We start from the raw sequence: 72,089 nt of genomic DNA on the forward strand, positions 1-72,089 counted from the left end.
CATATTTTGTTTCGGGTTTTGGGTTGTCGATTTTATGCATACATTTGTATATGCCCCAACTTGTATTACTCACCTGAATACGGTTCAAAATAAAGGCACATAAATGACTTTTAGTATTTAGTATTTGGTACAAATCAGACATTAGGCTGCATCAGTTAGTTATTATCAGTGCAATAATTAATGTCAATTTATATTCTAGGTATTTTCATTACATTTTTCAGACTGAATGTACCTAAGAGCAGAATGTTTTCTAAGAACGCAGAAATGTAAATCTGTGCAATTGTTCTCCAAGGCATCAATGAGTAATAGAAATTTTTGAATGCTGCATCCTGATTACTAACATTTGTGCTCACTATGGGCACGGTTAAGGACATAATGAAAGACCCTGAAAGACTGTTGCGATATGATTGAGAAACGACGCTGAGGTTGTGTGTCGGCATTCCCTAGAGACGTTTCACACATCTGGAGAGGAATGAACGGAGAAGTTGAGTTCATGCATGCGTCAAAATGATAGGGTTCCCTCTTTGATATTGCATTAATTGTTATAATACAAGATTGCAGCTCTGTGTGTTATTGTTATTGCTTGTCGCTAGGACGCTGAAGTAGGATATGTGAGATTGGTTGGCCCTCTACTGGAGCAATGCTGAGTTGCTTCCTTCTGTGTTCTGTCTGCTAAGAGCAAACTGAGACCCAAAACTCGCAGCTGCGTTACTGTATATAGTACATTTATTTTAAATAAATATTTATATATCTGTTTCTTATTCATAGTAGCTGTGAAGTCAGTGTTGGGTTCATCATTGATATTTATGATGCCAAAGGTATTTAGATCCAGCAGATGGGCCTTAAGTTGAACAATTTTAGATTCAATACTCATTATTCTGTAGATGATGAAATAGCACTTGAGCCAGCAGACCTTTTAAGCACAAATTACATTTTATTTATTTTTTATCATGTGCATACAGTGTATGTATCCACAAGATACTAAATGGGCATCAGAAATCCTAATGAAATCATATATGAAATGTCATCTGTTTTATAATGTTTTTCATTTACTGTCTTATTTTTTTTAATGCTGATGCGTTGAAGAAAATGTTTTAATGGATGAATCTAGCAAGTGCCTGTGGGTTTCAGCACACTTTGGGAGAGTTCAGAGTTGTGTTAAGTGTAGGACAGAGTTCATACTGATTTGTACACATCAGTCTTCAGACCTCACATGTAACTTCCATCCGTTTTTTTTTTTCTTGTACAATATATGTTTAGGTACGTAAGCGTTACTTCCTGTTGAGCTCAAAAGTTTACACACATGCAGATATGCAAAGTCATTCTTTCACAACTTCATACATTTAATGTTGCCATATCTTCCCTATTTTCAGGATAACAACTAGGAGAATTTTATTTACTATATCATATTTTTACGTACACGTTGTTACGTACATTTTGTGCCATTGCCTTTAATTGCTTGAGCTTGAATCCGATGCTTGAGATTTCACAAGCTTCTAACAATGCTTTGCACATTCATCCTGACAAAACTGATGGTATGTGGACTGTCTTTCTTGTACCTGGTTTTTTAATTTAGTTTACTGAATCTTTAACTTTTCTTTAAGATTTAGGTCAGGGCTTTACGATGGCTACTCCAGTACTTTCACTTTATTGGCTTTAAGCCATTTTGCCAATAACGTTGTAGGTATACATAGGGTCGTTGCCCTGCTGGAAGACCTATTTTCTACAGAGTTTTCATATTCTGGCTAATTGTCTTGTTTGTTTCAAAATAATTCATCTTCCTCACGATGTCATCCATTTTCTGAAGTGCACCAACAGCGTTATACTGCCATCCCCACAGTGGTGATGGAGTCCTTTATATTTTAAAGCTTCACCCTTTTTTTCTGCATAAATAGAGTTGATGATTTTCATTTCACCTGAGAACAGAGAACCAGTGAACACTCCTGCAAACAGCCAGTGATCACCTGTTTTTGTTTTCAGACCCTGTTTCTGTTTTTGTCTCACATCCCTGGGGGTTCATTTGTGTCTCTTTCCTGGAATGAAAATAGAATAGAAATAGCCTTTATTTGTCACATATACATTTGTCACATTCACCACAAGAGAGAGAGCTGGGGGTGAAAACACAAAGGCTTTACTAGACAAGACGAAAAACATAGGATATGCCAATGCAATAGGGAAAAAAAGGCAAAAGGGGGCAGGTAATGCAGGACAAACGGTATAGCTAAGGCAAGTCACTCATTTCACTTAACAGTTCTAATACTCGCCGCTGCCACTGGCGAGTGAGGGCATTAAATAGGTGCCGGCGAGATTGGTTGCAGGTAGTATAATCAGAAGAGCGGCGGAAGCCGGCATGTCCGTGACAACATTACAGCTCAGTGAAATTCTTTCTTCACATAGCCCATCTTTGGAGGTTGGGGTCAGAGTGCAGGGTCAGCCATGATACAGCACCCCTGGATCAGAGAGGGTTACAGGCCGTGCTCAAGGGCCCAACAGTAGCAGTTTGGTGGTGCTGGGGCTTGAACCCCTGATCAGTTCTGTGTACAGATACTTATGGCACCTTTAGGTGTTTACTGGGCTTGTGGAGTCCTGTAAGATTTTTTTTGACTGTTTTTTTGTATTTGTATTTATAGTCTCTAAATGTAGGTCTAAATATTGCCACAGTCACACTCTCAGTTAACTTACAATTATGTCATTTGGACAATCGCATGCTTGTAAAGGGCATTATAACAATTTCTGGAATATTCAAGAGTGTTTCTAGAGACAGTGAACTTGGTGTATATGAATTGTTGACCCACTTATAGTGTGGAATTTTGATATAGAGAATTAATCTGGTTCTAATGAATTGTTTTAAAATGACTTCTGATATGAACACAATAGATGCCCTAACTGACTTGTAAACTAATGTAGACTTGTGAAAGATAGCTAAGATTGCATATATTTAGCCTAGATGTATGAAAAACATTTGACCTTTGAACTTGAAAGCTACATCAATATGTAGTTTAATTGTGTGCACACTGTCACTGTTCACTTCTCGGATTCAGATGATGTCTGACCACCGGGGAGGAAACCTTTTATGGGATTTGAAGGGATGATTCTATTAATTCATTAGTAATATCATATTTATGTATTTAATATTAACCTCAGATGACATTCCATACATGTTTGAGTGCATTTGCAGCCTGAAGCATGAGATAATGTGGTTCAAACTGTCTGACAGCAGTGCTTAATTCTGTTCTTCCCTCCTCATAATAATAACAGTAATAGAAAATCAAATTAAGTCTAATGCCAGAATCACATCATACCTCTGTTTTAGGCAGTTTACTTTAGTAGCACTGCACTTGTGTCGGAGGTATAAATACTGATGTGTATGTGTGCGTAACTACCCCATGAATACACCTTACCATTTAACAGTCTACAATATTTACAATATTCTTTATCCAAATCTTTTGAATAAGGCTCCCTTAGCGGTATACTAAACTAGTAAACTTGTAAACTAGTAAATAGTAAGTAAATAATACCCATATTAATTCAAGTTTGTTTAAATGTTAACACAATACATTTGGATGTAAATGTGATTTTAATTTACAAACATAAGTTCATGTAAATATGAATGAATGGAAGGTTAATCAACTGTACTTTGTGTACTCTGTGCTTATTATTTTTGTACAATTATAAATCTTAACATTTCTATAATATGTTATGTATTATACAGTCATGTGAAAAAATTAGGACACCCCATGAAAGCCTGTGTTTTTTTTAACATAGCTAAACATATGGGCATCTTCATTTTAACAATATTGAAAGATTCAAGTAATATGACTAAACAAATAAAAGCAAAGAAAAGTCTTTTTTAAATGATCCGTAAAATGTAAATTCCAGATTCTTGTGAGGAAAAAGTAAGGACAGCCCCACATTTACTTGTATTTAAAATGAATAAAATGACCTCCAGGTCTATCACATCAGGTGCAAATTATTAGAACATTGTTACAGAGCATTTTGAAGGAGGCTTGCCTATTTAAATCTCAGACATTTAGCTTGGTTGAGATCCAACCATGGTGAGATCCAAAGAGCTCTCTGAGGCTTTCAGAAAGAAGATCGTTGATGCTTATGAGTCTGGTAAAGGATATAAAAAGATCTCAAAATAATTTGTAATCAGCCATTTCATTGTCCAGAAAATCATTTACAAGTGGAGAACATTTAAAACAACTGCCAACATGGCCAGGTCAGGTCGTCCAAGCAAATTCACCTCAAGGACAGACCGTAAGATGCTTAAAGACGTCTCCAAAAACCCAAAAATATCATCACAGGACCTACAGCAAGCTTTTGCTCCAGTTTATGTCAAAGTGCATGAATCTACAATCAGAAACTACACAACTTTAAATATTATGGGAGGTGTGCAGGAAGGAAACCTTTGCTGTCTAAAAAACATGAGGGCAAGACCAAAGTTTCCCAAAGAACACAGAGACAAAGGCCAAGACTCCTGGAAAAATGTGCTTCGGACATTGAATTATTTGGAAACCATAACAGGGCGTAAACCAAATACAGCATTTCAGCAGATGAACCTCATACCAGCTATGAAACATGGAGGTGAAAGTGTTATGGTTTGGGGATGCTTTGCTGCAGCAGGACCTGGCCAGCTCACCATAATAGAATCCATTATGAATTGTATCAGAAGGTCCTTGAGGAACATGTAAGACATGTAAGAAGCTAAAGTGTAACTGAACCTTGCAACATGACAATAACCCAAAACATACCGGTAAATCCACCAAGTACTGGCTGAAAAGTAAAAAATGGAGAATTGAATGGAATGGCCAAGTCAAAGCCCAGATCTAAATCCTATTGAGATCCTGTGGGGTGATTTGAAACGGACTGCGCATGCAAGAAACCCCCCCAAATATCACACAGCTGAAAGAATTCTGCAATGAGGAGTGGGGGAACTTTCTTCCAGTCGATGTCAGAAACTGGGAAATGGCTACAAGAAACATCTCACTGAGGTTATGTCAGCCAATGGGGGAAACACTAGCTATTAGGGTATAGAGTGTCCTAACTTTTTCCTCAGGTGAATTATTACATTTTTGTTGATTTCTTTTGTTTAAGTGAAAACAAAGTGATATTTTGCTGTTCACATGCAATTACATCACTTTCATCTACAGGTACAAATTAAAACAAGAAAAACTTGAAGATATATATATATATATATATATATATATATATATATATATATATATATATATATATATATACACCACCAGTCAAAAGTTTGGACACACCTTTTAATTCAATGTTTTTTGTTTAGGGATTTATTAGTTCTTGCAAGAACAGTATTGTCGAGTGCATTTGCAAAACCCATCAAGCACCATGATGAAACTGGCTCACATGAAGACCATCCCAGTAAAGCAAGACCAAAACTTACCTCTGCTGCAGAGGAGAAGTTCATTTAGAGTGACCAGCCTCAGAAATCACCAATTAACAGCACCTCAGATTAGAGCCGTTATGAAGGCTTTACAGAGCATCAGTAGCAGACATATCTCAATATCAACTGTTCAAATGACATTACTGTGTATTTCGGCCGCCTTCAGCATTGTTTTACAATGTAGAAAGAAATAAACATCAGGAAAGACCATGGAATTAGAAGGTGTGTCCAAACTTTTGACTGATATATATATATGTCCTACTGCCAAGCTCATGATGGGAAATTCTACTTTCATACTTCTGGGTGAAAATTAGACTGTTGCTGAAAGGAATTGCAACAGAGAGAGAAAGAGAGATGAACAACAGTTCAAAACTGTTGATCCAGACTGTGAAAATATGCCATTTCATAGTGACATTTTTTCTTCTAACAAAAAGCAAGGTTTAAGGTTAATATACATTGCATTGGTATATGGCATATAAATAGCATATTTTCACAGTCTGGATCAACAGTTTTGAACTGTTGTTCATCTCTCTTTCTCTCTCTGTTGCAATTCCTTTCAGCAACAGTCTAATTTTCACCCAGAAGTATGAAAGTAGAATTTCCCATCATGAGCTTGGGAGTAGGACAGCATTCAAACAACTACATCCTTAGCTGTGTTTTCGGTCTATCAGGTGCTGTCTGGCACTTTAATGTTAGCAGAGTATCATTATTGAGTACATGATTTATATTTATTGCTAAATTATGTACTTTCTTGTACTATAATCCTAAATTTGTGGATGCAGGCCTAAAATTTATTGTTGTGAAATGGCCTGAAGTTTATTGTGATTTTAAAACATGGAAATTCTTTTTGTATACAAGGAGCTCGCTTTTGCATGTTTGCTCACTTCCAGGCAGGCAGTTTAAATCCCGCCTCTGTCCTGTGTGTGTGTGGATTGTGCATGTTCTCCCTGTACTTCAGGGTTTTTCTCTGGGTACACTGGTTTTGTCCTCTTGCCCAAAGAAATGTGCGGTAAGCTGATTGGGATCTTTAAATTATGCCCTGTGATGTCTTGGTACCCTGACTAGGGCACCCCTTGCCTTGTGCCCTGACTCCCCTGGAATAGACTACTTCCTGTGTAGGATAAGTGCTAAAGACGTGACACACTTTTAGTAATTTTGCTCCTGTACACCGACACAGTGTTGGTGTTCAGTGTGAACACACGACTCACATACTGCAAAATACTATGGAATAGTATAAGTGTTAGAGATGTAGCTAATATTTTATTAAAGCTCTTTAATTAAAGCTGAAAGTCTTTACTTTAATCACATCTTGACTTCTTCATTTTTAAATCCATTCTGGTGGTGTACAAAGGAAAAATGATCCAAATTGTGTAACCGTCCAAACACTTATGGACCTGACTGTATAGCACTGTTATTTCAGACTGGATGCCTATAAAAACCAGATCAATCCAGTTTTGAACCTCAGCTCCATCTTAAATACAGTGCTTGTTTTCTAGATAGATTGCGTAAATTGGGTCAGAGAAACTTAAAACCTTCTCGGAGTCATTAGTGCAATTTCAAATGATTGATTATCGACCTAATTGGGTGTAATTATGTGTGTAATCATGACTATGTCTCCTAAGAGTGGAAAAAGTAGAAAACTAGAGTAAGTTTTTATGTTAACTTCTATATTGACCTTTTTTGACTCATGAATAACTTCTCCTACAACAGCAGAAAGGAAAGCCATGTCATTTCCCTTTCAACGTCTTGCCTTTTATGGGCATTAAATAGAACTGTTGGTTTTTACAAGGATGTTTGTTCAGTTAAATTAAGTTTTTTTCCTAAGATTAAACTGTCTGAATGTTTTGAAAAGGATATGAGTAATAGTATTCGGTCAAACCAACACATAAAATTCTTGCTGCCATACTCTCACTGTAACATATACAGTACATTATTGATGTACTGATATTGTTGTATAGCTCTTTAATTACAAAGAATTAAATGCTTTGAATGCAGAACACCGCACAGCATTACCATAAATGATGACCCATATGGAGTCATTGTCACTGATTAATTAACTGAGTAATATTGTTGGAGATTTACTGGCCATATTGTTAAGCTTGTAAGCCTTGTCACGAATGTGGTTATATATTTTACGACCACAGATCTTAAAAATGATACATGGTACATCATTGCTTTCAGGATGATATAGTAAATCGATCCCATGTGGAAGAGTTTATGTGACCAGTATGATTGGATGAGTTTCACAATTACTGACGCAAAGCGTAAGGTCAAAGAATGAAGTGGGTGGCCTTGCTCAAGATCAGTAACCCTGTTGTCTGGCCACATATGGTGCACATCTCTTTGGTTTCATCAGTGGCTTGAAGCAATTCATTCTGACCTGTATGACATTGAGGAGGTGGATAAGCTCAAGAGTAGGGCCAGTGAAACAGCTCTTTCCATGCAAAGAAGATAAAAAAAAAATAAAATAAATAAAAACAGACTGGAATGAAAAATGTATAATTATTTAGGTTGACGCACACATTGACCATCTTCTTTCCTCGTCTCAACCTGCCCGATGTCTCAACCCCGGTCATGTAACAATCTGTAGTGAAGTCATTCATCACTAATATGATACACACCATGTTTGCACAATCATGTGCTCTCCTTCATGGAGAAAATTTAGTCTGCTACTTTGATTACATGTGCTTATCAGATTTCAAAAATAATGTGTCAGTCTAAGTCATCCACAACACAATGGTTTCCCAGGAACCAGATCACTACTTTCACTGTACTTGACATTATCTAAACAGTAACAAGAATTAGTCATATAATCAGACAGTCATCAGACAATGGCTTTACCAGAATAAAAAAACTTTAATAATGCATTATTTGAGTGTAGATTCCCAGTAGTACCATCTGGCCTTTAAGATGATTTAAAAACGGGTGGGACATTGCAGGAAATAGTCACAAAATCCTTGGAAAAACAACTAAAAGAAGGAGTGGAAAACATATGACAATCTCTTCTGTATCTCTGTCGTCACTAGTAATTAAATAATAGGTCTCAGATGCATGCCGGCTGATGAATAAGAAGTCCTAAAATTCCAGGATAGCCCATTTAACGTTTATTAAATTAAATAAACAAAACTATGCCTAATGGTTATAAAATAGTGAATGAGTGCGCTGGGCGTTTTTTCTCGACTTTTCTCCCACTTTCATCCTGAAAAATTCCAAGAATTCCTGAAACATTTCTCAGCCAGGAAGTCATCATCACAGGACTATGAGAGCATGGGAGTAAGACACTCTCCAGAAGCCACTGTCACAAGCAGTCTAACGTCATGACCAGTAAAATTAAACAAGAAAGCCTTTACAAAGAATTATTCTTCTGTATTCTTCTTTGTGTTCACACACCACAGGGCGTTTAGACAAAGAATTATTTCTTCCGTTTGATTTTGGTCATAAGGAAAAGTAGCATCAGTATCAGGATGGATTTTATTAACAAAATGTGTCATGCAATGGACTTTTTCTTGGCTTTGTAATATGCTGGTTATCTCTCTTCAGATTCTCTATAGAGTTATTATCTCATTATATATGTATTGTAAATTTCTAGGTTGCATGCATGACTAACAGCAATTACTTGCGGTTTTAGGCCATTGGTGTATGTGCTAACTTCTTGTTTGAATCATGAAGAGTCATGATTCCCCTATGTTTTTTTATTGCATTGTTAAAATGTGATTTATACCTTTTTTAATTTTAATTCCAAATACAATTTTAGTGACCTACATTACTACTACTACATTACATTACTTACGACATACTTAATGGTCCAACAGGATTATCTCATATCTCATGGACTAATTATTATAGAGATGTACCCTTTCAATATTGTGTATCAGTACTGTGACCTGAAATGCTGGATCGGTGACACATTTTCAAGTCTGATCGACATGTATTATGCATATGTACATATGTGATGACACTATTATGACTCTGATATTACATGCAATTCATCACCAGAAAGTCAAAATGGTTGATAAGCATTCGATCAGTTCATTATCAGATATCAGAGTCCTAATATCAGTAATATACAAAACTGGGGCTCTGTTCTCCAAAGTTTTTTTCCAGTTAGAAACCCCTTAGATGAGAATAAAACGTTTCTGTGGATATCCTTATAATCACAGTACAGATTGTTTTCTAGATATTGAGATTTGCTTTAGATAAACCCTTTTGTTTCAAGGGATCAGTGAATTTAAGCTTACAACTCTGATAACTAAATAATATACAAGATACTAATCTCCAGCAACATCATGTGATCTTTTCTAGATATTCCATAAACAAACAAACAAATTGATTAATTGATTAATTGATTAATTAATTAATTAAAAAAATAGATTTTTCTTACATCTTTTATAAATAAGGGTGAACGGGAATTTTGCCTAAACCACATGGCATTTTAATGATATATTATCCTTTTTTGCTTATTGTTTTGTTACTTGTGATATATTTGTTATTGATTAATATAATATTGATATATAATGATAGTCATCATTATTTCAATTTTAAGAAATTATCATTATTTCTATTTATTAAATGTTATACACTTATTTGGCCATTTTTTCCCTTCATTCTTATAATCTAAATATTGTTTTTCCAGTTTGATTTCCCAGATGCTGAAAATGGATCATACAAACATTTATCTTGTGTGATTTGTAAATAATAAAACATTGAACGTTCCTGTACAACGACTTAAACAAAATCCACTCTTTATTTTTTTACAATGATTACGAAATGACTGGTGTTTATTTACGTAAACCTTACATTTTAAACTGATGTCATCGAAGGTGGACATGGAGTTAAAAAAAAACAAAAACAAAAACAAAACAATATAGTCAGACCCCCTGAATATCCTACATTACCTACAACATAGAACCACTGACATATATAGAAAAAGTGGGATAGGTGCATAGGTATTTATTACATATTAATAGCCTTGTAATTAAAAGACAGGGGAAGCACAGATCCGCCGTCAGGCACATCTGCTATGAGCATTTTAACATTTACACACAGGGAATGAATCACTGTGGTGGAAAAACATTCAGCATGTGAGGCATCTGGCAGTGGGTTGCAGTGTAAGTAAGAAAGTGACCACACTTTCATAGCTGAGGGCCCCCTTAACAAATACGTCACTTCCGCGATATGGCTGTAGCATGTTCATGAGGTGGAAGTTTAATTAATTGCTCTAAAATTAAACCTTAGTATAAAAACGCTTTTGCCAGGTAACGCGCCTACGCCGGGTTTCCCGCAAATGGGCGTGGCTTTGAGATTTGTCAGCGGCTATGCTGGATGTAGCGACAGCCACCTGTGGGCGGAGCTTTGGGGAAATAAAAAGCAGGCGTTCAGACGGTGGAAAAGCGCGTTCCCGAGAGTTGCCGCGAGATCTGCATCGCCTCAGGAAGTCTCTGCACTTACGCTGCGTTTTCTTTTCCCCTCCTCAATTCTAGAAAGTTTGTCCTGTCCTGACTTGACCGGGTTTTTGCCTCCGTGATTCTCTAGGTCTTACTTTCAAACCTTTAGAGTTTTTTTTTTTCCGCGTCGGTAAAACTGCGAAAATGACCAAGCCGAGTAGTTTCTGCGCTCCGTTGCTGCTGTTTTTGGTCTGGAGGGCGGGTGAGGTAGCAGAAGCCTGCAGCTGTTCTCCTAAACATCCTCAACAGGCTTACTGCAACGCCGATGTCGGTAAGTACATCACTCTATCTGTGTAGAAAAACATCACCTCCTTCTGCAGGCTTTTGGTTTCCTTGTGTTTGTTCTGCAGAGCTTGGTGTAAACAGCGCATGTAAACACATCCCCCTGTCTGCGCACGGCGGCTTGTTATTCCGCAGAAGATTTCATTTTGCTCCTTTTTCTACTGAAGAGGAAAAAAATGTAGTTGGTCTCGCCTTTCAATAAGCTTTTCTTTCCCCCTGTCTGGTTCAGTGTTTTAGCACAGTGGTTAGATAAATAGAAGTTTTGCAGCCGGACACTTTTTTTTTGTTTTAGGGAATGAATAATGTTCCATTTTTGGGGCCTAACAGACAGGACTGACCCGTGCAGCGTTCAAGTTCAGCTGGACACAAGTAAATAAATAAATAGTCTGCTGTGTGAGTCCACTCACACCACGGCATACAGATCATATAGGATGCATCAATCCAACCCAAGACAGGTTTGTGATCTATTCCTTTAAAAAAAAAAAAAAAAAAAATCTTCCGTTTTCTAAATAAAAGGAAAACACCGTGACAGTTGTTCACATGACTAAGCTACTAGAAAATGAATATATGTTGCTGTTATAGAAGTGATCATGTTTCTCAGTAGGAGGCATAGCCAGCGTTAAATCCATTTTTTCTTTGCTGCTGAAATTAGATATGAGTGTATTTCTGCATCATATCATATAGGAGATGAAGAAGAGAAGCAGGGTTTGCTCTTTGCCATGGATCACGTGCACTCTCACTGTTTTTCACTCCCATTTAAGTTAAACTTTTTCTCAACTTCTTCGTGAAGTCTCTGGACATGCCCACAACGTTGCTGGAAGTTCACAGCTCTCATCGAAAGTTAATGATCTCCGGGTCACTTTGAATGTAGGATGAGAAGGATACTGGATCATCAGGACAGTTCACTTTACACATTTTTGTTTTGCACAACATAGGAAATGGTAGGAGGCCAACAGCAGGGAAAGGCAACCGATGAATTGTAGTCAGTCAAGGTGGCTTTACTTTACAATGATTTATTAAAATATATTTGTTTTGCAACTTTTTTTAAGCAGCTTTGGCTTTGATGCAACTGGGAAATCTTTCCCGGGACGTTTCAGACAACTGTGTCAGTATAACCGGGCATGGTGAAACCCGATTCGTCATGTTTTTTACCATGCTGATTTTCATTCTTTCTGTCACCCATCAGAACCGATCCCGTCTGGGTTTTTACTGTTTTTCTCTGCCCGAGCATTTTAGAATAATTTGCCAGCTGAAAAGCTTGATCGTCAAGTCCCTTTGTCTGTTGCAAACAGACCACTGAGGTTATTTTTAGGAGTAAGAAGAGATTAAAATTATCTGCTTGAACACACATGCCTCTGAGGTTTTGTGTGATGATGAGAACAGAAAGCCACATGACTAAAAGCAGGATATGGTGGTCTCATCTCGGAAGTGGATATTTTTGGAAAAAAAAACCTGGACTCCTGCTCCTACCCCCCTAGCATTCAGGTTCCCGCATTAGCCATCCCAGCAGTGACAAGGCAGTCCTCGATCACCACCTCTTTTAAAGCCACTTGTCATCGTCATCATCGTTCGCCCAGACTCTCGGCTTATTGAAGTTCCAGAGATGGGAAAACATTGCTACATTCCACTGGAACCTCCACCCGAAAATGCAGCCATGCCACGTCATGTGGTTTTCCTGTTCTAGCTTTCATACACCACAGCAAGTAATGGCATTGGTTGAAGGGGTCTGCCACAGTCGCCATGTGCCCACCTGCATTCTGTCTGTTTTAGTCACAATGACTGGACTTTCGGGTAACCGGATTTTCCATAGGTCGTGCATCTTTTTGACCTGAAGGCTGAAAGAATCACAGCTACAGTAGCAGGGAATTTGTGTTAGAACCACAATTATTGCAACATTGCCTGGTGTCAATTTCACACTAATTTGCACAACCGTTTTCCTGTTTTTCAAACTTTGTGTACTACTGAGTGAAGTAACGCTGCTTTCTTGAAGTTTCATAAGACATGGATCATAATAACAGTGCATAATAGAATGATAATAGCAATCGATTAATTACGGAAGGAGTTTTAAATTCAGTAGATGCTCTTATAAAATTCAGGAGAACAGAAGTGACAACAGGGACAAACTTGTCTTGTGGATGTTTCATTAACATTAAATGGAGCTATAGTATGACACTTATTTTAAAAATACACATTTAGTTGTTTTTTTTTAATTGCTGTGGTATAAGAGGAATAAAACCCTAAAACAGTAACTCATCCACATCCTGTCACTGATCATTTTCATGTTCCTTACATGATGGTCTATTTTAATGCACTTATGTAGAAAAGTAGACTTGATGCAAATGTTTATACAGGATTTATAGATAAATGAAGCATGTGTTTTTCATTTTATATCCTATAAAAGATATAGGAGACTTTTTAAATCTTTCTCTTGAGAGAGGTTCATTAGACTCTTATTTAGATTTAGATGCCATGGGTGAAGCAGGATTGGTTGTGCATCTGGAGCAGGGCAACCCAGGACAGTGAAAGACATTCAGCAGCATATCAGCTGCACGGATCTGGCATGGATCATTGAGCTAAAGCAGCCTTAGATTGAGAGAATTTGTTCCACGGGTTCTGCTGATATCCTGTTTTACAGTGGGAACAGGAAATACCTGCAGTAAATGTAAATATTCACATCTGGTCAGGAATCAGGATTGCTAGCTGAAGCCTATCTCGAAGCTTAGCACTCGAAGCCTAGCACTCTGGATAGAATATTTGTCTGCTTTTTGAAGTGTTTTCCTGCTTTGCGCATGTAGAAAACGGATTAAAAAGTGTGGGTGTAGATCTCATTTTAGAGAAATGTGCAGTGTTGCACCCAGCGAGTACACAAAACTGACACGACTTCTGTGGTGACAGGGTTAAACACGATAGTTACAACTGCTAAATTTTAACCACTCGCCACTTATCATGCAGGTCGGCTCATGCGAATCCCACAAATATGCATTGCTGGGACCACATGACCTCCACGAACGAGCCAGCAGAGTATACCCTGCTGAGGCCGGTCCTCCTCGCAGTTGAAGTATTTTGTACGTTTCCACTTCCAGTAAACATGGAGCCGAAAGAGGAGTGGAACGACTGAGCAGAAAAGGAGACCTGTGCCTGAACCTGGATAAAACATTGCAGCCCTGTGTGCCTTCACTCGCTGATGAAAGCGCCGGGTTTGACTTTCTAAGCGCGGACCTCCTGTGGGCGTAGCTGGCATCCCGTGCTTGTGTGTGGTCGAGAGAAAAGCGGCTCTGTGCTCAGGAGCGGGTATGGGGAGGGTATGTGTGGCCTCTCTGAGAACACACTCGGACATGTGTGCAGGAAAGACAGAGAGGCCACTGAAGGCCATCAGGATTTGCCCTGTGGGAAAGTGGGATGTGTGGAATATCGAATGGCGTTTTTTTATTTTTTTTATTTTTTTTATTTTAATAAGAAAATAACAAGCAAATACATGTATCTGTTATCTTGATGTGCTTTATTGAGCCTGTGCATGAACGGGGGCCAGAAATAGAGAAGTGCAGCAGTGTGCATTTCTGCACTCTTGTCTATTTTGGATTGAAAGAAAGACAAACATTGTGTACTCTTCCTTGGTGTGAGTCTCTTTCGTCTTTTAAAAGAAGCGGTTTGTCATTTTTAGAGCCCCTTTTCCCCTGGACTGCGATTACAATGAAAACGCTGACGAGCAGCTTTCTTCCTCCACAAAACCCACCCAGCTGCTCTGTTACCTTTTAACCCGTTAAACTCTTCCATTCAGTCAGCGAATCCAGACTTACATTCCTCCTTCTTCTAACCGCATACCGTTTCCTATTAGCTCCACTGTAGCTGCTGAATAAATCATTATAGTTACTACATAATATGCTTTAACGTAATTGGCTGTAGATGAATCCAGGGCTCATGGGTTAATGAAAAGAGGTGGAGCTGTGCAGCATTACTGTAGGTGGAGCCTGAAGTTCTAGGGTTATAACAAGTTTAAAAAAACAGCTTTATGCATTTAAAGGTTTCACATTTTGGACATTTCCTCATGTTTAAGCTTCAAAATGAGTCTGCAACACACAAGTCGTAGGCTGCAAGTGATCTGTTGATGTCATGGCATCTCAGCTGGATGCGATCTAAGCGCCTGAGCAATTAGCGAACAGCATGCTGTGGCGAGACCTCTATCCAGCTTCTTGAGCTTCAGGCAGGATTTTTTTGCACCGGGCCCAGCACATTCCTCCCTCAACACTAATCAAATACTCCTGCTTTTCCATATGCAGTTCACAGGAAGTGGACTTACTGAACTCAGAAAGACTGCAGTCATTTTCTCACAGCTGATTTTTCTTCAGTCTGCTCACTTTCTTTTCTTATGTCTCTCTCTCTCTCTCTCTCTCTCTCTCTCTCTCTCTCTCTCTCTTTCTAGTTCTCAAAGCCAAAGTGGCTGGACGGCAAGAAATTGTCACAGGCAACGACGTCTATGGCAATCCAATCAAGAGGATCCAGTATGACATTAAACAGATGAAGGTATTTCTAACACTTCTTAGTCTTTTATGTCAGCTGCCTAAAGAAATTTGTGTACATCGCACACAGGTACAAAAAGCTGACACGACCCCGAATATGACTTGGTACGAGTTTATCCATCCGTGAGTTGAGCTGGCCTCACACTGGAATTTATTTCCCCCAGATTGAAAGTGAAAGGCCAAGAACAGAGATTAGCAGTCAAATGCCCCTACTCCAAATTTTAGACAGACCTGAATGATTGCCGTATATCAACAGAAAATAGTTAAATTAATGCTCAGGCAAGAATGTATTTCCTAAACTAATAAGACTGAAATGTTTTAATATTGTGAATCACATCTCCAATATGTAGACAATTTCTAGAACTTTATATTCAGAATCAAACTTGGAACTCCCAGCATAAGTGGGAACTATATAACATTATTATTATTATTATTATTATTATTATTATTATTATTGAAATTCGGTAGTCCTGATTTAATTAAATAATTTAATAATTATTATTAAAAAATTGGAAATGGTACGGAAGTTATTTGGTGCTAATGGGAATTGGTGTGTTATTTACTGAACATGCAATAAAAGTTAAAATACTAACTATAGTGTTGTATTTATAGTAATATAGTTATAGCTGTATGTATTAGCTGGGTTTTTCTGCTTATAACATCCTCTGGCAAATGTACATATATTTTAACAGAACGATATGGAAGTATTTGTGTTTACTTCTTTCTTGTTGGGTCAAGAGTCAGTTTAACCCTAATGGTTGGAAAAATCGATCAGTCGATCTGCCCAACAAGGTCTTAAACCGGACTAGTTAAATGTGATTACATGCTTTGACAGTGCAGAAAAGTACTTAGCTCGGGTGAATTGCATTTAAAATCAGATAACAGTTGTGAAAATGGTGGTGATGCCCCTGCACTGCAGTCAAAAACTTTTAATGCAATTGTCTCCATTTTCACTAAATTTTATCATGGTGCAACTATAGTTGTAATTGAAATACATGCAAACAATAATAATAATAAACTTTCCATCATCCAGGAAAGCCATTTCAGACTTTCAGAATGATAGTAGTATCTGAAGGCTATTCTCAGGCTGCTACTGTATAACAGATATTATATTGCTAATGTAATGTATAAATATTAGCAAAATCTTTAAAAAAAAACGTTATTAACGTGAATGAAATGCATGTAACCTCACCTTCCACTTTTGCCCCTTTTCGTTATATTTAGATGTTCAAGGGACCAAACAGCGAGATCGACGCCATCTTCACTGGCCCTTCTTCTGCTGTGTGCGGCGTCAACCTGGACATCAATGACAAAAAGGAGTACCTGATCACAGGTACTGCAGCTGAATCCTGACTTATTAACATGGCCTACTTGGCAATATCGGTGTAGCAGTCGAGCTGTGATTTTTTTTTTTTTATTAAACGTCTTCTCTCACTCTGTGCAGGTAAACTGGAGTCTGATGGCACGGTGCATGTGACACTGTGCGACTTCATTCAGCCATGGGAGTCCCTGACCATGGCTCAGAAGAAGGGCATGGACTCGCGTTACGAGATGGGTTGTGACTGCAGGGTATGTAGCAAAACATTTATACAGCTGTTCATCCGAGCCAAACTCCATGATTGTCACGGAGGCCTGGATTCAGCAGTCATGTCGCCTGAGTATTTAATACTGCCATTGTTGATAATTTGTGTTCTGTCTCTCTCTCCACAGATTATCCACTGTGCCTCTGTCCCCTGTGCGATCAGTGACCCTGCTGAGTGTCTATGGACCGACTGGCTCATGGAGAACTCCGTGCAGGGTCCCCAAGCTCGGCACTACACCTGCATAAAGAGGAATGACAATTCCTGCGCTTGGTACCGTGGATCCGCTGCACCAAAGAAAGAGTTCATGGACATTGAAGATCCATAAACCTGCGGTCTCCTGGCTTTACAGCCACCCCCAACCCCCCACTCCACCCCTTAGAAAATCTCCCTAACAATTCTATGGAAATAATCACACCGTTCTTCAATTGCATACTGTGCTTTATAACATGATTCTGGTGATGCAGCAATGTTGATGAATATGGCAGAGATAACGTTCTCTGTGTTTTGTTTTGTTTTTTTGTAAAAAGCACTTTGAGTCCCCAATAGCACCTAGATGCGACCATGCTGTTTAGGAAAAAAAATGTTTACTGCTTTTATTACCACTGTTTTAGGTTTTTGGTTGGGATTTAGATGACTAAAATATAGGAGATTATATTGACTTTTTTTTTTTTTTTTTTTTTTTTTTTTTTGTTTAGAGAAAACGAGGAATGATTAAAATAGCTCGGATTTGTTCTAGGAAGCATAAATGATTTTATCTACCCCATGCCTTCATGTTATGGTCTCTTTGAAATGCCATCATCATTTGACATTTCGCATATAGATCCAGAAAATAAAGAAAAGTAACTTATTAGAAATAACCAAAGTGATTGGACTTCTGTGTACAATGTCGACTTATACAGTACAATAGATGTAAAATAAACTGCTTACTATACTATGCACAAAAGGCATCTTGTAATAATTTATGTATGTTGTAATATATACATGTTTCTAATTTATATCTAAACACTCAATTTTGGTGATCGATTAAAAAAATAGGGCTTTTATTTGCATTAGTTTATTTTTTATTTCGTGAAACTTTGGCGCGAAGAGTTTAAGCAGATTTAGGATGGTGCCGTTTTGTACGTTCGAGTTTCCAGTATATAAATGAATCCAGTATTCCAGTTATTCAACCAACAAATGTGTAGGAAATGTCACAAAGCCTAATTCAGACATTTTGTATATCATGGTATCCTTTTTTTTTAAAAAAAAAAAATTTCCAATATGTGTTTTTTCATTAAAATGTCCTTTTTTTTTAATATCTTGAGGAGAAAAGAGGTAGTGTGAGATTTCCGGTGCTGGACCCACTTGGGAAGACTAAGCGAGCTACCCTGTGCATGCCTTTTCATACTCCTGTATTATTCATCTTGGTGTAACAGTTCCATATTCATGAATAAAAGAAAACAAAAAGCACTGACCTGGTGTCTAACTCATTGTACACCGGGCTTTAATCAGGTTTTTTCATGTTTCCTGTTGGAAAGCCTACATGAAATATTAATTATATGAAATGATGCTATATTGTGTCATCAGTTCTTTGCTCTGGAGGACTGCTGGAATACATTTTATACGAAAGGATTGTGTTTCGGGTACGGTCGTTCATCAGAGCGGCAAGATTAAACTTGTACATCATACTGCTATTTCCACTATATTCTTTGCTTTGAGAAAGAATAATTCATTGGAATCTATAAAGAATTTATTGAAGGAGAACATTTATATTAGGCTCAGACATTTAAAACTGGAAGAAAAAAATAAAAAAATAAATAATAATAAAAAAAACTGTTTGCCAGACCTTCATTAGTTGATTTATATATTATCCAGAATGATGTGTGTGTGTGTGTGTGTGTGAGTATTTAGAAAAGGTTGCATATGATGAATATACCTGCATCTATTCACTGAGGACTTTGTAATGTGGATCGAATATACAGTACAATAAACTAACAGTCGCAAACCTTTTGTTTTAATTATAATCCACTTTTAATATTAAAATATTAAATAAGTCACAAATCTAAGATAATTTAGTCAGATTGTAGGTAAAGACAAGCATTTTTAAATGGAACCGTGATAAATAAATAAAAAAGATTAAAAAAAAGACCAAATCTAAGATAATTTAGTCAGATTGTAGGTAAAGACAAGCATTTTTAAATGAAACCGTGATAAATAAATAAAAAAGATAAAAAAAAAGACCAAAAAATATATTAAAAATGACAACTAAAATGAGCATGATGTTTATTTTTAATACATATTAAACTCAAAACTACAATTGAGTGCTTTACCATTTCAGAATTTGCCTTCAAATATATATGATTGTCTATGATGAAAAAATACATAGCCTTTATTCTAGGGAAATAAACATATGTGCATTAGTGATAGTATATAAACACCAGTTAATTACTACTTTAAGTCTTAGTTCTACTAAGTGCAGAGCTCTACACAGGACCCTAAACGTCTTATAAATACTACTCTTTATCTAAACACAAGTGTGTACTAAATTTCCCTCAGGTTTATGCCATGACTGCAGTAACAGTCTCTCAGAGGCTAGAACATGGCAGTTCACACTCAGCCATAGTAAACAAGAAAACGTGATTAAAGCGGTAGGCGGAAGGACATTTTCCTTGGCCTTCTGATTGGATGTTTGTGGCGTGAATGAAACGTGTCGTCAGCCGTCTTCTTCAATCCGATTGGCTTGCGAGCCTGTCTATCATCCGTGGCCACGCCCTCCGGTAATGCAGCACGGGAGAAAGAGAATGGAACAAAATGAAGGACTTCGCGGCAACCGAAGCTCTTCAGTGAAGAAATAGATTGCGAGGCTCCTGACAGTTTATATACGGGTATGTGTGTTATGGTCTTCCTGTGCGTGTTGAAGCCATGTTGGACGGCTGTGGGGTAATTCGCTGTGATTTCTCTGTAATTGAGTGTAGGGCGGTGATGGTGCTGCAGCAGCAGCAGTGTGAAGCGCAGCGCGTTAGTACAGTAGCAGGCCAGGAGCGGTGAACGTCAGGAAGTCTGATCTCTCTCTCTCTCTCTCTCTCAGCAGCAGTCAGCTTCCACAGTGTCACCTTGTGTCGGTGCCGCAAATAACCATGTCCTGAAGAAAACCCGATCCGATTCTCGGTGTATACGCGATTGAGTCGATATTATCGTACGATCGATGCCGTGTTTGTTTAACCCCAACGCCTGTGTCCAGCTCTCCGTGTGCGGACTCATCAGCGTGTCCAAATAGCGAGGTAAACTGACCACTTATTTATAGGCTTAACTAGGTTATAAGCTGGCCAGTCGAGCGCTATGTATTGCAGTTTGTGTTAAAGAAAAAGAAAACCCAAACAAACACCTTGCCGTATGCTTAATTCAGGCTAACTAGTTAGCTTAGCGCGTGGCATAATGCGTTACCAACGTGTTAGCAAGCGGGACTGCAAAGTCGTGTTTATTTATTTAAAAAAAAAAAAAAGATTAATTTCTGACCTCAGGCAGTTATGCAGTATTATGTTAATATGTATGTGCGCCAGCTTTGAATAAATAGCTAACCAGAGACACAGCTATCCCCGTCTTATTTACCAGCACATGCTCTACTAGGTGTGTGTGTGCGTGTGTGTGAGAGAGAGATTGAGGGAAAGGCTGTTAGCGCGCTATTTTATAAGACGTAAATAAAGACCAAATATCGTACACTTTCCATAAGGTTACATATGAAGCATTATAACTTTGTTTCCTGTCATTAGACGTCTGGTGTTTGGACTAAAATCGAGCCGCTAAGCGCTGACAGGATGTAATGCTAGCAGGGCACTATAGCGTTACACTAGTTCTCTACGTGGCCAGGCTTTACATCCAGCTACACAACGCCTGAAATATAATCTTTGTTTGCGAGTTTTTTTCCCGCAAACTTGCTGTTCCGAGTCATCTCGTGGTGTGTTATGTAATGTTAATACCTATCATGTTTATCGCTATCGGTTTTCTCCTCACCTTTTGGCACGAGGCCTCGTTTAGTTAGCACGTGCTCTTTAAAGAGCAGCTCCGGTCACTATGGTGAAAATGTAACCAACGTGAAATTTTCAAGTTTTATTACTTATTATTATTTTTTGTTGTTGAATTCAGAATGTAAACAAAGTGCATGCTTAACAATAAGAGTATTTTATAAAATAGTAATAAGTGAGTGGAGGGACATTGACGTCAGCTGGACGTGGTGCACGTGCTTATTTCGTTACAACGCTGGTGGAGTCCACCCTTGTGGTTGTCCGTGTGACATGACCACGCTGGTCAACTCCAGATTAGTGAAATAATACAGAAAATCAGGTGTTGCTGGATATGGAGAGAGACTACATGTCAGATCGCAAAGCCATCACACATCGAGGGGGGGAAAAATGGGAAATGCAATACACACACATGTTGCTTTTTTAATGATAATAGCCACGTTTTCTGTCCACTTCTTGACTGTTCTGTTATCAACAAAGTGCAATTTGGCCTTTTACATATGAAATGATGTGTGCAATGTTGTTCCCATACTTATAGCGCCATAAAATTGTGCACCTTTTGCGCCCCACATGTCCCCAATTCTTTGTGAAATGGACGGAGTATTGGGAAATGTCATTTCTATTGTCCAGCTCATTGTCATTTTATTTAAAAAAAAAAAAAAAAAAACCCAAAACGATTGAGATTGTACGAAAGACGACATCAGGACGGAGCAGTTGCTCATCTGATGGAGCTCCAATTAACTGCCCTTATGCATCGAAGCCTAAACTTTAATTGAAAATATATTGTTTTGAAGCTTTCATCAAATATATCGATAAGCATTTTCTAACATGGAGGGGGGGGGGAGTACTTGGATGGAAACATAGCTCATGACATAACCTTCTTTTGTGGCTTGGTCGCTTTAGTTTTTCATGAAGCATCAAGAGATTGGTTTATAACACGTTTTATTAAATGCTGCTTTTTGTGTCAGGAGTGAATGTTCCCCACCATTAAAAGCAATTAACACCACTGCGTTATATTAAACTGTGAGGAACGATTCAGTGAGGCAGTCAAAATTCACCAGGGGATTGCCTTTTTTTTTCTTTCTTTCCTTCTTTTCACTTTTGTGTCAGACGTGAATGTTGTGTCCGCATTGCATCGTCACGTGTTGCAGCGGCACTACACTGAAAAGCAACTACAGTCGCAGCTGACTTGAGGGTGTGGTTTTAATCGGAGAAAGACAGCTTAAAATATACCAACTGCTATTTTTTCTTTTATTTTCTCTTGTTAACCATGAAGTTTTGTAGAATTCCTACAAAACCATTAAAAATGAAAAGACTCAGGAATTGAAAAAGAAAAGGAATCAAAAGACTCAGGTCAAAAACTCAGGTGTGTAAAAAAACGGTTTTAACGTCCAGGTTCGATTCCAAAATCTACATTGATGCTAGATACAATATTTCTGTGCTATTTATAGAATCTACAACTGGTTTAGTTTCCGTACACGATCTAAAGTTTTACCACAGCAGCCATTGTGTACGAGTACGACTCAAAATCGGCGATAATCGACCATCAGAATTGTTTGAAATGATGTGTTTGGCTGGCTTCATGTTTTTCAGAGGAAGTGCATCATAGCCTTCACCATACTGGTTAACGGGATTTTGTGAAGACGGAAATCAGATGGAAACTTGGAGCTCACAGCCAGCACTAGGAGTTAGCAGATGTTAGATTTCTTTCTTCAGGTCCAGGATGAACGTTTGTTTATGAAAGTCCTGTTGTTTTTTTTGGCTTAACATTGTGCTATGATTGAGCAGGCTTGCTGACGTGCTCTGGTTCTCTTATCTTGTGTATGAGCATGGGATGCTAGTAAAGTATAATTGCAGCTGAGGTTTATGTGCAGTAGTTTACGGATGTGGAGAATGCTGCGTGGATACAGCGTGCGAGGAACCACAGTCCTTAACATAATGATTTTTATAGATATGTGACAACATGCAGCGAATTCTAAACTAGAGCTTTGACAAATGACGTTGAGATCACGTTGAGATACACACGTCTCTCGGTCGATTTATACGTCTGGGCGCAGAGAAAGGCATCATGGGTAAGCATGCTCTTGACGGAAACTTTTACACCTCTCAACAACCCGTGTTAATGTGATGCTGTGTTGGGAATCGGACTGCATGTTGAATGTCTTGCCCCTGGCTAGAGCTGCGTGAAGATTTCTATATTTATGGACAGAGCTGCAATAAATGATTAATAGTTTAAAAAAATAATGGCGCTCGAGCTGTATTGCTCTTTTGACTTTCATGCTTGTGTGTAGAGCAGGATCTTGTACAGGTGTGGAAGATATTAACCGTATGCATTTTTCCAGTACATATCATTCAACAATTGCAGTTACAGTTAATGCAGATGTATTGGCACATAGATGGACCGAAGCAGCATTCAGTCCCTCCAGGATTTCAGTGGATTTCTTCATAACGCAGCCTTTTTTTTTTTTTTAGATATATATACCTTAATTGGTGAAAATGTAGGCACAGGATTCTTCTTGTAATCTTCTACCAATGATGAAGATACAGATGTTATGACTGTCTATGACGGCTCTACTCATGTTCATAACAAGTGAATCAAAGTGGGATTGGGCCGAATGTGCGTTGTGATGATGCATGCATTTCTGTCATTGTGAAAATATCGTGAAATCCCGAAGGGACTGAGCATTATGCAACAAAAGAAAAAGTCCCACTGGAGAACCGGTAGTGCTGCACTGGTTTAAGAGTATTATCTGTAATTATTAAAAACATCATTGAGTGTGTTGTGGCCATGGTGCTGTAGAATTTCACCTGGTCAAAATGATGTGAGCCTGTGGGAGGGAGATTATTTGTATTCATTGGTTGGATGGTTTTGAGCTGATAGTCAGTCTGAAGTTGGCCAAAAATAAGACCGGAGTTAATAGCTGATAAAAATAAACAACGTAAATCTAATATTTTATGTGTTGGTGTTCAACATTAAAGTGCCCAAATGGATGACGACATGATGTCTCGTGATGTTTTTCACACAGAACCACTGGCAAACTCTGTAAACTAAATCAGTGTGTCCATCCATCCATCCATTTTTTTTTTTTTCAGTTTGTCCCAGGCAGGAAACCTGAAGCCTATCCAAGGGGCATAAGTTGGGGGACACCCTGGATGGGGTGACAACAAACACACACACACCAAACAATTTTGAGATACAAATCTGCCTACAATGCATGTCTATGGACTTGGGGAGGAAACCAGTATACAGGGAGAACATGCAGAGGTGGGAGTCAAACCCCTAACTCCCGATGTGCGGGGCAAATGCTTCCAACTATTGCTCAAAACATCGTAAACGTTGGAAATACAAGCAAGCGTTTTGCATGACTAAGAACTGGTCAGGTGAGCCACACAAAATACAGCCATTCACATACAGTGAGTTTGAAACTGATCCAAACCACGCTGCTTTTAAGACATACTTTTTTTTTTTTTTTTTATAGTTTGCTCTGGGAAATAAAAATACAGTCAAATAATATACCACCTTCAGTAAAGTGAAAAATTATTGAGATGGAATATTCTGGGCCTTTCAGCCACTTCTAGCAGGAGAGCTGATGTAAAAGACATCCTCATGAAGAGCCAAGCACACTATTATTATCTATTAAACTGAAAAAGGCTGGAACTGGTCCCACAGAGAGGAGGGAAGCTTTCTTAAACGAGGTGAATGTCTGAATACAAGCTTTGCCTTGTCGTAGGTTTCTTTAATAACTTTTTAAATAAACTTTTCCTTTAAGAGTGTTGTTGTTTTTCCTCTAGGTTCGAGGAATGCTGGTTGAACCTCAGCTGCTGAACACTGCTCTGTAGGTGCCATTAGGGTCATGCCTTAGAGGTAGAGGTCGTGATTCGGGTTAGAAATAAACTCTGCGACTAAAATCCGAAGGGAAAAAAAAAGAATAAGGATGGAATTATTGCGAAATATTGAAGAAGCCTGAAAGTTACAATACTTCCATCTGTTGTTTTTCTACACGTCAGTCGGACAAATTCCACCCGATATGAACAAATAAATCCTTAACACTCTGTTTAGAGTTTCTTGCTTTAATGAACACAAGAAAAGAGGATTGATTTCTCCAGAAGCAGGCAGCTCGCAGGCCAGGAGCAGTCAGACTGAACGTGAACAGACTCGTTGGTGAAAAAGCCAATTAACCTGAACGAGGAAAGATGCAGTACTGCATAGAAAAAAAAGTTCGCTCCAGGCAGCTATTCATTTCTCTTCATTCAAATGATACATTAGAGAAATTCATAAGCCTCCAAAACATGAGCTGAAAAGCGTGTTACTCTTTTGTTAGGGGGAGGAACAGCATCATAAGGCACATTTCCATCACATTTAGCAGTTATTTTTTTCCCTCTAGAGCAAGACAGTAACAAGACACGGCTCTTATGCCTGAACTAACATTACAGTCCCTCCAGAAATTTGCAGATTTTTTATTTTTGTATGTCCAAAAAGTTTTCATTTAAGAGGTTTTTGTGCAAATTCTTAAAAGAAAGAAAACTACTTAAACTGGCTAAAATTACACATACACTTCTGCCTGGGACAACGCATGTAATCAGACTCTATGATCTCTGTACTCATGTTAGATATTTCATCTTTGACGACCTTCACATGCACACGAGATGTCCGGCGCTGTGTTTATCCAATCATATGAGAATACAGCTCATGAGTTTCAGTTATTGTTCATATGAAACCTATGAAATAAGTGACTCTCAGTGACTCTGACTGTGGTTGATGGTGCCAGATTTGATCACCGGGTTTTCTCACGAAAGAGTTTAGACAGAATGGTGTGAAAAACTAAAAACATCCAGTCAGCGGCAGTCCAGTGGGCGGAGACTCCTCGTTGATGATAGAGGTCCGAGATGAACAGTCAGACTGGTCAGAGCTGACAGGACGTCTGCGGTAACTCGAATATCCGCTGTATACAACCACAGTGAGTAGAAAAACATTTAAACTTCGCAACATGTCAAACCTTGAGGCGGATGGATTACAACAGCAAATGATCACATCTGCTTCCACTCCGGTTGACCAAAAACAGGAAACTGTGGTTGCACTGGACACCAGTGCTGGGCATTTTAAGAGTGGGGGGAGGGGGGAGGCCAGGATCCGACAACATGGATACTAAAGCATGTGTATTTTTCATTGTCTGGACAAATATTGACTCTCTCTGGAGTCCCTGCGTTCACATTTAAACTCTGATCCCATCAGCCGAATCCGAATGCTCTCAGTGATGAAACCGTTAGAGACTTCACAGAGCAGGTTGCTTGGTAGAACTTGCCGGTGGCCCTGTGCGCCCATAACGTGCATCTGGAAGAGAGTGTGAAGGTTATTCTGTCCTTGTGTGCTTTGATGCATGTGCGGCCTGCCGGTGTGCGTCAGCAGCACAGCTGATGATGAGTAAGCCTGTGTTTTCTAGCACACTGCAGATCACCCCTCTGTCCCCACAAGACATTTAACTCGAGCATGTTTGGATGGTTCGAGGGGAGAAGCTAATATAAAATGCATTCGAATGCCTTTCTGCAGAGTGACCGTACTTATTGACATCAAGCACCTTTAATACATTAAGGTCTTGTCTCTTCGGTGGCAGGACTGGTGAGAAAAAATGGAATTTTGTATTTCTGGTAATTAGTGATCTAAAATCTAAGGAAAATGGTTGCATTGAAGGAAAATACACACACATACGGTCCAAATGGCATCACGTTTCATAGCTAGCTATGCTTTTTAAAGCAACATTGCAACTGGCTGATGCAAATTCCACAAACAAGTATACATTCATGAGTTCATTCTCTAGCTTTCTAACAAATTAGGGATAAATGACATTGGCCTGCTTTATATAAAATGTGCTTTCCTTTTCCCCCCTTCCCGTCCCGTCCCTTCCCTACTTCTTTTCCCGTCCCTTCCCTACTTCTTCTTTTCCCTTCCCTTCCCTTTTCGTCCCTTCTTCTTCCCTTCCCTTCCAATTCAATTCAATTTATTTGTATAGTGCTTTTAACAACGGACCTTGTCTCAAAGCGGCTTTACAGCTTTCCCTACTTCTTCCCTTCCCTCCCTCCTTACTTCCCTTCCCTCTTTCTTCCCTTCCAATTCAATTTATTTCTGTAGCGCTTTTAACAATGGACCTTGTCTCAAAGTGGCTTTACAGCTTTCCCTTCTTCCTTCCCATCTTCCTTAACGTCTTCCTTTCCTTCCATTTCTTTCCTCCCATTTCTTTCCTCCCTCCTTACTTCCCTTCCCTACCCTGTCCTTTTTTTTCCCCCCTTCCTCCTTCCCTTCCTTTCCTTCCCTTCCAATAAACACACATTATAAAATATGTAAACACAGCAATTCAACTGTAATAAAATCTTAAATATTCATCATTTCCATGATTGCTGGAGTTGTGGATTAAAACGCTGAAGGCAGATGAGTAAAAATGCTTTTGAATTGAATTTGGTTTCAAATTTATTGGGGTTTTCAACCCCAACCCACCCCCCAAAATATATCCATGTTGTATTTAGTTTATTCTTCCTACAGTGAAATAGGAAACTATGTTGTGGCTCATTTTTCCGCAGTAAATTTTGGTGCATGGTTCTGAACCCACTGCTCCCTAGTGGACACATTTGTCCCTCATAGTGTTGTAAGACTTCACCCTGTCCACGATGCTCTGTCGTACTCGCACCAACATGCCAGGGAAAGTATAAATCAGATTTTTTCAACTCCTGCAAGCAATAAAAGCTTAAACTCCATCAGTCCTAAATCATTGTTTTTTGGTAATACATTATTAGACTCTTTCTGGGCAGTTCGTAATTACGAGGTGGGAAGTTGTAATTACGATATCGGGCGATTCGGTCTGTGTGAGATGGAGGTGTACCTTCTCTTAATTAACTACTTAGAAAATACAGCAAGGTTTGTAACTCTCAGAATGCACATCAGGTTGTCTTGCTTTTAATCAATTTCTGAATCCAGTGTAAACTTTATGGTTCCGTATTATACTGTAATTGTACGTTGCTGTTGTATGAGCACGAATCCAGCGTCTGAGATGAGTAATTGTCCGGTTACCGCAAATTTCCGTCACCTCCAGACGTTGCATCCATTGATTCCACCATGTTTTCTGACACACACCGCTAACTTGGAAACTTTCCCCACTCTTAATTATGACTCTTCATGCAACATGTAAATACGTGACTTGAACACACCATATTTCTTCCATGTAACTGCACTTCCTGTCTGTCACCATGTATCCAGGCTGTTTTTGTACCTGAAGATGGGGCGTGATTGTCTGATGATTGTGCATTGACGTATCACGTGAGATATACATACAGAAATCCCGCCACTTCCGACCCGACAGTCCTGACACAGTGCTTACTGTGCGTTACTGTAAGTGGCATGTCAGAGTGACTCACGGCAGATCAGGAGCAAGTGTTGCTTCTGCTTCACGTGTGTGTGCTATGTTCTGGTTTGTTGTGTCAGTGAGCTTGGCCATTAAAGAAACAGCCTGCTAGCTTTAAGCCACTCCACTTACATCAGCCTTTTTAAGGCATGTCTAAAGAAAGACAATGTAGAAGTCCCATATCGTCCCTATAAAATAGACTTAATGGTCTTATTTCTCACTGATTAAACAAACTAATGGTATTAGACTTTAGGTGTGACTCAAATCACATACTTATTCACCAAGTCTCCACCATCTTGTAGTGTAAATAGTGTAATCTCGGTGAACATTTCCACAAAATGAAGTGCACTTGAAGCATCTGCACTTATTCAACCAAAATAAAGAAATGTTGAATGTGTATATAGAGGAAGAGGGACCGATAATGTTTTTTAAGATGGCCGATTAGACTCTGGCGGATAAGACATTTTAACATTTCACTGTATTTTGCATCATTTACTATCGGTTGGGAAACAGCTTAAAGTTCCAGTCAGTGTTCCAGTTAAGATGATGCTAACCTTCTAAATTAATCCGCATAGTATGCAGTACATCATCTGGGATGTAGATTGATTATCCTGTATGTTACTAATAGAATCAGAATCTAGTGATTTAACTGTCAGCATCTGATCTTTCAGTGATGCACAATGCCCATAGTGGACAAGCTGAAGGAGGCCCTGAAGCCGGGCCGAAAGGACTCTACCGATGAGGGAGACCTTAATAAGCTGCTCTCCTCCTCGGCTAAGAAGGTGCTGCTGCAGAAGATCGAGTTCGAGCCGGCCACCAAAGGCTTCAGCTACCAGCTGGAGACGCTCAAGACCAAGTATGTGATCCTGAACCCCAAGACCGAGGGTGTGGTGCAGAGAGCGGCCGAGCCCACACCAATCAAGAGGCAAGGTGAGGTCATCACCATCAGTGTTTGTGCTCAGGTTTTAGTATATGCATATGATGGGTTGGAATAATAGAAGGTATTATACAAATATAATAGAGAGATAAATATTCATATTATATTCTCTCCATTAAAATACATATACTGAGCGAGAGAAAGATAAACAGATGGAGATAAGTGCATAGAGAGAGAGAAGTACACACACTTGTACCTAAGAAAGAGAGAGAAATGCAAACACTTTAGACCTTGGTCCAAAACCAAATCTATTTATGCTAAATGTGAAATACAAAATCAGGTTTAACTGAAAAATAAACAACAATAAAGACATGAAGCTATTACTGACATTTTGAATGGAATCAATATGGAATCATATTGGAATCATATAATCATATGGAAGCATTAACACATTTGTATGCTTCTCCCTACTAAAGAGGCTTAAATCACACTGCTCAATCATAAAACATGTCTTTACCTAATGTGTGTTTGCGCAGGCTCTGAAGGCCTCAGTGGAGGTCAGGGTGACGGCATCCCGGCACCTCAGAAGCTGCTCTTTCCAGGGAACAAACTCTCCATGAAGTGGGAGCGAGTGTACCGGGTGGGAGCGGGCCTCCACAACCTGGGCAACACGTGCTTCCTGAACTCCACCGTGCAGTGTCTCACATACACGCCACCGCTCGCCAACTACCTGCTGTCCAAGGAGCACAGCCGCTCCTGTAAGTACAGAAGTCACACAGACGGAGATTTGCGCAAACACCAGATTTACACCAAGTGACAGCTCTCAATTTTATTGCTTCAGTTGTACAGGTTAAATGCATAAGTATTCAGAGTAGCCAAAATGTTATTCAGTTGTACACTGACGAGGCATAACATTATGACCACCGGTCTAATATTGGTGTTGGTCCCCCTTTTGCTGCCAAAACAGCCCTGACCCGTCATGCACTGTGTACTCTGACCTGTCTATCAGAACCAGCATTAATTTCTTCAGCAATTTGAGCAACAGTAGCTTGTCTGTTGGATCGGGCCAGCCTTCACTCCCCATGTGCATCGATGAGCCTTGGCCGCCCATGACCCTGTCACCGGTTCACCACTGTTCCTTCCTTGGACCACTTTTAATAGATACTGACCACTGCAGACCAGGAACACCCCACAAGCGCTGCAGTTTTGGAGATGCTCTGATCCAGTCGTCTAGCCATCACAATTTGGCCCTTGTCAAACTCGCTTAAATCCTTATGCTTGCCCATTTTTCCTGCTTCTAACACCAACTTTGAGGACAAAATGTTCACTTGCTGCCTAATATTTCCCACCCACTAACAGGTGCCATGATGAGGAGATAATCAGTGTTATTCACTTCACTTGCCAGTGTTCATAATGTTATGCCTGTTATGCCTGATAAGCTGTATAACAGTTCTGAAATAACTGGGGGGGGGGATGTGTCTTAATCATAATGTTGTTTACACTGTTGAAAATCCACACCCCACTGTTATCAAAGTCATTATCGTTATTTATAATATAATTATAATAATAATACAGTTGTTCAAGTCATCAACTTGTTCGACTGGTCACTCGAACCATATAGAATTAAATCCGATTTCTTCCTTTCCTCTTTCTTCACTAGGTCACCAGACAGGTTTCTGTATGATCTGCATCATGCAGAACCATATCATCCAAGCCTTCGCCAACACCGGCAACGCCATCAAGCCCGTGTCGTTTATCCGTGACTTGAAAAGTAAGATTATAGCCTGTGCTGTGGCAGGTGCATGCTCTGTAAGCTGATGCTACTGTTGGATTGCAGAAAAAAGCCTGATTCATCTCACTGACTCAGCCGTATAAAGAAGCGTGTGTGTGTATGTGCGCATGCTCACACACAGACTCTGAACGGTTCTCACTGACTGTAGCCTGTTATTAAAGCTTTAGTCATAAGCCTGATCTCCTTTCGGGGACATTGCGAGTCAGTGAGGTGGTTGGGTTTGTTTTTTGTCTAGCTTTCTCTCTCTCTTTTTTTTTCCTTTCCATGGCTCTTGTGATTATGCAAGAATCATTCCAAAAGCTGTGCTAATGTACCATGAGAGCATACATTATTTGAAATTTTGTTATTAGTGTTTTGTAAATACTCGATGTGCTTTCACTGCAGAAATTGCTCGCCACTTCCGGTTCGGCAGCCAGGAGGACGCCCATGAGTTTTTGCGCTACACCATCGATGCCATGCAGAAAGCCTGCCTTAACGGTTACCCAAAGTAAGACCCACACCAAAAGTGTCCTGTCACGTAGTACTGCTCTTTGGTGCTTTCTCTCTCTTCTTTGAACACACATGGAAACCTGCTGTTCTTCTGATTGTCAGGTTGGACAGGCAGACGCAGGCCACCACACTGGTTCACCAGATCTTTGGGGGTTACCTGAGGTCAAGAGGTAAAGCATGACTCCTACAGAGATGTGGTTCGCACTGATGTGAGAATATAGGGATGCTGGCACATGTGATAAAGTGGCATAAGAAGCCTTAAAAGATGGGGGAAAAACAGTCATAAATAGTTTATATGACTAAGAATAAACTAGGATAAGATTATTTCAATAAAATGTGGAAATGCTGTAATAAACGGTATTTAAAAAAAAATTAAGTTATATAAGTTAAAGCAAATGAAATAAATGTATTTGAATTCTGATGGACTGAAAGCAGTAATTACAGTAATTATAGGGGAAAGGCAGTCTTTAATCCTTCCTGCTGACTTGTAAGTAGAATGGCGACACACTCGGTGTTGTGATGAAATCCTCCTGCCCGGAAGGGGATCTCCCCCACCCGAAGCGGAAAAGTCCTGTTTTTACCAGTAAAGTGGACTCTGATTAGTATCTGCATGCTGGAAGACAGGAAGAGTCATGTAAACAATCGACCGTGAAGCAGCCTGAGTGACTCATGTGTTGGCTTGTAAAGCTTCTAGATCCATTTCAGACAGTCCTTTCAAATGATTACGCTTATCAGAAACAGAACCGGGTGCAGGAAGACATCAACAGAGGCACGTAGTGATTTACGGCGTTTATTTATTTTTCTTTCTTGGAACAAAACTTACATTGATATGAACAGATGTTGCAATTACATATACATATTTATTTTACATATACCTACAACCCTTAGCTGAACAGGTTAGCTGGGTCATATTTTTTTTTTTTTGGAGCACTTGGTACAGTGATACAGCAGTCAGCTCAAACGTGGCTAACATTTATCTGGCAGAAAAGACGATCTTAAGACTGATCTTATGATCCAATAGACAACCAAAAGCAAGAGAGTGGTCTCTCTGGTCAGGGAGGAAAAAAAAACCAAATGAACTGAAATAAATAGCTAATGTTAGCACTTATTTCTCCAGATTGTGGAAAGTTTAGCCTCTTTCATCTGGTAAAATGCTTTACCCCTCTACCACCTCCCCTTTCTGTCAGCTAGAATTGTTTTCTTAGGACAATTGGAAGATGTACACGTACACTGGTCAATTTATAACTGCTGACAGGTGAGGTAAATGACATTGATTATCCGTTACAGCAGCACCTGTCAAGGGGTGAGATAAATTAGGCAGCCAAGTGAACAGAGTTGATTTGTTGGAAGAAAGAAAACTAGGCCTAGTGTAAGGATCTGAGAGACTTTGACAAGTTGTAATAGCTAGAAGACAGCAGGTCTTGTGGGGTGTTCGTGGAATGCAGTAGTTAGTACCGTCCAAAAGGTGACTGGCCATAGACGCCCAAGACACACTGATGTGCAGAAGCACTACTGTAGCACAAACTGCTGAAAAAGTTAATGCTGGATGTAATGGAAAGGAAGGTGTGTTGTATGGGTAACATCTCGGTTCCAGATATCACAGTACACCTTCAGAGGGCTTGTGGTGTCCATGCCTCAATGAGTCAGAGCTGTAGACAATGTTAGTCAGGTGGTTTTAATGTTATGGCTGATCCGTCTGTGTGGTTAATAAGTGGATGATTTTTTTTTGTTTATATTAATATAGGCATATATTTTTTTTAGTTTATAAAGATGAAATAAATCAAATTGTTAAACAGAATGTCTGTGTACGCATGAGTGTGTTCCTCGTGAAAGACATTTAAAGACTTAATATATACAGTCTCAAGAGCAAGTGGAATTTAGGCAACCGTTTGTATTATTTGAAGATGAAATGTTTTGAAAGTGAAGAATCTCTCTCTCTCTCTCTCTCTCTCTCTAGTGAAATGTTCTATTTGTAAAAGTGTGTCAGATACATACGATCCCTACCTGGACATAGCTGTTGAGATTCGGGTGAGTTTTCTCTAGATTTAATGTTTTTTATTGTAAAACATATTGCATTGAAGTTGAAGAAGCACCTCCTAAATTCTCTCTCTCTCCTGTTGGTGTGTGTGGTTTCACTGTCAGCAAGCAGCCAATATTGTTCGTGCTCTGGAGTTGTTTGTCAAGCCGGATGTCTTGAGCGGCGAGAACGCCTACATGTGTGCCAAGTTAGTTGTCTTGTCTTTTTCCCCTTTTAAATATGTCCATTGTACTCATGGAGCGTTTACTTAATTTCCCTAATTTTGCCTGGTAATTTTCCAGGTGTAAGAAGAAAGTCCCGGCAACAAAACGATTCACGGTTCATCGGACGTCGAACGTGCTCACGCTCTCCCTCAAACGCTTCGCCAACTTCAGTGGAGGAAAGATAACCAAGGTAAGCAGAATCGCAATAAAAACCTCTCTGCATTCAAATTAGTTTCTTTCTTTCTTTCTTTCTTTCTTTATTTATTTATTTTCCCCAAACTGGTCATTTCCTCCATCAGGACGTTGGCTACCCAGAGTTCCTGAACATTCGTCCATACATGTCTCAAAACTCAGGAGACCCGGTGATGTATGGCCTTTATGCAGTCCTGGTGCACTCTGGGTACAGCTGTCATGCTGGTCATTACTACTGTTATGTAAAGGTGAGTGTTCTATGGATTTGGAAACATATAAGCTGTTGAATGCTTTTTATTTTTGTTCCTCAGAGCTCCTGAAATCACATTTTATAAGCTTTAAAATAATCACTGGAATCATTACACGATGAGTTCTTTTCATAACCAGTCACTTTTCTGTCACCATTTGACTTTGTGTGTCATGTTCCCACATTTCACCAACTGTGCTAAGTGCAAAGCTGACAATTGATGCCTCATCATTTTGGTTGGAATTTGCTAAAAACCCACATCTGTGCAGTGTTTTTTCTAATTTTTCTCCCATCATCGTTAGGCCAGCAATGGGCAGTGGTACCAGATGAACGATTCGATGGTACATTCCAGTAACATCAAGGTCGTGCTCAATCAGCAGGCTTACGTCCTCTTTTACCTGAGGTAGAACAACACCCATCTCTCTGGTACCTGTTCACTTAAGAGAGATTTGTTTTTGTTTGTTTTTTGAGGCTAACTATTGAGTCCCTGTGCTGTAGGATTCCTGAAAAGAAGAACACGGACAGTTCAGGTGTAAAGCAGAACTTGGTGCATTCTGGAAGGAGTAACATGACCCCCGAGCAGCTGAAGAAAATACCACTAAACGGGCCTTTGTCCTCTCCGCAGATCACCAAGGTCATCATCATTAGGACCAGTAGAATATTTCAGTATGCAGTATGTTAAAAATATACTGGGTTCTGTAACGGTCAGTAAGTTTAACAACACCGGAGAATATTCAGGATGGAGGAGTTTGTGCTTTCTGGTTTCTTGGTAAAATGACAAAGCCACTTTTTTTATTTTCATTAACTTCATGATGGAGAAAAACAATAAAAACTGGTGAGATAACTATCTGTTATATCATCACAGGAGCTTGTTTGTTGAACATTACTGTAAATGTAATTGCAAATTAGATATGTAATTATTAACGGCTCTTTAAATGACTGTAATAGTAGAGGAAATGCAGCCTTTAGTTCTTCATGCTGACTCGCACTATAGAATGGTGAAACACACAGTGTTGTAAGATAAGTCCTGTTTTTACTGTTTAAACAGTAACTCTGACTGATATCTACATGCTGGAAGACAGGAAGACGTGTAAATATTCTGCCATAAACTGGTCTGAGGAAAAGTCGACTCGTATGTTGACTTGTGTAAACCTTCATTTGCATCAAAGTTCATGTTTATCAGATCATGTGTTTTGGCTAGTTCGAACTTGGAATGATTCCAAGCAGATGTGGCAATACAAATTTATTTTATAGATTCCTCTAAACCTTACCTGAACAGTTAGGTTTGTCCTGATTTTTGAGTGCTTGGTACAGCGATACAGGAGCTAAAGCAGTGAATGTGAATAAATTTCATCTTGAGAGAAAGGTTGAGGGAAGTGAAAGACGCATATATATATATATATTAGGTAATGGTTGCATTTCCTTTGTGCCGACTTTGTGTGACCTGTAAATTTGTGTAATTCAATATTGTTTTTTGAGTATGTAGCTTATTCAAATATTTTTTTTGTTTAGAAACTCCATTTGAATCGTGTAAATGGTAGTATGCTTGCAGCAATCTGAAAACTGGTCTTCCAGTTAACAGCAGCAGCTGATCCCTGGTGTGACTGTAACATGATTTGGTTCTTCCGTCCTCTCTCTCTGCAGAAGGTGGACACCGCTCAGCTGAGGAAGATCCAGTCTGTGGACGGAGGGCTGGGCGTGCCGTTGGCGCGTAACGGCTCGGGCATCCAATCGCCCAAACTGGCTAACGGAACCCCGAGGGTGGCGGGTGGCCCAACGCTCATCGAGGAGCCCATCAAGAAGCTAAAGAAGCCTCCTGCTCAGCCACAGAGCCGCAACAACATTCCTGCCTCCTCCAACGGCGTCGCCAAGTCCGAGCAGGACAAGGGGAGCAGCGGCGAGGGGCGGAGCCTGGCCGTGTCTACCTCACTCAAGTCCCTTGCATCAGAGTCCTCGTCAGCGGACACCTCGTCTGAGTCCAAGGTATTTTCACCTTGAGTGCGTTAGAATAAGACCTGGCTGTCGTTGGGATGCGTTCTGCTGAGCTTGAGTTTCTGGTGCTGCATCTTTGGGCTTCCAGGCACATAAACATTAGTTGTCAAGATGTCGGTATTTATAACCAGAGTCCAGGACAAGCACATTGTGTTTCTGGGCTATTTTTAAATTGTAGCTGCCATGTGGGCAAGTAACTTAAATAAGGTGCTGATGTAATGGTCACCGCTTTATTTTCCTTCACTTTTTATTCTTTCTGTTCCTTGTTTCGCAAAGCTAAATCTTTCATTGGATTTGTTTAAACAAACATAACACACTCCAATTGGTTCATACAGCTCTCTTAAGCAAGAAGCACCTCAACGCTGTGATGAGCAGCTGGAGTCTGACCGCTGCCACATGCTGCACTACTAGCATGAACCAATTCAATTCAATTTTATTTGTATAGCGCTTTTAACAAAGAGCATTGTCTCAAAGGAGCTTTACATAAGAAACAACATAAGAAAACAGACAAACAGTCCTAGATGTTATCCCAAGTGAGCAAGCCTTAGGTGACTGAGGCGACTGTGGTATGGAAAAACTCCCTTAGATTGTATGAGGAAGAAACCTAGAGAGAAACCAGACTCAAAAGGGAACCCATCCTCATTTGGGTGACAGCAGAGTGTGTGATTATATTGTGCATTTATGTGTAGTCAATTGTGTGATGCCGATACAGCATATGTAGAATATTATGTAAATTAATAAGGAGGTTGTTGTCGTCCACAGCGTTGCTTTGAATACCCCAATCCTCACAAAGCAGAACCCGGCTGGTGCTGCTCCATCTCCGGATGCCACTGGAGCTGGCACAGTCTCCGTATGCCTCGAGATGGGTAGAAGAAGGGAAACAATAGAACAGAATTAGCGTAGCTGCTGTTCATAATATTAGCAGGCTATTCCAAAGTTTAGGAGCTAAATACAAAAACGCTCTACCCCCTTTTGTCGACTTTGAGATTCTGGGAACTACCAGAAGTCCGGAGTTTTGTGATCTTAAAGAGAGTGGTGGATTGTAACGTGTTAGAAAACTGGTTAGATACCTGGGAGCTAAACTATTTAGAGTCTTGAACATAAGTAGAGTTAATTTATAGTCAATTCTAAGTTTAACAGGTAGCCAGTGCAGGGATGATAATATTGGGGTTATATGATCATATTTTCTTGACCTAGTAAGAACACTGGCGGCTGCATTCTGGACTAACTGTAGCTTGTTTATTGAAGATGCAGGACAACCACCTAGTAATGCATTACAATAGTCCAGTCTGGAGGTCATGAACGCATGAACTAGCTTTTCTGCATCAGATACAGATAAAATGTTCCTAAGCTTGGCAATATTTCTAAGATGGAAGAAGGCTGTTTTTGTAATATTGGAAATATGATTTTCAAAGGACTAGTTGCTGTCTAATATTACGCCCAGGTCTTTCACTGTTGAGCTAGAGCTCAACAATGCGAGAGCTTCTGTGTACTGGTTTTTGGACCAATAAGTAATATCTCTGTCTTATCAGAATTTGGTAATAGAAAATTATCGGTCATCCAATCTTTAATATCTTTAACACACTCAGTTAGTCTAGACAAATTAGATATTTCATCTGGTTTTGATGAAATATATAACTGGGTATCATCGGCATAACAATGAAAAATAATCCCATGCCTTGTAATGATGTTACCCAATGGAAGCATGTATACCGAGAAAAGCAGAGGTCCTAAAACTGATCCTTGTGGGACCCTGTATTTCACTGGCACTACATTGGGCAGTTCTCCATTTAAATCTGGAGGTGGTATCGATCAGACAGGTAGGATCTAAACCATTTTAATGCATACCTATGTGATTTTGTAAGTGATCTACGACAATGTTATGATCTACAGTGTCGAATGCAGCACTAAGATCAAGCAGGACTTAAAATCGAGATGCAGCCTTGGTCCGAAGCTAAAAGCAAGTCATTTGTGATTTTAACTAGTGCAGTTTCTGTACTATGATGGGGCCTAAAACCTGACTGAAATTCTTCAAGGATATTGTTTTCCTCTAGGAAGGAGCATACTTGAGCTGATACTACTTTTTCTAGTATTTTTGATAAAAACGGCAGGTTTTGAAATCGGTCTGTAATTTGATATTTCTTCAGGGTCTAGTTTTGGTTTCTTAAGAAGAGGCTTAATAACTGCTAACTTGAGAGATTTTGGGACATGACTTAGATATAACGAGGAGTTAATAATATCGAGAAGAGGCTCTCCAGCTGCGTGTATCACTTCTTTCATACGTTGGAATTGGATCTAACAAACACGTTGATTTAGCCGTGGTGATAAGTTTAAATAGCTCTTCTTGCCCTATGCTGGTAAAGCATTGTAGCTTTAAGTGTGGAGCTTTAGGCTTGTCTAGATCACGGGATGCTGTCAAAGGTTGAACATCCAATATTTTGTTCCTAATACTATCAGTTTTTTCAGTGAAGAAATTCATAAAGTCCTCACTACTATATTGTGCCGAAATACTCTCTCCAGAAATCATACTGTCTCCAGAAATGCAACCAAGCACCATGAACTGAACCGATCTGGCCATCAGTAGAACCTCTATTTACTCAGTGTATTAATTGGCTTGCATGGAAGTTAGACAATCAGGAATATGAATACAGGACACAGTACAGTGCTAGAATAACATGTAGCCCCCTCACATTTGCTCTTATCAAGTGTGAAGATGCTAGACAGACTCCAAAACCAGCATTAGAAGAGCATTGATAATGCCACCATGTGCTCCTTTTGTTTTTGTTTTTTTGGGAGGTGCAAACACAATATTCTTAACCATCAGAGGGGAAAAAAGATGGTATATAGATGAAAGAAGCAAGTCATCTCCTCCCAGGTTTTCTAAGACTCTGTTAATCCACATAACTGTGTGACTGTTTTCCTATTCAGTCACAATTTCCAAAGCTAAATTTCATTTAAAATTGAAATGAAAATGCATTTATTTAATGTTCATTTATCTTAAAAATAAATAAATAAATGGAAATTCTATAGAATATACTGTTTCTGTTGATTTTAAGGAGATTTTTTTTTTTACATTATACTATCATTAGGGCATGTTGCTATGGCAACTGCTAATCATAACTGCCTACATTTTCCAATTTTATTTCTTTAATTATTATTCATTTTTAATAAGCTCATTCCCCTCTGACCCTCACTCAGGATTCGATTGGCACCAGGAGTGCTCCCGCGGGAGACGTGGCTACACCTGCCAAGAGCATCGTAAACAGAACGGCCTCTCCGGCTAAAAGCACCGAGCGGCTTGCTGCTGAGGATCAGAAGTCGGCCAAGCTGAAACCTCCCGCCCTCAACAACATCGCATCCGAACAAACCAGCACCATGTCGCCCCCTCCTGCCAAGAGACTGGCACTGTCTGCCAAGAAGGTGAGTGTCACTCTCACTGCCGCTTCTCTCCCATAGCCAGAAGTTTAGAACAGGTGTGGGATTGATGCGGTCTTACATTACCAAGTTGCAAGATGAACAGCATTTTAATCAAAAATTAGTCCGACTAGAGCTGCCTTCAACTGCACCTCAGATTATCCTGTTTTCTGATATCGTTCCAAAATGGAATGACTTGCTAATTATCTAGTTAACAACTAACATGCTCCTCAATGGCATGCAAGTGTTTCTTTCTCAGTTTTCTTTTTTTGTTTGTATTTCTTTAGTAGGCACTTTGATCCTTTTTCCACTGTATTTAACCCACAATGGCATTCAAGTACCTGCTGAGAGCGGCAACAGTTCCCTAACAATCGAGCCAGATATATTTTGGTATCTTGTTTTATTTTTTAAAAAAAAAGGCATAATCAAAATAATAATACAACTAGCATTTAAAAGGTGTTTACCATCGCTTAATAGTTTGTCTTGTTAAAAGTTATTCCCTTTAAAAGCAAGTTTAAGCATTTAGAAAAAATTATGAAGTTCCAAAATTCTACTATAGACACCATGCTTTCCTTTGCCCCTTAGTTCCAGTGAAAGGAACTCTTAATGCTTCAGCATACCAAGACATTTTGGACAATTTCATGCTCCCAACTTTGTGGGACAGTTTGGGGATGACCCCTTCCTGTTCCAACATGACTGCACACCAGTGCACAAAGCAAGGTCCATAAAGACATGGATGATGTTTGGTGTGGAGGAACTTGACTGGCCTGCACAGAGTCCTGACCTCAACCTTATAGAACACCTTTGGGATGAATTAGAGCGGAGACTGTGAGCCAGACCCTTCTTATCCAACATCAGTGCCTGACCTCACAAATGTGCTTTTAAAGGAATAGTCAAAAATTCCCATAAACACACTCCTATACCTTGTGAAACCCTTCCCAGAAGAGTTGAAGCTGTTATAGCTGCAAAGGGTGGGCCAACTCCATATTACATTCATGTGCATGTAAAGGCAGACTTCCCAAAATAATAAATACAAATTAATAAATACAAAATGATGTATATGTAATGTAGCCTGATTCCTGACCATCTGTATTATATGTGTACAACATTAGCAACAGGAATAGCATTCATACGATGACGGTCTGTTAGATTACATCGTTGCTCAGCTGTATATTGTATTTCTTTGTCTTGCGCCTGCTGCCTGCCCCTTCATTCTTTCCCAGCAGATATTTGTGACTGAGTTCTGTTTGGTTGCGTAGCTGTGCAACAGTAAATCTCTTTAAGTGTCTTCTCTTGTGTCGATGCTGTTGTCCAAGGTCGGCACTACTGTCCATTTTAGAATTTCGTTGTCTTCCTTTGCTTTCAGATTCTTTCTTTCTAACCATTTGTAATTCTTCTCTGCCATCGCCCCCTTTCCATTTTTTTTTTCCTCTCCCCATTTTTCTTTGTGTTTTTTCCTCCCGATTTTCCCGTCCACGTTTTGATCCCTTTATCTTTGTCACATTTGTTTGGCTATGGTTCATTTTTTTTTTTTATTTGTTTATTTTTTTTTCGACCACAAAGTTTTTATTTATGTCAATAACTGCAGGCCAGTCCCAGTCCCAGTCCCAGTCCGAACCAGAACAGCAGCAGCAGCAGCCACAGCACTGAGGCTCCGTCCTCGTCATTGCATCATCAGTCCTGTGACCCTATGCATTCAGCTCTACTTCACCCTCTGACCCCCACCTCACCTTCCCAATACCACAGGTACTCTTATCTTGCCTTTAATGATCATCTGTGCAGTGTGTGTGTGTTGCGTGCGTGTGTGTGTGTGTCTGTGTGATTTTTTTTTTTAATGTAAACTCATATGACCTTATTCTCAAATTACTTAAAGGAATAGTTTAGAAACCAGTTTCTGCACCTTGACCACATCTAAAGGCCTTGATTTAACTGGATCAGTGTTTTAGATTAGATTAGACCCATGTACTACTTGTTCGTTCTCAGCCTAAATCCTCTAGTCTGTATTTTGGACTTTAATAAATACAAACAAAACAAAATCCTGATACATTAATCCTTTTTCTCAATACTTTCCTGGCTTTAAAATAGAACATAAAATGACTGAATTGCATTGTGGGATCGCAGCACAGTAGCTCTGATGATTAATAGGAATATTAGCTCAGTTACACTATTTTGGTGTGCTGGCAATATTCGAGCTAACATACTGCTTACTTTGTGCTGTTTGTGTGCAGTTTAGCATGAGTAATACATATAGTATGTCTACTTGAACGCAGACCACGACCATAATTATAGGTCAAATTCACTATAGTTTCCACTTTTGTGTTTTTTTTTTTCCATTCAGAGTAACAGTAGCACATAGAATCCCGGGTGCATCAGCTGATGTTTTCAGTAATCTGAACAACCCTAAGATGGTTGCTGTAAAAATTCTTCCTTGAGAGTCCTCTGTATAGACTTCACTTATCTGATTGCATGGTCTCTAAATTCTTTTACTGTACATTACCGCAGCTACTGTTTCATTAGAAGCTCCTTCAGTGTGGTTAGATTTCATGTCTCCTGCACGTCAGTGTATTTGATGAAGCACTGTGATGAACACTGGTGCCTTTTCTCATGTTGTTGTGGTTGTTTATCTTCCAGGATTCCATTCCATTCTGCCAAGCAGCCTCAGCATGTACCTCATCTCTTTAAAAATGCAAGTCTATCTAAGGAGCCGTCCTCCTCCTTCCCCTCTCCTTTCTCCTCCTCCTCCTCCTCCTCCTTTTTGAAGAATCCCACACTTTCTTCTCCAGTCAGCAGGCTTCACCCCTGCCCTGCCAGCAACTGCGGACCAATCCAGAGCCAGAAAACCACCGAATCTGCCACAGGGTTTGCCGATGGCCTCACCAATCCAACCTTAAAAAAAAAGAAGAAGAAAAAAAAGCGGCGCCATTCTGAAATGGAAAACCCCGTTGCTGAGCTTCCTGCCAAAGTAGAGCAAGAGATGCCAGAGCTCACAGCTGAAAGGAGAAAGGTAAAAAAGCGCAAGAAACGGAAACGAGAAGAGCAGCCAAACAGCGTGACTGTTCAGAGAGAAGACGTGCAGTGCCATCTGGAGCCATCGGGTCAGGATGAAGACTGGTGCCTCGGAGAGACGTGGAGTATAAACCCAAATGGAAGTTCAGAAAGGCCAAAACAGCAACCACAGCCGAGCACAGAGCCAAAACCATCTGAGACCCAAGAGCAAATTCAGCCAGTGTTGTGTGAGACTCCACAGAACCATCATGACTCCACTGTTAAAAAGAAAAAGAAGAAGAAAAAGCACAAAGAGAAGCTGAATGATGATAACATCAAGCATGAGTCTTCTGAAAGGTTGGTGGTTTTCACTACAGTAATTCCCTACGCTGTTATTTCCCTAACCAACATGATGCACTTTTTTTTTTTTAAAACTGTGCATGATGCAACACTTTCTTGCCACTTTGCCCTTTATAGAAAAGCTGAGATGACAGATATAGACACAGAGTCGCTGGATTTGAGTGCCTCAAAGAAAAAAGCCAAGAAGAGGAAAAGAGAAGCACACCAGAGAGAGGCTGAGGATGCTCAGGGGGACAATGCTGGAGAGGAGTCACTTAGTCAGACCAACCACGTGGTGCTGGAGAAGACCTGCAAACCCAGCACAGGTACTGACCATAAACATAGCACTGTGTGTTTTATTCACCTTTTTTATTGATATAAATATGAAGTAAGTCTCAAGGCACTTTTTTTTTTTTTTTTTTTTTTTTTTAATTTATTTCTTGTTTCTTGTAATATCAAGTAAAGCCACAAGTCTAGAGGGTGGAGTCTGACCTGATTTAGCTCCACCTACCTGTATGGAATCAGAACTAAATCAGGTCAGACTCCACCCTCTGGACTTTAAGATTGATCCCACACAGGTTGAATAAGCCAGAGGGTAGGATCTCACCTGATTTGTTCTCCTCCTACCCTGGAGGAGTCGAGCTAAAAGTTCAGAGGGTGGAGTCTGGCATGATTAAGCTCCTCCTACCTGGGTGAAGTCAGGCTTAAACTCCAGCAGTTGGTGACAACTGTGTGTTTCAGACTCGATAAAATGATGATGAATGTATTGTAGAGAGTCTCATGGGCCAGGGTTATAATAGGAGCGGGATCATGTCCAGCTCTACCCTTTGACTGAAGGACTATGTCCATTTATGCATGAGATAGGGAGAACATTTGCTGATTTATTTACTATCAGCTGACTTTTTATCAAAAATGGAAAATAATTTATCAGTTAGAGGTAGTTCTTGGCATAAATTGGCACAGGTTCCCCATCTCACAAGCTCATACAGGTTCCTATAAGACCAGCAGTATACAACACATTGAAAAATGACTTTGTCAAACAAAAGTAGCCTGGATTCTGAAAGCTGAGTGTTCAGGAGAAATGGACGAGGCCGTTATACTTCTGGGAAATATGCCACAACCCCATTTGTTTAATTTGTCTTTGTCCAAAGTGACTTTAATATGCCCAAAGAACTTAATATTCCAAGGCACCACTAAACCAATCATGATTTAAAACGATGCCCCTGTATACTAGAGATACGGAGAGACAAGGAAAACGGTCTGAGTGCACTTCTCAAATAGTATCAGTCTGTTTTCCAAGATAGTCCTAAGATGAATGTTGCTATAGTGAAGGTTGGCAAAGATCAGCAAGAGGTTAAAGCAGTGTGTTTACAGCACTAGAAAGACAACATGCATTGTCTGTTGTATCGTGGGAAAATAGCACTCACTGAAAGTCAGGAACAAATTTGTTCTTTCATAAAAGTAACCATTTTATTACACATTAGTAATGTCTAGTGAAAAGGTAAAATCTCACATCAAGAGTCTGCACCAGTACACCCACTCTGAGCACGTAAATGTGTACATGTGGATATTTGTTTGAAGTGGAAACATTTCATCTGTTGAACTGTTCTCATATTAGGGATGCAACAATACAGTTAACCCACGGTTCAATACATACCCCGGTTTTTACCCACGGTTTTCGGTTTGGTTTGGATGGCTTGGTAAATTAAAGTTTTTTTTCCCCATTATTCTTTGCTCAGGTGACAGGAACAGTAAGATGTTATGAAGGAAAAAAAAACTGGTTTTAGTTGCAATTCTCTTTATTTTACTTAAATGCAAAAATCAACTTGTACACATTCATAATGTACTGAAAATAGTGAGATATAAAAATTAGCGCTTGTATGACTTTATTACAGGAGACGGGTTTGAGGTACGGCGCTCTTTTTTTCCCACAATCCGCTATGTAATGAACAGTAAGGGTGAGATAACTCTGTTACCCGCGAGGTCCAAATATCTATTATTAGAGCAAGGCTTTGCTCTTCAGCCGATTCGTTTTCAATTTTTTGCGTTTTTTTTCGTAGAGGTCGGAAAATAGGACGCGACGGTAGTGTGTAACGCAGTTCGAGCACTTTTGCCGAAAGCCCACATCACCGATCACAGAAAACGGCTGCAAATCTTTAGCAATTATTATATTATAATCATTTTTTGTGTCTCTTGGAACCAGTTGGGTATGAATGCTGGAAGGAATCAGCTAGGGACTGTTGCTTTTTGGATGCCTGTGTTACCTGCTCTGCCATCCTGCTTCCAGACAGTGATATCTCTGGGTGATGGAGCTGCAGATGTGCAGTCATTTTGGAAGTATTTTCATGTGAGTAGGTAACTCGTGTGTAACAGTGCTTGCACACAGTCATTTTTTTGTTTCATCGGCATCATAATCGACAACAAATCCGAAATGTCCCCACACCACAGATTTGAAAGTCGGCACTGCTTCCTCATATTTGTCTCACTTCACCGCTCTCCAGGGTTAGAGTGAAATGAGACACCAGCATCGCATGGTTACCGCCCCTAACTTTAGCGCTCACTGATTGGATATTTACTCGCGGGGAGGCGTGTCTGTCTCAGCGCGTAGACATATAGTACAGGCAAACACAAACAGGCGGTTCAGAGAGTAACAAAACACATGGTTATTATTGTTTTAAGAAAAAAACGCGGTTCACATACAGGTATTGAACCGTGGAGGTCGTACCAAACGGTTCAATATTATATTGAGTATTGTGGCATCCCTATCTCATATACTAATGCGCAGTCTTGCTGTTCACAGCTGCAGTGGTGGTCTGGGACAGCCAGGTTCAGGACGGATATAAGCGCAGTAGAGACACTGCTGATCCAGAGCAGGCATCCAAGAAAGAGTCTCGTCCCGCTGCTGCAGCCTGGGACGGCAAGAAGAGCTCTAGTGTAGTCGAGGAACTGCTTAAGAACGCCACCGATAAAGCGTACGGAACTGAAGGTGAGGTTCATCCGAGTACTGTTTTCTTTTTGTAGACCCCACAAATCATGTGAGAGGACTCGCATGAGGTGAATTCACATGAGCCTTTCAGACAGTTATACAGCCTCGGCAATTAAGCAAATGAAACTTCCTTACTTACTCTTGGCACAAATGTCCTCCACCTCGATGCACTTTGTTCATTGCTCATTAAGTTTCTGATTCAGAACATCGAATGAACAGCTCACGATTCCCTGCAGCACCAGTCTAGACGCGGTCCTTTTACTTGCAGTAACTAAGCTAGTGAAACCTTCTCTGTGCACCACTTCATTTGTGTCTCTTCTTGATATTAAGTGATATGTGAGAAAAAGGAGCAATTTTTTATACGGTCCTGCTTGTTTTTTCTTTTCAGCTCATGGAGTGCTCAGCAATATGCTAATGAACTAAAGCTGAATATGCTAATGAACTAATGCTGAAACATCTAAACATGTTAGAACTAAGACTAAGAGAAATACTGGGAGAACAAATAAGACATTTGCTAAGCACTACCTTTTGAACCATCAGTTGCTTATATTCCTGTTTGTGTTCAGTCTTCAGTTGGGATGGAGAGCGCTCTGCTATCAGTAGAGATGCCATGCAGGATACATGCGATGCCAAACACGACACCGTAATCGACGAATGGGATGAAGAGTTCGACAGTGGCAAGGTGAGGGTTTTTACCTGTAGTGTAATTACTGATGTGTTTGATTAGTTATGCTTATCTGATGTGCTTTCAAATGAATAGGTAAAGAAGGTGAAGAAGTTTAAGAAAGAAAGGAGAAGTGCTAACGTCTTCCAGAAGATCCAGGATCGGCGTAACATGTGGTCTGTCACACCAGGAGGAAGGAGGAACAGCTGGGGTCATCGCTACTGACATGATGGGTGAGTGTAGGGAGGAGTCTGAAGAGAGATTTCAGTTATTTCTTACGGGTTATGACGCATGGTTACAGTGTTTTCCAGCCATTAAGACATTCTGGAGTACAAGAAACTCCCTAAATCACATCTCTATAAACTCTCACCATCCACATTAATAGGAACACCTGTAGTAGTAGTAGTAGTAACCAGGACCTGTGCTGAATCAATCTGCTTGATTTGTATTTGAGTCAAGTCTAAAAAGCACATAGCTCCATTTACTCTTAAAACTTTCAGCTTATCAGTGAATCTTTACAATGTTTCCTAATTAGGGCATGTCTGAGAATAGAACATTTGTCTCTGTATCCGTTACAGATTCGAGATCCTGTTCACACACACCCTGGCTCGACCGTCTTATTGGAGAAGAAGCTGCATGATCTCTCTGAGAATGTTCCAGAATTGCAGGAGGCTCGTGTGGTGGGGGGGGAAGTCAAAAACACATCGATGAGACCAAAGCCATCTGCAAGGGCTGAAGTCCAGTATGAATCAATTGGGCCTAGGTTTGAGCCAAACCAGTGTATTGTGGTGTCAGGTTCCAACCACCATAATAAACTATTTTAGCCACATATAACTTGAGTCCATGGTGAAATACTGTACTGTATCTTGTTGTATCAGGAAAGCAGGCAATTATTCCCCGAAGACTGATAAAATGGTGGGTAATGGTGCTGTTATTATTGGCCTACACTACTGCCTAGACTAATGACGAGAGAAACGACATCACAAAGAATGAATCTGCTTCCCCTCCCTATTCTTAAAGATTTGTTTCACTTTATTACATATTAGATATAACATAATCCCAATGGCCAGTGATCTACTACATAAAAGCTATGTAAGGCCTGCAGTCTTGCTCAATTTTAATTCCGTTAACGATTTTTTTTTTTTATTATATGAGCCTCATTGAATCCTCCCTAAATCCTCCATGTTGCCTGCTTATTGCATCGAATATTGTTGAAGAAAATGTGGTTCCTATTATATCTATTATAATCTAATATCCAAAAATGACAAGCTTAATGTTTCACCATTAGAATGAATGGACAAACTGTCTATCTGTAACCTGTCTAAAGTCCAGGCTGCTTCAATATAAAAACATATCCATCCATCTCATCGCCGGAGAGGCTGCGACGGCAGAGCTCCATCCATTAGAAAAGCGCAGGGAAGGTTCTAGTGTGTATTTCACATTATACATGCCAATGCCACTGTTTCTACTCTCTATGCAAGTCAGACAGGTCTTTAAAAAAATGTTCTCTCTGTTCCTTTCCTACAGTGCAAACATCCTCTTCATCCCTCATTTTCACTGCTCATTCGTAATCCAGAGTGTACCATTTTCTCTGGATTTGTAGTATAATGCTTTAGAACAAAAAGATTTATTTTACTCCAGAGATCTAGCCACAGACTAATAGTGAGTAAGATGTGAAGCTTTCTGGAATAGAACATTGTACAGTCCCACTTGTGCTCTGTGTGACTTCCTTAAACATCCTTGTAGTCAAGAGTTGGACCCCCCCCCCCCCCGATACTTCCATTTTAGAAAAAGTTGCCTTGAATTAATAAAAAAAAAGAAAACGAATAGATGATCCTAAAAGAGATCTACTTTATCATTTAAAAGTGAGACGCATATTTAAATGCGCATGTATTTCACAAACGAAGCCTAATATATGAAAGGGGTTTTTTTTTTTTTTTTTTTTTTGGACTGTAACTGTAGAATTTTCTCAGCGGACAGACGTGCGAGTGCTGTGCAAAACTCGGCGTCTGGAGGAACATAAGAACTGTGAACACTGTTGAATGTGTTAGTGTTAGAAATGTTACTCGGAACTTTTTCAGTAGAACCGATGCTGAAGAATACACTGATCTTTAATTCATGATCATTTACGCCACTGGTTCTATAACTTTATGATGCCCTTTCAAGACTTAAGGAAAAAAAAATGTTGAGACTATATGAATATAAATATACAGGTGCAATAAAGTTGTGGTTTATTTTATTTTTTTCTTTTGTGGAGGGGAAAAAAAAAACCCTATTTCCTTTGGCCTTGATTTCCAGGCTACTCCTACAAATGTATTTGTGAACAAATAGCAAAAAAAAAAGTTTTTTCATCAAATTGTTCCAGTTATTTTAACCAATGTATTAAGATTTTAGTTAGTTTTCCATGTTTGGGCTTATATAAGGTAGTTCAAGTAAATTGACAATTGATGGATTTGTAATGTAATGGTCCAAATCAGGAAAATGCATAAATACAAGTTGTAATAAACACCAATGGAAATCTTAATCATGTTAGTGTCATTCGGGAGCTTTTCTCAGCCCTCGTCTTTGAGTGATCACGGCAAGACTGACTCTCTCTCAGTTCACGTTAAAAGATAACAGTATTTTAAAGGATTTACGTAAAATGTAAGCGTCTGTGTTAACATATGGACCAGAAATGACTGTACAAGTGTCCACAGGGTCCAGTGTGATTTTCCTATAACTTGGAGAAATCAACTCCAAATGTGTCTGCAGGAATGCTCTTCAGCTGCAGGTCTGATCCTTCTTGTTCTGAATCGGATTGCCTGGAGTCCCCTTAAAATATACTTCAAACAGGAAGGAAGTTATAAAACTAATTCAGTTGTTTGACCTTGGTGTGACCCTGACATTTTTTTAAATTTCATCAAATTATCTGCTGTTAAAAAAAAATACTAATTCCATCTAAATCCTAATAAAATCCCCCACAAAAAAACACAACCACTTGTTCCTAAGATAACACAATCTCAAATGGTTACGCAAACTGATAAACAGACAAACACGACAAACATAAATCTAGGTTGTGTAGTCATAAAAATGTGGTCCACTGCCTCAGATCTCCATGCAATGTAAGAGGCATGCTAATTACACAACCCCGACCTTGTCCAGTGACTCCAGCTGAATCATTTTCGCCACTGCAGCCTTGCCACTATGGAGATTTCTTGAAGATTAATGCCATAATAATCTCAGCCGCAGAGCTGGACTCCAAGACAAGTTTTGTGGCACTGGCTGCTGAAGAGAGGGCATGTCCACTGGGTTAAGGAACTGTTCTAATTGCTACTTGGAAATGATTTCATATATCTCGCATATGTGAAAGCTTCCTTGCACTTGCTTATTAGAACAAGTTTTATATGGCCTTTATAGATTCTTTGCATGCCTTAGCTTTTGCTTCTGCAACTGCAGATAGCAGCTCTTCTGCCTTACCTATACCTCTCAAGTGAAACAGGAAAGCCTTCTGTTAACATTAATTGGAAGGCGTTTATCTTCAATTTGATAACTTCTTATGAACCACTTGTGTCCATCAGAGCATCTTAAGCTTACAGCCATTTGGACATACAGTGGAATCTCGGCGTACAAATGCCCTCCCTTGATGAATTTTCGCCTTAAGAATTGAAATTTTGCAAGAAATTTCCATCGGCATACGAACGGACCGAACCGAACACCAGCTAAGTTGTGCATACGTCTGGGAACCAATCAAAACTTGTTTGCATCAGTGAAAAGCCAAGCAAAGCTAATCAATGAGAATTTTTATAGATGTTTTTCCACTCAGTGAAACCTGTTTCGAAAGAGTCAGCCCACGTTACCAACCTTGTTTTTGGCATGCGTTCAAAAGCTACTTGATTTTTTTTTTTTCATGTTTTTTGTTGACAAAATTGTGCCATGGGTGGTCTGTTTTATTTTTAGCCCAAGCTTGGTGGCACGACTTCCTGTGAGGACCCTTGACCCTTGGAATTAGCTGAAACGGATTATCTGCATTTACATTATCTCTTATGGGAAAATGTGTTTTGCAGTGTGGATTTTCAACTTAAGAACGCGCCTCCAGAACGAAGTAAATTCATATGCCAAGGTTCCACTGTAAAGTCTTGCAGATGTCTCCCAAGCAGCCCGGAAGGCACACCTGGGTTTGCCATGTAAAGTTGGCTGGTGCCCTGTACAATGAATTCTACTCACCACCAAGTGGTAATCAGTTGACTGCTTAATTGACAAAACAGTCTGGAGATCATTTATTGACCATTGACCAAGGTCAGGTCTTTGTTATTGTCCAATCTCTGGCCTGGACAAAAGTCTACTACCATTTCACTACTTTGGTTCATACTTGAGAGGTACCATTGTCCAGCTGCTTTAAGAGAGCTGAATACTCCAAACTGCTGCTTAACAGTCAGAGTTTTTATTCCTGAGATTCCAGATCTCATGGAGGCAAAACTCATGTGGGGGCAAAACTGCAGCCTGGATCCTGTAGGAACTCGAGTTGGGTGCAAGAGGGAGCACCCATGATCATGATATTTGGTACTGGAGCCCTTAGAGTGTGGATGTATGCTATAAATATTTTAACTATATGAAGGCTTTTCTGTTTCACATACAGATTCATGCTTTTTTCCCACCAGCATTAAGTATTAACCTCCCAGTAAAATAGCCTAGACATTCATCTAAGGGAATGACATGACCCTTCACCATGGCAAGGTCTCATCTTAATAAAAGAGATGATGATAAAGGAAATCTGTTTACAGTTGCTATCCAAAGGTGATGACAGGAACTAACTTGTTTCACAGACATTTCAGATCATTAAACCATAAATCCATAAAAATGATGTGCCATTCTTTAGCAAATAAGAAATTGAGATTATTTGGCAAAAATAATGTGTGTGTTTTTTAGAATCCATGTCATGTTAATTGTGGTTTAATAAACATTTTGAAGAGGATTAGTTTAGATTTTGTTGTGACACGGTGCAACAGCACCACCAGTGGTGGTAAGAAAAACAGACTGGTATGAAGAGAGCTTGTGGGATAGGTGTAACCTGGATGTAGCCATGTATTACAGTCATGTCTATGTCTTAGCTACATCGAAAATCCAATGGGTTAATATGTCATAACCCACTTCAGTGATGTTTGTTATACATCATCTTGTAGTCTGCCCCTAAAATGCTTTTGGAGGAGAAGCTAAAACTTGGTAGACTGACTGAACTGTACGTTTAGAGTTTTTTTGGTCTGAACAAAAGATTTACAACTTTTATTATTATTAAATCCTTTGAATATAATTGGTCAACCCTAATAGTCCTGATTAATGAAATACTGGAAAGATCGGGGTTCAAGCCCCAGCACAGGCAAGTTATGACTGTTGGGCCCTTGAACAAGGCCCCTAACCCACCCTGCGAGATATATGCGAGAAATAAAGACAACTTAACAAGCATTTAATATCACATGACCATTGGTTTCAAAATTATTTAATTGAATTTGTAGTTGGCTTTTACTACTCATGCTTCAGCTAAGTGGAATTTAATTTGTTATCTTACGTACTTGTATTGTTAACGTTGGATAATTACTACTAACCCTAGCAGTGACTTTTGTCCATAGATTTTGTTGGTGCCCAGGATGTAATTAATAACAAAATTTCATCAAAAGGCTATTACACTTGATGTATGCCAGAGGCTACTATGAAGGGTGGTTTTAGACTAACCCCAGCTAAGAAACAACAAAATAGTCATCCATTGCTTTTTTTTAAGTTGTTTTAGACACCTTTGTTTTAGATGTTTGAAGTAATATCATTAACCAGGGTTGACATGTTTTAACCACATCACAAAACCCACACAATTACTTCAAGCTAGCAAACCCGTCACTAACTATCCTGTGCGCTCCTTCTCTAATGAAACACAAGCAGAGGGCGAGAGAATCCTAGCCATACTGGACCTCTAGTAGCTCTTGTTGCAATTCCCATCTTTGACCACTAGGTGCAACAATAACTACAGAAGCTAAGCCTTTACATAGGTGTGACGTGTGAAATGGCGAACAAGTCAATAGAGCTGCTTATATCTGCCAAATAGCTACAGTTTTAAGTCTTAAACACTAATCTTTAATCTTGTTTCTTATAAAAATAACTATTAGGCAAAAGCCAGACTTTTTGACATACACTTTATATTGCCAAAAGTTTTGGAACACCCCTCAAAGTCATTGAATTCAGGGGTTTGCCTCGGCCCCTTGGTTCCAGTAAAAGGAACTCTTAATGCTTCAGCATAGCAAGGCATTTTGGACAATTTCATTCTTCAAAATTTGGGGGAACAGTTTGGGGATGACCCCTTCCTGTTCCAACATGACTGCACACCAGCGCACAAAGCAAGGTCCATAAAGACATGGATGAGAATGTTTGGTGTGGAGGAACTTTACAGAGTCCTGACCTCAACCTGATAGAACACCTTTGGGATGAATTAGAGCAGAGACTGCAAGTGCCTGACCTCACAAATGCTCTTCTAGAGGAAAGGTCAAAAATTCCCATAAACACACTCCTAAACCTTGTGGAAAGCCTTCCCAGAAGAGTTGAAGCTGTTATAGCTGCAAAGGGCGGGCCATCTCCATACTACATTCATGTGCATGTAAAAGCAGATGTCCAAGTTTTGTCCTGGCTCGCAGTCTCCACTCTAATTCATCCCAAAGGTGTTTTATCATGTTGAGGTCAGGACTCTGTCAAGTTTCTCCACACCAAACTCACTCGTCCATGTCTTTATGGACCTTGCTTTGTGCACTGGTGTGCAGTCATTGGAACAGGAAGGGTTCAGTTGTTGGAACAGGAAGAGTTCATCCCCAAACTGTTCCCACAAAGTTGGGAGCATGAAATTGTCCAAAATGTCTTGGTATGCTGAAGCATTAAGAGTTCCTTTCACTGGAAGCCCAACCCCTGAATTCAATGATTTGTAAGGGTGTCCCAAAACTTTTGGCAAATATAGTCCATTTCACTAATTGGCTCCGGTGTGTATTTAAATTTAGAGCTCACGTTCACACAAATCGCCAGTAGGCGTTCCTACTGGTTGCCATAGCAATAATGTTTATCAATGGTTGGTGCAATTAGCACTTTAACTGACAATACATCAGTTTTCTTGCCGCTAAAATGGAACATTACGGAGGGAGAGCGTTTGTATATAAAATGCACCAGTGTATTTATGCATCATATACGAAATATGATAAAGGAGAAGGCTCTTTGTCATGGATCACGTGCGCTCTACTGTCTCCAAGTCGCTCCATATTTACATACAGTGAAACTTTTCACAACATTGTCACGTGGTTGGACACGCCCACATCTAGTAACCAAGCAAGCTCATAGCAAGTCCTACATCTCTATTGAAAATGAACGATCGCTGTATCCTTATTGAGGGTATCATTATTATTGCAGCAGCAAGAATAACCCCATCTATTTCACCTGTTCGCTGAGCCTGATGCATAGCACATAGTATTTAGGGCGTGACATCATGCTGAAAAGGAGGAGTCACAGATAGATAGATAGAGAATATCAAATCAGGCAAGTATAAAAGCGTATCAGAGGTGGCGCAGGGTAGTCTCTCAGAATCAGAACATTGGGGAGAGAGAGAGAGAGAGAGAGAGAGAGAGAGAGACGGCATCAGCACTGCGCCAGCATCGCCTCCCACTCTCTCCACTCTCCCAGTCTCCCACAGCCGGCATGGAGGCGGAAAGCCACGGTAAGAGCGCATCCTTTACCGCACTTGAGTCGTGACTGAATGAATCGCCTTTTGTAGCATTGCGTAGCATCATTTTTTTCTTTTGCACACACTTTATCGTTCCTGTGGGGTTTAATTCTTTCTTTGCGTATCTAAATACGTACGAAGTGCTTGAGGGCGCGCGCCAAGTTTGGGAGGAGAGAGAGAGAGAGAGAGAGAGCACGTCTGATCTCTTCATGGAGGTTAGAAATTATTAACTGAACTGATGCTGCGTCGAGGCTTTTCCTCAACACCGTGCCCAACCCTGGTCCTGTTTCATAACCACGTTCATGAACCATGATTGTTGATTTTTTTTTTCTTCTAGGTTCCCAAATCTGGTCCTGGTCTTGAAGTACCTCTTCATCATGCACATTTTTTGCTTTCAGTCTTTTCTCTCCTCCTCATTCAACTAATCAACAGCAGCACTTCCTGAGAGCACGGGGGTACTCCAGGACCAGCTTTGAGAACCTGTGGCCTAGAACTTTGTGTAACTCCTCACATTACGATGCAGAGTGGTTTTCAGTCGATACCACGATCTTTGGTGACTCTCGAGCCGTAATGTTTTACCGTATAATCCACGATGGTTTACGGTATGATGAAAAAATGCTCATTCCCCCCCCCACAATGGTCAAACTGCATTGCTCTGCTATTTTAAAGATGGAAAGATCTTAATTATTCATCGGTCAGCTTGCTAAATGCACGATGCATCTCAGAATAGCGCATCTCGGAATAGAGACTGTGGTTGCAGTGTTCCATTGCAGGAGATCATCTGTCGTTGAGCCTTCAAGATTTCTGCATGTAGATTGATCTCAAATTTGATTAGTGATTTTGTGGGATTTTAATATGTTGGCAATAATGATTTGGAACGCATTTTGCATGCGAGTTGGTCAAATGAGCAACAGTGGGAAAGAGAAAGACGACATGTTCAGGAAGAATCAAAACATTGTGTTTTTTTTGAAATTTCAATGTTACCTACACAATATGACATGCATAAGGTGCTGCAAACTTTCTGGTTCACGTTGACATGATTGAATGATATAATTGCTGCAGATTTATTAGCTGCACATTCATGGTATTAAGAGCTGCAATTGCAATGTGTGCCAAGAAAACATTCTCTACAATCAGCCTGATCTTTGCACACAGTGAGTCTGTAGTCCATTGTTGGCACAATATTCTGACCCTTCCATCCGCACGTTGCAGCAGAAATCGAGAGCAATCAGACCAGGAGGAAGCTCTCCAGCTTCAGTGAGCCTTTTCCCACTATAGCCTCAGATTCCTGTTCTTGGCTTACAGGAGTGGAACCTGATGGAGACTGTCTGTTTTTGTAGACCCTCTGCCTCAAGATTCAAGGTTCATAGCTTTCCTGTCGTCTCGAACCAAAATTTTTCACACCAGGCTGTGCAAACTCTAAAATCTGTTCCAGTTTCTGAAACACTCAGACTCCATCTCAGTCCATCTGGCACCAATAACCATGCCATGGCTAAAAATCACAGAGATCCTAATTATGTTCCCCTTAATTCTGATGTTTCATGTAAACATTACCAGAAATTCTGGATCTGTGTCTGTTTGATTTTATGCATTTGTGCTGCTGCTGCTACACGATTGGATAACTGCATGAATAAGTAGGTGTTCCTAATAAAGTGGCAGGTCGGGGGGTATTTTATTGGAGAAACATACAGAAATGATTGTTTATTCAGTTTTTATTTACAAATCCCATTTTATAATATTTTAAAAGAACACCTTTTCCATTTTCACAGAGCAGTGTTTTACATAATCATAGATTGGGAATTTTCGCATCGTGCACAGATATAAAACTTCTCCAGTTCTTCATTCTCTTCATAGCGTGTTTTCTGCCTCCTTCTCATCTCTCCTGAACCACTCGAGCTGAAGATTCACATCCGAACTGAATGAATGACGTGTCTCTTTTGTTCACATTTGACAAGTAAGAGTACAATTATATCACTCGCAAACTAGTTCCTTCAGACAGATACAGAATCGGTGCCGCTCTCGTTTAGACTCGACGCCAAATCTAGTTTAGTAAAAGGCACATTCTTCTTTTTTTTTTTAATAGGTCTAGCCAGTGTCACAGAGCCCCTTCAGAGCCCACAATCTAATGCAGTCTTTAAAAAGCTGCTGAAGCAGTCAGATGTCTTACACGTGCATGAGTCTGTACATGGAAGCGAACTAAAATGATTCATTCACTAAAAAGATTCGTTCAGAAAAACTGACTCGTTTATGAACGATACACTACATTATATAACTTCCTGGCCATTATAATGAATACCAATCAACACTTTTGCTCTTTGGTTCACCAAAATACACAACACACTATTCAGTAGGAGTCGAATTTGAGTGCACTAAAGGCCATTAATCCCTTAATGTACATCAGTCCACTCTGAGTACTTCATGCTATGTACACTACAAGTTTGCTGACCTCACCAAATGCAAAAAAACACCGTTTATCTCCTTTATTGGATCTTTGACTTCCTGTGTCCGATTTATCCCCTGAACGTTTTGTTCGTCTCCCTGTCCGTATCTCACTGAGATGGCTCTCCATTACACCATTCTGTAATCTTATAATTGACATTAAGCCCTGAAATTCAAGCTCTAATCAGGTTTACTCGATATCCATGAGAGCATGCTCTCCTCTGGCTGTCTTGCTTCCTTAGCCTAACCTTTATCATCCTTTTTGGAAGGAACAGTTCAAACAAAAATGGTTGTTTTTAGCCAGTTTTATAAATTATTTATTTATATATATATATATATATTAAACAAATAGTTTAGACATTGCTAAGGAATTAAGCATGGCTTTTAAACTGGGTCTAGGCACAGGAGTACGAGATGAGCTTTCAGGACTGCAGTATGTCACAATGTTGTGCAGAGCCAGAAGATATAAATACAGATTACTGAGTGACAAATTAAAGGAAAAAAAAAAAACAATGTAAAGTGTTTTAGTAATGTTTTGTGGCTCCAGCTGCCATAACAGGGTGTTGATATAGATTCTAGAAGTTTCTGAAAAGATGTACAGCATTCTTCCAAATGTTATTCTTTCTTCCTTTCTTTGATGATGGTGATGATGATGATGATGGAGAGTGTTCAGCACACTATATGGATAAGGATTATTCCTGGGGATATCCTGGAAGACACCTGTTTCATCAGCATAGTAATGATTTGTACAATAAAAGGAGATTATAGATGAGAATAAGCTTGTATTAATGTGACAGAGGCAGCAGTTTTTGCCGAGCGCATGTTTTCTGCATAGCTTTACTGTGTAGGTGTGTGTAGGTGTGTGTTTGCATCGGTGATGTAGCCAGAATTTGATAGCAGCGAGGCCTTGTTTATTAGTCAGTGGATTCTGTTAGCAAGCATTTTTACAACCTAGAGGGAAAACATCTCATATCATCATATGAGCATCTCATATCATATCATATCATATCATATCATATCATATCATATCATATCATATCATATCATATCATATCATATCCTTTCAGTCAGTCATTTTCAATCATTGTATTATCCTGATTAGGGTTACTGTGGATCCAGATCCTGTACCTGAAACCCTGCACGCAACCTTTAGGGGCAATTATTATTATTAACATTAATAATATACTGTACTGAATATGAATCTCCCATTAGGTCACTTTTTGAATGCATACATTGGTTATAGTTTACTATTATGTTTAGTAATAGTAAATTTTACTATAGTAATAGTATTCTGCTAAGAGCACATTAATAATATTACACTGTCTTCACAGTATTACATTTACAGCATTTTATCCAGAGTGAATGATATTTATCTCATTTTTTTTATGCAACTGAGCATTGAGGGCCCAGCAGTGGCAACACAGCAGTCCTGGGATTTGAAGTCACAACCTTCCAATCAGTAGCCCAACCACTAAACCACTGAGCTACCACATCCCTCTATTATAGGCCCTTTACTACTTATTGTATTACATAGAAGTTCACTTATACTACTTAAGTGCACTTAAAGCAACAATGCAATAAACTTGACTCCTATGCAAACGTGTGGAAAACCTGCCAGAGCTACACACGTGGACAAAATTGTTGGTCAAAAGGAAACGGCTGGACAAAAAAGAAAAAACCCATAATGGTCACTGAAATAACTTGAAACTGACAAAAGTAATAATAAATAAAAATTTATCAGACATTGCTTTTGGTTCAACAGAAGCATTTAAAAAAAAAAAAAAACTGGCCTGGACAAAAATGATGGCACCTCTAACTGCACAACCTTTTGAGGCAATCACTGCAATCAAGCGATTTCTGTAACTCTCAAGGAGACTTCTGCACCTGTCGACTGGTATTTTGGCCCAGTCCTCATGAGCAAACTGCTCCATCTGTCTCAGGGTTGAAGGCTGCCTTGTTTCAGCTCTTTCCACAGATGTTCCTGTGTGTTTTGGTTCATTAACCTGTTGGAGGACCCATGACCTGCGACTGAGACCAGGCTGTCTGACTCACTGCACATTTCACTCCAGAGTGCCTTGATAGTCTTGAGATTTCATTGTGTCCTGCCCAGATTCAAGACACTCTGTGCCAGATGCAGCAAAGCAGCACCAGAACATAACCGAGCCTCCTCCATCTGTCCAAAGGACATTCTCTCAGAAGCTGTGTGGCTTGTCGGTGTGCATTTTGGCAAAATCCAGTCCTCTTTTTATGATTTGGTTTCAACAGTGGAGTCCTCCTTGGTCATCTTCCATTAAGTCCACTTTGGCTCAAACAGTGAAGGATGGTGCGATCTGACACTGATGTAGCTTAACCTTGGAGTTTACCTCTAATCTTTTTGGAAGTTGTTATGGGCCCTTTGGTTACCATTCGTTTTATCTGTCTCTTCAATTTGTCAGCAATTTTCCTCTCGCGGCCATGTCCAGGGAGGTTGGCTACAGTCCAGTGGACCTTAAACCTCTGAATAATATGTGCAGCTGTAGTCACAGGAACATCAAGAACATTATTTTCAATCTTTTCTAGGGGTGCCATCATTTTTTGTCATTATTTTCTTTTTTTAATGCTTCTGTTGAACCTCTATTCAAAAGCAATGTCTGATTTCCATTAGTCAGTTTTCAGTAAATTTGTCAGTTTCAACTTATTTCAGGGACCACTGTGGGCCCTTTCTTTAATTGTAGGGTACCCACGGTTTTGTCCATGTGAGTATGAGATGCAAACATTATTAACTAAAAAACACATTTTATGATTAAACTTAAACACATCCTTAAATGTAACTCTCTGCTTTAACACATGCTGGGCCTAGTAATGTGTTCATAAATAACCTGGTTCTTATCGAAGATGATTGAGCTTACCTGTATATATGCCTCCATTTGTTCCCAGCAGTTATAAAAATTGTAATCTTTAGGGCAAAATAAATGCCATTGAGCCAAATCATTTGATTCACTGAACTGATACACTGAATCACTAGATACTGTATCGTTATGACTGGTTCAGGCTAATTAAGCAATACACACTGCCACCATTTTCACACAATTAACCCCATTGAAAATCTTTGAGGTGTACTTTATGCAGCGGTCCGACTCCACCATCATCGATATAAGACCTTAGCGAGAAATGAATTAACAGCGGAACCAAATGTTATGGCATTGCATAATCTTATTGAAATGATACCACAATGACCACAGTTCGCTCTAGTCAAAGCAATAGACTGTTCAAGGTAATAGTAGAGTGTGTGACTTTTGTTCTGGCCAGGCATTGAAATCAGCTGTCTAAAGCAAGTGTAAAGAATTATAATTATCACACCAGCGACTCTGTCGATTCCTGTTCTTTAAAAATAATCCAAGCAAGAACTTTCCTTGTTATAGTCCACTGCTGCTACACTATAGCTACACTATACATCACTTTGATTAACATAGAAGCACGTTGGACAGAAATAGGTGTAAGATGATTTCCATGCACAATAAATACTGTAGTCTGTTGTAGAAATGTTAGTAATGTAATTATTGGCTGGTTTTAATTATTATTTGAAATGATCCACTAAGTAAAGTTTACTTGAGAAGAATGTTTTTCCAGTGACTACAGAGTGACATTATCTAACAGAGCAACCACACACACACACACACACACACACAGTGGTGAAGACGAGTGGCGCTACAAGTTCATGTGTAGGCGCTGTTTTTCCTACTTAGCTAGCTTGCAGTAATTGTTGACTCATCTCAGAAGTGTACATTTACATTACACACATTTCCACTGACAACACACAAAAGAAGCAGATCATAATGGATAACCTACCTTTCAGTAGGAACAAAACAAACGCTAAGTGCTAATGCAAATACTGATCTCTTAGCCTGATCACATCAGCTTTAAACGCTGGTATCCACTGCCTAGATGTGTGTGTTTGTGTGTTTTGTTTTTTTTTTGCTAATGTCTGGGTCAATTTGACTTTTTGGCTGGCAGAAAGTCAAATTTGAGCTTAAATAGATAATTAAGCTGCATGAGATCATCAAACTCACAGAGACTGAATTATAATTTTAGGCATAATTTGGTTAAAAAAAATGATTTTAGGCAAAGAGGAACAAATATTGTCCATTTTAGATAAATAAATGCCACTGAGCCAAATCATTTGATTCACTGAACTGATTCACTGAATCACTAGATACTGCTATGGGTGGTTCAGGCTAATTAAGCAATATACACTGCCTGGTCAAAAAAAAACGTTACCACCACATTTATTTATTTATTTATTTATTTATTTATTTATTTATTTATTTATTTATTTATTTATGCATGCATGCATGCATGCATGCATGCATGCATGCATGCTAATGCCAGTGATGATTAGCATTGACTGATTTGACTTTTTGGCTGGGCAGAAGGTCAAATTCTAATCATTTGAAATGTGTCAGGATATATATGAGGACATAAGTGAAGATCTTTATTATCAAGATAAACAAGACAGACATAATGCAAAAACTTAATCAAACAACAGGGTCAAAAAGCAGGCAAGGATGAAAAAACAAATTGTGAATATCAAAACGAGGTCGAAATCAGAGAATCCATCACTGAATTAAACAGTTTGGTATTGAATGAGACGCAGCGACAGAGCATACACCCATCATCCATAACATTATGACCACCTGCCTAATATTGTGTTGGTCCCCCTTTTGCTGCTAAAACAGCCCTGACCCGTCAAGGCATGGACTCCACTAGATACCTGAAGGTGTGCTGTGGTATCTGGTACCAAAATGTTAGCAGCAAATCCTTTGAGTCCTGTAAGTAAGTTGTGAGGTGGGAACTCCATGTATCGGACTTCTTTGTCCAGCACATCCCGCAGATTGATATCTGGGGAATTTGGTGGTCAAGCCAATGCCTCAAACTCATTGTTTTGCTCATCAAACCATTCCTGAACCATTTTTGCTCTATGGCCTGGCACATTATGCTGCTGAAAGAGGCCACAGCCATCAGGGAATACTGTTTCCATGAAAGGGTGTACATGGTCTGCAACAATGCTTAGGTAGGTGGGACGTGTCAAAGTAACATCCACATGGAAGGCAGGACCCAAGGTTTCCCAGCAGAACATTGCACAAAGCATGACACTGCCTCCGCCGGCTTGCCTTCTTCCCATAGTGCATCCTGGTGCTGTTTTCACCAGGTAAGCGACGCACAATGGTCATAATATTATGCCTGATCGGTGTATACAGGGAGTTTTTCCTTGCCACCATCGCCACAGGCTTGCTCATTAGGGATAAAATAGGGATAAAATAGTTTAATAATTAAATTTAATAATTTATTCTTATTTCTAGTGATTTAGTTATTTTTTTTATTTTTTATTTTCATTTTTCCCCTCCCCTTTCTCTGTTCCTCTTCTTTTGTAAAGCTGCTTTGCGACAATGTTCATTGTAAAAGACGCTATACAAAAATCAGTTGAATTGAATTGAATTGAATATACTTCACAATGTATTCCTCATATATCGTGTCAGGGAGTTTTTCCTTCTAACGGTCACCTCTGGTTTGATCATTAGGGATAAATGTAAATTTAAAATTTATAAATACATTTAAATTGAATTTTAATTGTTATTAAGCATTAAAAGTAGCAGTTTTTTTTCCCTCTCACTTTTAACTGAGTAATATTTTCACTTATGTATAATTTCTCAGTAGCTTGTCCACCCTTGATGAGTTTGCTTTCTTCTGTAAGAGCCATTCGGAAGATCGCTATTAAGCCAGGTTTCTTTGTAATACATTTAGTGGCCACTAGGAGGCAACATTTTGGCAAATAAAGACCGAAGTATTTCAGATTCAGGGCTCTGTGGGATTTTGAGCTCACTCAGAACCACTCAGATTCTAACTCATACTGCAGCATCACTGTGCTTCAGTCCAGTAGGTGTTAGAGACAGAGTTTAGAGAGTTAGAGAGGTGTTAGAGATGTAGATGAAGCTTGTTAGGAGAGTGATGTTGTGTGTGTTTATCTCGCCTGGATGTGTGTGTGTGTGTGTGTGTGTGTGTGTACCAGAATATTATTTTACAGCACACTTGTTTCTGCTGGATTTCTTCACATTGAGACAGTTTTGTGGCTCAAACCATGTTTGTTGTGTATTGTTTTTCTAATGATTCCTGGTTAAGAGTTTTCTTACAGACACCACAATAATTTAAATGAAAAAATTTAACTAAGAATAATTTGTGGTATACCGTAACACACACTTTAGGTTAGTGGACACTGCTGAGGTAGCCTTGGGACAAAGAAGGGGTCTGTGAAACCCCCAAATTGATGGAAATTATTATTATTATTATTATTATTATTATTATTATTATTATTATTATTATTACTGAAGTCTTATTAATGGGTTTGCCTGGTCATTTGAATTGGGTATAAATGATCACAACTTGAGCCTGAAACTCATAAGCTGCTCAAAAGCTTCTGGTTACACGATTGCTCTTGACTATATAGTGTACAGTTGTAGAAATGGACATTATTTATAATCACACTCTCCACTGTTACCCAGATGAGGATGAGCTCCTTTTTGAGTCTGGTTTCTTCCTCATATCATATCTGGGAGTTTTTCCTCGCCACCGTTGCCTCTGGCTAGCTCGTTAGGGATAAATACAAATAAAATTTGTAACCTTTATTGTTTATTCTGAATTTTTATATTCCTGTGAAGTTACATTGAGACGATGTCCAATGTTAAAAGTGCTATACATATAGAGTGGAACTGAATTAAATTAGAGTGTCGATTTAGAGAGATTTATGAGATTTAGAACTCTACTACGAGATTTAGACGGTTGAAGCATGTTTGGTGTCATAGTGCAGGGGTAATGTGTCGATTCCAAAAGATCAGCATTGTGCAATTCCCTGACAGACCACTAGAGGGGGTGTCTGCAGGTTTACTATCACCTGTCACCTTTTTCCAGTTTGCTCCTAACGTGTTGCCTTATTTGTAGCTGCCCTCTTGGGTCTGTCTTTGTTAAGTCATTGTTTGTTGTTGCGTTTGGTTCCTTGGGCTTTTATTAGTTTTTATAGGTGGGGTCTTTGTATTCAGTGACACCTTCAGTGTTTATTTCATGTTCTGTTTGTTGCGTTGCGTGGTTTAAGGACTGTTTTTATCCTGCACTTGGGTCTGAGTGGCTGCATCCCTTCCGAAACCTATCCTAAGTCTGTGACCTGTTGAACCAGTGTTAATGTATTCAATGATAGAGACTTTAAAGCACTTTTGTACATCGCTCTGGATAAGAGCGTCTGCCAAATGCCAGAAATGTAAAAAAGATGTTCAAATTCAAATGAAAATGAACTGTTTTAATGTTTCTCAGTTCAGTTATGTGGATACTGTGTACACTTTTGAATTCAGTAAATTCAGCAAGCTGTTTTTAGGTGAAATATTATAGTATACGAACATAGTAAACGTTCCTGAAATGATGTCCTGCTCTTACGGACATTTAGGGCACTGTGAGATCTACGAGAGGTCAGATAGCAGGGTGGAAGTCCACACTCATGGGTTTCAGAATTTCCTAAAAGTGGAAGTGCAGGCCGAAATGTGAAGCATGACACGCTGGCTGAGTCGGTGGGAAATGGACATCGTGTCCTCTGATGCCTTTTTTTCTTCCCCTTGATGTGCAACTGCAGCGTTTACTGTCGAGCTCCAGTGCATGTGCCATGGCAGGATTTATTTATTTTTATTTGTTTTTATTGCATTTTTAGAGTAATCAGCATTGGAAGCAGTGAATGTATCCTACTAAGTGCTGGGGGGGGGCACAAATAGATACATAAATTAGTTTAATAGTAATACAAGAAAAATACATAAATAAATGAACAAAAGGACAGCAGTGTGCTTCAACTTCATCAAATTTCATTATCATCCTATGGGTACAGTAGCATTTAAGGATACATACTCAGCTTGAGATCAGTACCAAGACAATTCAAAGGACTAGACTGTCATTTATGAAATGATTCAGATTTACTTTTTAGTATACATCCAATCTTTTCCACAAAATACAACTTCTTTATTCAAGGCCATCCAATCCTTGATAAGCGGGGATTCCGTATTGAGCCATTTATTATATTTATAATTATCTTTCTCCTCGACATCAGTAAAGACAGCTGAGTACTCCAGGAATAAAGAGGGCCAATGAAGAATGTGCCAATGGACCATTGTTTCATTTCAGACATTGGGGAGAAACAGTGGTGGTTTTTGGTGGCTTATCCGATCTATTCTCGGGTCACGGGGAGCCTGTGCCTATCTCAGGCGTCATCGGGCATCAAGGCAGGATACACCCTGGACGGAGTGCCAACCCATCACAGGGCACACACACACACTCATTCACTCACACACTACGGAAAGTTTATAGACTCCAATCAGCCTAGTAGCATGTCTTTGGACTGTGGGAGGAAACTGGAGGAAACCCACCAAGCACGGAGAGAACATGCAAACTCCACACACACAGTGAGTGGGAGTGAGACTCGAACCCATGACGCTGGAGGTGTGAGGCGAATGTGCCACCCAGTGGTGTTTATTTTGCTATATTTATTTGGAGAAATGTAAGCTCTGTGGACGATCCTGAACTGCATTTCTGGAACCATGAAGCCAAATCTTTTATTTTTATTTCTTTTGTTTTACAGTCTTTCCCTGCCATTCTGCCTGTGTCTAAATATCTTTCTCTCATTCTTAGCATCTCTAAACATATCACCTGTTTTGCTGCCTTTCTCATCATCTCCATGCGGATTTTCTGTGTATTTCTCTTGTTCTCATTTTTGATTCCTGTGTGCAAAGCCCAGTGTTTCTATTGATTTCTAGTCTATCATGAGAACTCCAAACTCCGCCCATTTATACATCACTTCAACATAATATCATGAAGGATTTATGATCACTAACCATCACGAACGCTGCCCGAAGTTACAGTTCCCTCATTCTCAGTCTCATTCTTGTAGCGTAAACATGAACAAACAGCTATGTGATGTTATTTGAGATAGCAGTGAAAACATGCAGGGGTACACACAGGAAAAAAGCTCAATGAATAATTAAAATGCTCTGAATATAATCACACACCAAACTCATACCTGAGCTGAAAATCAAACCCATGATGCCGGTGTTTTGCACCAGAAACATTACCACTGCATTATGATACCATACATGCCTTCGTTGCCTAGATTTAGTACAGAAATACTATAGATATAATTCTCATCAATGACAATATCCTCATGAGGTTTCACCATGTAAATAGGTTATACTGTGGAAATTCACCGTGCTTATTCTACATCATTCAATCTAGTAATTAGAATAGCTTCAAGTAACTTTAGGATAAGAAATGCAAGCAAGTTGTTTGCTAAGAAACATCACATTTTATAGAAACTACATAAATCTATATAATAATAATAATAAATAATAAATAAATATTATTTATAAATATAAATATAAATTTATAATAATAAATCTGACCAGCCTTATATTCCTGTACCAATTTAGAGTATTTGTTCCTTATATTTAATATCCACTGCTACAAAAAACAACAGCATTACAGAGTCAGTTTCCTGCTTGAACTGGAGCTGCATTTATGGGTAAATTCCATTGTCATGTTTTTCCGTTTAGAGCAATAGCTGAAATGATGATAATAAAGTGTGCATCAGCTGTTTCCATTAAATAATGATGACTGGATTTTCAGTTTAGACAGTTGGACAGTAACATGCAGGGATGTGTAGGAAGGAAACTCCTTTATTTACAAAAGTGCAGCATTTATTTAAAAAAAAATGACTGAGATTAAGGTTAGATTGAAGGGTCTTTATTTGTCACATAAATACTACATACATGCTGTAATGTAATCCCTTAATTCCACAGTGCAACAATGAACTAAGGACTAAACGATCTATAAAAACAGGTAATGACATATGCAATTAATGCAATGTAATAAACGTGTAATAAAATATCTGTGTGTGTGTGTGTGTGTGTGTGTGTGTTCAGTATAAGCAACTGTATTTTTTGCCTAAATGTCAGGACGGATCGGAACACGTGTTAGACAATATAAGCAACTCGCCCACCTGTTGCCAAGCAACAGCGTCATCTTTATGAATGCTGATATTATTTTTTTGAGCCTTAACTACTGAAAGAGCTGATGGAAAGAGATCATGAAAGAAAACGAAACCGCGAATCATACTGAGATTTGAGTGAGTTCAGTTCAGTTATTCAATAACACTATTTTAAAAAAACCCATTAGAAACAGGTTTCGGTAAGATGAGGATATATTTCTGACCACATTTCCCTTAATATGATGAACGAGTGGGACTGTTTGCTGTAACTTCTGCTGCATGCGTGTTGTGTAATTTCAGAGAAAGACTACAAGCCTTGTGTGGGTTGCGTCTAATTGTGTAACTTTTGCACAACCAGCCTGACGTGTTTATTTTTCTGACAAGGTTTGTGTTGATTATATATCTGCGAATCAGCAGAGACAATTCGAGAGTGAGAGAGAGAGAGGGAGAGAGAGAGAGAGGGAGAGAGAGAGAGAGGGGAGGCAAAGAGAGCACTAAGTCCTTATACAGATAGAGAGGAAGGCTGTGATTGCCAGATCGCTGAGAGACGTACCAGGATTAGCACACACTCTCTGTTTCACAGTGTTCACACACACTTGGACAAAAGGACGTTTTAAAAAAGAGCATTATGGAGAAGGAACTAGCTTTGAGTAACCTTGGAGTAACTCGATAAAAGTCCATGATTATGGCCATTGAACTGACTTTCACACACACACACACACACAAGCTTCTGATGGTTTGAAATTGGAGAAGAGAAAGAGGACGTCGCAGGAGAGCCGAGAGTGAGGACTAATTTGGCATAAAAACACTTTCATAGAGCAACATAATGGGGACTGTGAGTGAGCTGTGTATGTCCAGCCTTCAGGCTTTCATGTGTCCACCAGTGACGATCCCGTGTCCAGGTAAGACAACAGATTCGGCTACAGAGAAAATAACTTGCTTAAGATATTAAAATCTTACTAGATAGCTGCTACCGTCATCTCGAATCTTGTGTGTTCCTGCTTCTGTTATCGGTCATCTTAGGTTCTGGGTTGTCCTGGGTTCTGTCCAGTTGTCTAGGGTTGTTTTGTATTTGATGTTGTGAAGTGTGTCCTTGGGAAGCTGTTCAAAGTTTTCGCTTTGAAATGCTATACTTTAAATACAACTTACTGTTCTTATTAAAACTCAGTTTAAAGCTGATAGAGGAAGGTGTGGTGGAGATTTATGTGGTTTATATAGTGAGAAAATAAAAGTGGGAAAAGATTTCCTAGAGGAATATTTATCTCTGTTAAAATTCTTTGGACTGATCTACCGTGTCAATTGAAAAACATTGCAAAACGAAAGAAATACCAAATATTGATTTTTAGAAGTTTTAAGTGTTACTGAAATGTTACTAAAAATATTTTTTTCCCCATCTTAAATAATTTAATATACACTTTATTTGTTGCCCAGAGGATCATAATAAATTATGTATGCATGCTGGTACAAACAGGAAGTGCCTATACATGGAAGTGCTGCATGTGTAAGTTTCCTTCATGTATATGTACTTCCTGTATGTCTTTTCATGTATAAGCAAATCAGTGGAGTGTTTTTGAACAGGAAAACAACCGACAACCTTTTAAAAGCTGTGACAAAATAAGCTTTTCACGTCAAGATATAGTTGTAAACGTACAGGGAAGTGCAGAGAACCAGTGAGATTGCAAGCTGCAAAGATCTGAAACCTTTCTCCAGTCCACAGGTAACACTCTTAATTCTGCAATCAAAGATAACTCCAGTCTGTCTTTTAGTATTTACCGTGAAAGATGTGATCTTTTATGGAGTCTGAGAGATTTATTTTATTTATTTATTCTATATCCACTCTAGTTAAAAGTTTGCTATATTACGGATAATGCCATTCAGCTACTCACCACAACTGGTGCATGTGAGAATTCGCCCTTGCTTGATATTTTATTATTAAACAGAGTGATGCAGCAGCGCTATAATCTTTCAGTCCGTCCAGGACTCAGATCTCCATGTGTGTACTCTCGGCTCAAATAGATCAGGTTCCGAAGCTTCAACATTCAGTCTAGTGACAGCATCTGTGATCAAAGCGTGTAGTTTATTAGATCGCCAACAATCAGAGTCAGCTTCTGGCCACGCCACTGTCTCAACTATTTGAAGCTGACATTTATCTCATATGTTTGAGATTGTTAAAATTCTTTACATAATAATAATAATAACAACAATAATAATAATAAGAGGAGGAATATAAGACATCATAATAGAATAACAGAAATACATATTGCCAAACTAATTAGCACCAGAATTGTTCAGGACATCACAAATGTACTTCAGTTACATGATTTACAGAAATGTTAGAACAGCTACATTGTTAAGCATGATGTGGAGCAGAGAGTCTAAAATCACTGTAAACCACGCCCTCACGATGGCTTATTGCTTTTATAAAACCGGTACATATACAAAGCAAGTGCTTTATCTCAAAGCACTTTTCACAGTCTGCACCAGGCTTCCTCAGATCCTCCAGCACTGCTCGACTGGTCCCACTGTCTCTCAGGGTACAGGAAGGTAAATGAACTCCGTCTAGATGTCTGAATATCTCAGTCACTGGCTCTCTTCAAATGGCGTGTTAAGACCTACCTCTTCATGAAAAACTAGCACTTGTACCTGAAAGAATCTTGCTGTATTCCTCCCAGTGGAGCTTTAGACTGATGATGTTCTGAGTCAGTCACCCAGTGAACGAGTATCGAATTCAAAAAGCATTTCTGTAAGTTGATCTGGATAAGGACATTAAGCCAAGTGCCTTAAATGTCAAGTCTAGAAGCTTTTATTGTCATTTCAGTCATATATATATAGCTGACGCAGTATAGAGTGAAATGAAACAACGTTCCTCCAGGACCCTGGTGCTACATAAATTGAAGACAGAGCTAGGACTTAAAGTAAGTTGTCCTAGCCACATAAAGTGCATCATGTGCATCCTAATGCAAAAAGTGCAAGACAAAAAGACAATATAAAACACTACAGGATAGATACAAAGGACACGAAATAGTGCCAACCAGTGTACATTCTGTATATTATGTTGTACAGTACATTGTGCAAAGGATTGTAAACAAAGAGTGCAAAAAAAAACGGCATGTAAACAGATTTAATATGGGTAGTGATATAGACATGGATGTATGTTGAATGAGTGTTTGAGTGTGTGTATGAGTTCAGTTCACAGAGTTAATTAATTAATTATTCATTTATTGTTAACCTAATACAGTGGTACCTCGGTGTTTGACCTTAATTTGTTAAGTCTTGTCGAATACCATTTTGGTCGAAAACCAAATTATTTTTCCCCATAGGAAATAATGTAAGATGAATTAATCTGTTTCAACTCGATGGTTGATCTCACAACTTTCCTCTTGGCAATATTGATGCCTGATTTCCCCTTTACCACAAAAGATAGTGTGGGGTTATAACACAAGCACTCACAGATGATGCTTTCAGACCAGATGACCCGTGTAAATTGCTTCATTTCTATTGTCTACGCCAGGATAGGCCGCATGGAAAGCGTGTGCAGTCAAAAGAGTTCTTTTCAGGTCGGGTCGAACACTGAGTGTTTGTGTCAAAAATACAGTTCACATTAACATTCATTCGCATTTTGTTGGAAATGTTGATATTCGTTGCGATCCTGTATGAAACAAGAACTGGCGTTCCTGACGGTTGAGTTGTACACCGAAAATATTTTGTACACCGAAGTCAAATTGACTCGAAAATTTTAATCGTTTACCGAAAATTCGTACACGGGGTGGTCGAGGGCCGAGATACCACTGTAATCATTCTTCCAGAAAACTGTTGAATAAAAGTAACTTTCTTAGGTGTTTTAAGCAAAACAAAAACCTCCATTCTTTTTTTTTCTTATCTTCCTCCTCAATCCTGTCCATCTCTTTCAACCACATCTCCATGCTTAGCTCATCCAGTAAATCAAAATAAAATGTAAATAAAGACATTTCGAAACAATTTATTTTCCTCAGTAATACTGATGTAATGAGGTTACAGATGTGTGTTTAACTCTTTTACCAGAGCACAAAAAACAGAATTTCTTCCTGTTATCTTGTGCCCGTGTTCAGCATTCACAGTCCACAGTAGTGATTAATGGCTCATATGTAAGTAGACACTCAAGGCTTAGGTTTTTTATTTATTTATTTACCTAGCCTACTATAAGCAACATATTCATAAATTTTCCAAATTCATCCAAAAAGTTTTACACAATGTTTCTAGCCTCAAAGTAAATGATGATATCAAACCCATGTCTGAGATGCCCCAAGTGCTTGTTCATAAGCATCTAAAATTGAATAGCGTTATCTTAACACCTATTAAAATCCTGTGTAACGTTATCCTAACAGAGGGAAAAACATCTCACACTGAAAGCCAACAGCGTCGCCGCTAATTTTATGACAGACTTGTGGTGATAAAATAACAAATTTGTTCATTCTGATTGAAAATGTCTGATAAGCCGGTCTACTGGTCCAAAGGGTTAAAGAGGGTTAAAGTTAAAACGGATTTGAATGTGGAACTAACTGTTTGATAAGTAAAGTGTTTCAGAGTGTACTTTTTCTTTACATGTATCCTGAGACACATTTTCTTGTGCATCTTTGATGTTGTCATGTTTCAAAAACATCATCATGGTGTCATTATGCTCAGCTGAAGTCCCACAGTAAAGCAGTTAAAGCTGTCAAAAAGAGCAGATAGACGTTGGCTGAACTTTCCTGATAAACCCAGATCTCCTAATATTGCTTTTCTGGTCCTTTCTGGAAGCAAACAATTCTGAATGTTTTTAAATTGTTTTTATCAGATGCACATGTTTGGAAGACCTTGTTACCTTTTATCACTAGCTCTGCATTTTAGCTGCACATGAGGCATAGGGGATGTTTACTGCCCATCATTCGACCGACCCAGAAGAACCCGCCTGCTTTCCACAGCAAAATAATACAGGAAGCGGGGCCACAAACAAAAAAAAACTGACATTATGCTTGTTCTTGTGATCTGATTGTTGCTTTTTTGCTGCCAGTGTATAGAAA

At 39.3% G+C, this 72,089-nt stretch overlaps 3 protein-coding genes across 12 annotated transcripts in view; all 3 read left to right on the forward strand.

Moving 5' to 3' along the window:
* The first annotated feature begins 10,783 nt into the window (after positions 1-10,783).
* On the forward strand, positions 10,784-17,931 carry timp2b (TIMP metallopeptidase inhibitor 2b). Its single transcript, XM_058417925.1, has 5 exons — positions 10,784-11,128; positions 15,560-15,660; positions 16,881-16,989; positions 17,101-17,225; positions 17,367-17,931. The coding sequence occupies exons 1-5, from the start codon at positions 11,002-11,004 to the stop codon at positions 17,562-17,564; spliced, it is 660 nt and encodes a 219-aa protein (XP_058273908.1). The 5' UTR covers positions 10,784-11,001; the 3' UTR covers positions 17,565-17,931.
* A 2,034-nt stretch (positions 17,932-19,965) lies between these two features.
* On the forward strand, positions 19,966-49,370 carry usp36 (ubiquitin specific peptidase 36). 9 transcript variants are annotated; one of them, XM_058409145.1, is made up of 24 exons: positions 19,984-20,103; positions 24,331-24,618; positions 24,717-24,933; positions 25,030-25,073; positions 29,300-29,558; positions 30,042-30,263; positions 31,166-31,276; positions 31,682-31,784; positions 31,889-31,956; positions 33,744-33,814; positions 33,929-34,011; positions 34,106-34,217; positions 34,327-34,467; positions 34,769-34,869; positions 34,965-35,100; positions 36,111-36,449; positions 39,657-39,878; positions 41,461-41,618; positions 42,504-43,214; positions 43,335-43,522; positions 45,997-46,182; positions 46,749-46,864; positions 46,943-47,079; positions 47,425-49,370. In XM_058409145.1, exons 5-23 carry the CDS (start codon positions 29,309-29,311, stop codon positions 47,069-47,071), a joined length of 3,447 nt encoding a protein of 1,148 aa, XP_058265128.1. In that variant the 5' UTR covers positions 19,984-20,103; positions 24,331-24,618; positions 24,717-24,933; positions 25,030-25,073; positions 29,300-29,308; the 3' UTR covers positions 47,072-47,079; positions 47,425-49,370. The 9 variants fall into 9 exon arrangements, with proteins under 9 accessions (XP_058265120.1, XP_058265128.1, XP_058265173.1 ...); XM_058409131.1 differs by lacking the exon at positions 19,984-20,103 and adding an exon at positions 20,329-20,499; XM_058409154.1 differs by lacking the exon at positions 19,984-20,103 and adding an exon at positions 20,329-20,499 and having other exon boundaries at positions 24,807-24,933.
* Positions 49,371-54,519: 5,149 nt separating this feature from the next.
* cyth1a (cytohesin 1a) overlaps positions 54,520-72,089 on the forward strand; it is a 72,616-nt gene continuing 55,046 nt past the window's right edge. Inside the window, exon 1 of one of the 2 annotated variants that reach the window (XM_058409005.1) lies at positions 54,520-54,560. In XM_058409005.1, coding sequence (XP_058264988.1) covers positions 54,542-54,560 — 19 coding nt within the window. In that variant the 5' untranslated portion in view covers positions 54,520-54,541. Of the gene's footprint in view, positions 54,561-67,608; positions 67,953-72,089 lie in introns of those variants that run through there. The other variant, XM_058409003.1, reaches the window with a different exon arrangement.

This window comes from Hemibagrus wyckioides, linkage group LG02 (genome assembly GCF_019097595.1).
Source record: "Hemibagrus wyckioides isolate EC202008001 linkage group LG02, SWU_Hwy_1.0, whole genome shotgun sequence".
Classification (NCBI taxonomy): domain Eukaryota; kingdom Metazoa; phylum Chordata; class Actinopteri; order Siluriformes; family Bagridae; genus Hemibagrus; species Hemibagrus wyckioides.

Bases quoted from the DNA above. Each gene is read 5' to 3' on its own strand.
- timp2b (XM_058417925.1), top strand. From the start codon at position 11,002: ATGACCAAGCCGAGTAGTTTCTGCGCTCCGTTGCTGCTGTTTTTGGTC. The intron at 15,661-16,880 runs GTATTTCTAACA...CGTTATATTTAG, and splicing joins ATGACATTAAACAGATGAAG to ATGTTCAAGGGACCAAACAG. The intron at 16,990-17,100 runs GTACTGCAGCTG...CACTCTGTGCAG, and splicing joins AAAGGAGTACCTGATCACAG to GTAAACTGGAGTCTGATGGC.
- usp36 (XM_058409137.1), top strand. From the start codon at position 29,309: ATGCCCATAGTGGACAAGCTGAAGGAGGCCCTGAAGCCGGGCCGAAAG. The intron at 29,559-30,041 runs GTGAGGTCATCA...GTGTTTGCGCAG, and splicing joins CACACCAATCAAGAGGCAAG to GCTCTGAAGGCCTCAGTGGA. The intron at 34,218-34,326 runs GTAAGCAGAATC...TTCCTCCATCAG, and splicing joins GTGGAGGAAAGATAACCAAG to GACGTTGGCTACCCAGAGTT.